We start from the raw sequence: 72,089 nt of genomic DNA on the forward strand, positions 1-72,089 counted from the left end.
TGTTAGAAGACGAAAAAAACCTTTTAGATATCAGTCTGAATATGTGATGGACAGAGGTGGAAAGTAACGAATTACATTTACTCGCGTTACGTAATTGAGTAGTTTTTTTGTGTACTTCTACTTTTTTAAGTAGTTTTTAAAATCTGTACTTTTACTTTTACTTAAGTACGTTTTCTTGGAAGTATTGTACTTCGCTACATTTGAAATCATATCCGTTACTGAGTAAAAAATAATAATACAAGAAGAAAAGAAAAAAAAACACACTCCGGAAACTACTGCATTGGTTGAAGGGCGGGAGAACAAACGCGCAAGAAAGGTGACGCAGACCCAGCTGAAGCTGAAACCGAAGCGCCAAGCGAATTATGGCCAGTATGAAAATACTTTGTAGAAAAAAAGCGTGGTTGTCCTCGAGGATAAATATCCAATTTGCACAAAATGTGGACGCAAAGTGGCTGCAAAAGGAGGATATAGGACACCATCCCTCCTGCAGATAAAGGTATGTCCCGATTTACGTGATGCAGAGGGAACCCCGGAATCCAGTCATGAAAATGAAATTTACATAACGCAGATGTCTCGTAAAACACGCAAAATAATGGATGGATGAATACATGGAAAGTAGAACTGTGCAATAAATCCAATCGCGACATGGTCTGTGAATATTTAAGCTAAGCACAAAAATACTGCATGTAGGCGGCCTATAACCCTATTTGTTCTGCTGAGCTGCGCCACTTTACATACTCTACGCGTGACATTCAGAGTCTCACAAACAATTTGAGGATATGAATACATGAACATTTCCAGAGCTGCTCTGAGAGAACGCCTAATGAGCATTTTCATAATTTTATTTGAGATAAACCATTGTCAAATACACTTTGAAACACTTTTTTTTACACTTTTGGTCTTCACTACAACCCGTCAAAATAAAAGTTTGGTTTTACTAGGAGAAATTAGGACAGAAATATATTACTATTATACAATAGAACGTAGCCTACTTCTCTAAATAATAATAATAATAATAATAACAACAATAATAATACATTTTATTTAAACATTATTTAAAGGAATATATTTTTTGTCCATGGTTTAATTTAGTAAATCTGTTTTTGCAGCGCTTCCCAAAAAAATAAAAGGACACAATTTTAAATTTACATTTGATTACAACCGTTTTTGATAATATATTTGGATTAAATCATAAAAAGAAACATTCATTTTCTGAATAAAATACATTTCATAGGACAATATTTTTCTTAAACATTTTAATAAATTATTAATGTTAAAAATAAGTTGTTAATCTAATTCATTATCAATTATCAAATTTAATTGATTAGACATGTTTTATTGAAATTCTTTTTATCGAAGCACGATAATTCGAAAATACTACAGGTTTTCTACTGATACAAAGCTTAATGCTAAATCCTGAAGTGACCCTTTAATTTAACTGTCATTTTAACTGATGATAATAATAATAATAGCCTACCCATAATTTAATAATACAGTTTATTTATTTAATAATTGATTAATACTGTAAACCGTGATATTTTCTGAGACATTATCATACTGTGAAAATCTCATACCATTACAAGCCTACACGGGAGAGTCCCCCACCCCCGCTGTTAAAAAAGTTACTCAGTAACTTTTACTCTGAGTAAATTTTAAATGAGCTACTTTTTACTTTTACATGAGTAGATTTTTAGACCGGTACTTTTACTTGTACTTAAGTAAAATTGAATTGAAGTAGTAGTACTTTTACTTGAGTAGAATATTTTATTACTCTTTCCACCTCTGGTGATGGACACATGGTTATGCGTGTGTTTTTCTTATCTTTAAATTAAATAGTGAGATATCATATATACTGGTTTAATATCGGCCCTCCTCTCTAAAATATCGGTTGCGCACTAATTATTATGCGTCGGTGGGTGAGTGTATTAGTGTGTGTGACTCACTAGACATGGACTGGAGGGCTCAGGACCGGCCGCCGCAATGCTCTCACAGAACGTTGTGTGTACAGTGGAGTTGAGAGCGTCGCCAGGAAGGGCAGAGCTGGGACTGAGACTTCGGCTGATCAGGGCAGTCTGTGGCAGTGAACACACTGGTGGCTGTGCATGGGACAAACACAATGCGTGTTATTGCTTATGGTTGTAATGAGAAACAAACCTAAACAAACAAAAGCATGCAGTCATTCGAAACTTATCTACTACAGATATAAAAAAAAAATGTATTAAAAGCTTCAGACTGAATAACTTCATTGGAGCAGCATTCTAACATCATATACTAACCAGGTACAATGAAACTGATTTGAAACCAATAAGATTGGACTGTGGGAGGGGCTTCCTTGTGTAATGACCATGAAACCAAATGTTAAAATGCGACAGCCAATCAGATCATATTTGATGTTTCTAATATGGAATTTTGGACCATTGAGATTTGGTTTCATCGTCATTACACAAGGAAGCCCCTCCCACAGTCAAATCTCATTTGTCCAAAATTCTGTATAAGAAACATCAAATCTGATCGGCTGTCGCATTTAAAAAATTGGTTTCATTGTCGTTTCTTATACAGAATTTTGCACAAATGAGATTTGACTGTGGGAGGGGCTTCCTTGTGTAATGACAATGAAACCAAATGTTAAAATGCGACAGCCAATCAGATCATATTTGATGTTTCTAATATGGAATTTTGGACCATTGAGATTTGACTGTGGGAGGGGCTTCCTTGTGGAATGGCTTTATTCGCAATAGCAAACTACCATATACTCTTACTATTTTTGTAGAACATATAGTGCAAATACTGCAAATTTCCTATATGCATGTCATGCAATAATTAAATAACCGACAACTTTTGCAAAAATGAGTTAAATACAACAGAGTACACTGTGCTACTGTATCCCACAATACACATTATCAATTATTTTTCCAGCATGATGAATAAAACAGCTACTATTCTGTATATACTATAGACTGCCATTCTTACACACGTTCAAATAAAATTCCAAAATATCTGTATTTATTTCTTGGAAATATATGAAATGTAAATACTCTAAAGTGTTGTCAAAAGTTTGGAGTCAGTAATATTTTTTAAATGTGTTTAAAAGAAGCTGGAGCTGCTATACAGGGATACAGTAGGAGTTATTGTATATCATGCCACCTCATCATGATGTGACTAAGGCAAAGTAGGAGTAAAAGATAACATGTTAAAACATCAATGACCCCAATATCTAGATAAATCAATTTCTCCACAGCATAAACGTCTCCATACACACCATATCACTTGACAAACTGACAATCCATCATGACCTCAATGATTTAAACTGACATCATCATACTCTCCTATTAGCAGAGCAATGTGACTGTCACCTGGAAAATTGAGAGGCTGGATTTAGCGACGGGGCGCGTTGTCATGGCAATACTGTTCTCTGATGACTCACACTCGTGGATGGTGAGTATCTGGAGGGCGGGTGGAGGGAAGTGGAGGTGGGTGAGCCGCGCGTTCTTCAAGTGATGGAAGTCGCCCTCCGTAAGCGTGTACCTGAGGGGAGATGACACATACTATTAGTATTTATCACTTCATTATAGATTTGCATCACAAATATATCACGGGAATGTTTCCTGAAAATGTCTTTTAGATAGTCAAAGATGAGCGGACTGTGCTAGATTTATGCATAGTTCCTGTTAGATCAATAATTATATAGTTATATTTTATTAAAAGAATGATATAAAAATAATCCTTTATAAAATATATAATTATATAAATATCTCTGTGTGTTAATTAAAAACCACCATTTTAAACACCTTTTCCTTAAAAAAAAACAAAAGTGAAATTTGACAAATGACAAACTGCATAAATTCAAAGTCTTTATTTGTGAGGTCATATAAATGTATGCATAAGTATTAAAGAATTAAATGTTTTAAAAAAAAAAGTTTTAGATAATATATAACAATACACACACATACACAAACACACATATACGTATATATATATATATGACCTAATTAATTACATTTAAATATTCAAATATTTGAATACTTAAAAATTCTTCAAATAAAATGTAAATAATTAAAATTAAATGCTTTTTTAAAATACTCTTAAATTAAATAGTTAAACGTGTATATATATATATATATATATATATATATATATATATATATATATATATATTTGTAATATACATTTAATACTTATGCATTCATTTTTATGACATTACAAATAAATAGCAATCAACAGACTATTTGAAAAATGTGTACAACAAAATATTCATTTGTCAAATTACATGACAGGTGATTAAAATGTGTGTTTATTTTTTTTAACGAAATATACACTTTCCCTAATACATTCTCATTCATGTTTTAACCCAAAATCTTGATTTTGAAAAATGCCCATGTTATTCATCAAGAGCTAGTGCATCTCAAGCACATATGTAAATGTAAAACGCATACATAAAGGAATAATGAAAGCTGAGGCAGTAAGCGCTGTGAATAGGAGCTGCTCTGTGTGTCTAGAGTGGGCGGCATGAGTGAGTGGGCGGCTGACCTTCGACCTTTCTCCTGTGGTTTTTTGCTGTGATCGAAGAGTGCTGCTTCGTTGAAGGAGACCCGGCGGCCGGTTGTGCCCGTGGAAAGGAAACGCTCTGTCTCCATGTCGTGGGAGCTGGCTGCCGACAGGCAGTCTGACTCATCAATGCGAATCGTAATCTCTGTGCGGGGAGAGACGGATTAGACCAGAGGACGTATTTGTTTTTCACATAATGCCCTCAGCTGATGTATGTGAGACTGCATAAATGTTGCTTTAACTTGACCTCGACATTTTACCTGAAGCATGTATGTAAATACATATGGAAATGCATTAACTTGGGGGCTGACATATAATATAAACATTAACTTTATTAGTGAAGTTCTTACCATGCACTGGCTGGGCCTCCTCAATATATGTGGTATTACTTTTCTCGGTGTCATCGCTAGCCCTGAGGCAAACAATGAACCTTCAATGCAAACATGTAATGAGTCAAATTCAAACTTATGTAAATCTCATTCATAGCATGCATAAGTGGGTCATTCTCAAAATATGGTGCAAACATGTTCCTAGAGTTTGATTCTATTGCTTTGCATGTTTTTTATTATTTTATTTTGCATTGAAAATCCCTTTAATATTTCATTATATTATAAGTTATATCACAAAGTTATTAAGTTAGTATAAAATAATATAAAATGTTTTTTTATTATTATATTATATTATATTATATTATAAAGTAAATAATAATATATTTAATTTAACACTAATGTTTATGTTTTGTTTTATTGGTTTTGTCAATGTGGAGATTCCCTCACCAGATTGAAAAGTTAATAATTTATAAATTGTGTTTAATTAAAAATGTAATTGTCAGTTAATACTCAAAGCAAGAATAAAAAATCAATAAAATTAAAGTGGCTTTTAGTCCATGCGAGTTAGCGTTCAGGTAATCTATATGCTAGTTTAACCCCTGAAAGTTGTTAAAACTTAAATACACATTTAAAATGTACAGTCTTTCTCTTCCAAAAAACAGAGTGAAAATACTGATGATGTCATCATGCACAGATTTTAATCAAACGCTGGAGTGAAAATGTCCCTCCCCCTAATGCCACCAGATAGAAAAATAGTTGTCATTTAAAACCAATTGAGATGTCCTGCCCAAACTTCCTGTTTCAATACGAAACGTGATTTTATGGGGTCTTTAAATGAGGTTTTGCGATATTTTGAGAACGTCCCGATTGTGAGCAATTAAGAAATAAATAACTCATAACACATTCACCTGCGTTGACATCTAACTAAATGCCATATGATGGGGAAAATAACAACACCGGCTTTATTACGACAATATACGGTTTGATTCGCCATAAGGCACTGTGGGTAATGAGAAACTGGAAATGAGTTTCCAGTCCTCTAACCACAGTGCACGGTGTCACACTGCGAGAGTGTGTGTGTGTTAGTGGGTGTTGGCTAGAGTGCACTCTCTCCCGCACCAGGAGTGATTTATCGTGGCTGATGGCTGCTATGAGATCTCATTATACTCGTCATTTGTGTGAGCCTGCACTCCTCCAGGCTGCCTGGAGAGCAGACAGACTCTACACCTCTCAGCAGTCACTGACAAATACACCCAGGCTGTGACCAATGTGCTCTGAAAACATTTTCGGGACTGAGCGTCCTTGGCTTCACGGGAGGATCTGTTTATTCCAGTTGAATCTCCGCGTTACGGTTCTTTCTGATGTATAATTTAGCGTCAAACATAATCATATGCATCAGCTGTCAGAATTGTAACATACGCAGCAACATGCAAACATCCTGCAACGATGATTCAATCTAATGTATATTCATAATGAAAGCATTCTCATTTAATCTATGCTATTTTATGTATAAACTGTAATTGTTTCAGTGTTTTTATGACGTGTTTTAAGTTAAATAGACTTCTGAACGTAAAAACATGTCCTGTTGAAAAAATCCTGAATTTTGTTATCAATATCAATCACTGTTCTAACAACATGGATCCTTTTGTTATACATTTTGCAACCGTTTTAAGGGTTTTAAATAAAAAATTGGATCTTTGTACATTTTACACAATCCAGAGGGGCTGCTCTGAAAAGATAAGAATAGAAATATCACTGAGATTTAAAAAATAAACAAAGTGCACATTTACTGTACCAGTCAGTGTTGTTATTGCTAACTAAACCCATTTTAAAAACTTGAAATAATTGAAATAAAGCTGAGGTAAGTAAAAAAATAAATATTAGATGAAAAACTTGAAATAAAATAAGACATTTTGCCTTGGCAATAAACTGAAAGTGCTAAAATGACTAAAAACAGAAATAAAATTGAATTAAATCTAAAGAGATTTTTTTTTTAAATGACAAAAACACATAAAAAAATTAAGCAAAAATAAAAAGCGAAAGTATACGAATAAAAGCTAATTCAAAATATTAATAAAAACTTTAATAGTATATAGATAATACTAAATCATCACCTACTACTACGACTAACCTAAAATATTACACATGTGAAGGTAATTTATTAATCAGTATCTATTTTAAATAGATACTGCAGTTGCACCACATGACATTTTTCCGGGAGAAGAAAAAAACGGGGAAATGTTAGGTTGAATATTATTGAAGTTCCCAATCCTAAAATCTGATTGGTTGACAGAAATGTTCATCCAGAAGTATATTGATTTAGGGACGTGTCAATGCATAAATTTGATTGATTGGCTTGGTCTTACCACGCATGGCGTCTGTCCCCTTCACAACATCGACGACAGACAATCAGAAGGACAGAGAGCAGGACCACTGTCCCCCCGACAAAAATGGACAAGAGGACCAGCAGGAGGACATAGCCATTCTGTGTCCCTGACGACAACGGGACGTCCTAGGTAAACCCCAGAGAAAGAAACAAACCAGTCAAAGATTAAATTCCTTCTCAGAGTAAAACCGCATGACTTCAATTTTCACATTATATAGGTTTCTCCAATTACGTTGTCCAACTTTTTCAGGTCTCATAACCTAGAAAAAGGTTCAAATTTTACTGACACATAAACCAGAGACATGTTTGGCATTAAAGCAAAAATTGCCCAAGACACTCTTAAAAATAAAGATTCCAAAAGGGTGTTTTCGCAGCAATGCCATAGAAGAATCATTTTGTTTCCTCAAAAAACCTTTCAGAGAATTTTTTTAATAAGACATTTTAATAATCTAAAGGACATTTTTCTACTATAAAGAACCTTTTGTCCAAATGGAAAGTTCGGTGGAGGTTCTTCATTAAACCATATGCCAATAAAGAACCTTCATTTCTTAGCGATATTACATAAAGCACAGTTTCTGGAGGGGAGGACCTTCAGGTGTGGGGGCTTTTGTGTCTGAGTTGAGATGTTAAGTACAGTGTTTACCAAAGACGAGTTTAGAAAGATCCAGGGGTGACAGCAGCCACGGAGACGAGAACGGAAGAGACAGTAGGTTTCTTCGTCAAAGACATCAAAGCACAAAGGCATACAGCACCTTTCACCCTCCCGCCTGCTTAACTGTCATCTTCGTTCACGTAGGCTATGTGAAGAGGTGTTTAATGGAAAGAATGCTAAATAAGAGCATAAGAACAAGCCCTTAACAAGTCTTTGGCTCATATATGTAACACCTTACAATTACTCTTCCATTATTCAGCTTCAATTGGTGGAGTACAGCATCCTAATTACCCAGAAGACATTGTTCAGTTGAAGATCATGGAAGACTTTATTCAGATCGGTAAATGAAAGCGTTTTGAAGAATGATCTCTCTTTACGTCAGCAGGCTATTTATCACTGGGGCGCCTCAACGTTAACCCGGATTGGCAAAAGTGAAGGATGTTCTCAAAGGAGAAACTGGGAACTCTTTCATGGAGTAGCATTGTTAAAGTTTTAAGAAGAAGTCAGACCACCTTGTTTAAAGACCAACATCAGAGCAGTTTCACTGTCACCGAACAACAGTGATTTGAAACAGTCAGTAATACAATAAAAAAGAAGATTTCTTTTGTTGTTTAACATTAAATGACACAGACGGCAGGTTAATTAGGCTGCTGTCACTTTAAGACCAAAAGCACAGATAATACTGACAAGCATTCGATTACTTTCCCAACTGTTTATGTTCACTTAAGACTGTGTTTAAGTGAAACCTGCCAAGACAGACATTTTAAGATATTTTTGTGTGTATTTGTCCGTTAAAGTGCACGCCGAATCCCAAAGTGATCTCGGATCGAGTGCACAGAAAGGCACCTGGGGAACAGCGTCTCTTTTGCAGCTCAATGCACTTTTGACTCTTTATTTAGTATCGAGCACGTCCCACAGGAGATTGTATATTACGATAGTCATGTTTAGACTGATTTGGATGTTACTTAGGAAGGGAGACAACGCTTCCCTTTAAAGGAAAGGAATGGAATGCGGCAATCTTGTTTTTCATTGTTGGAAGCCAAAATCAAAAACTAAACTAAGATTATATTACTCGCTCAGCCCTAGTCATTAAATTATATCTGAAAGCAAGGGGTCCGCCTGATGGTTCGGATCATGGTGGTTTGGTGGTTTACCGAAATTTGGGCAAACGAAAAAATAAAAAAATGTTGTTTTCGGACTAAATCGTTTTGGGGAGCCGGAATCCCTGATCGAAACAGCAATGTTTAGTTAGAGTTTCTACCGTTCTGACTGTTTCGGCATCTATTTCATGCACACATCGTGGATAAGCTAAACAGCTAACCAAAAATTATGCTACTTCACAAGAATGTCAGAGTAGCAATACGTAAAATGTCTTTAAAATTCTGCTAAAATTATGAGGTGGCTCCTTCAATACAACTTCAATACAGCTTAATTTATCACCTGACAACACGATGCCCTGAACCGAAAACCAAGTTCAATTACCCAAATTTAATTACCGAAATTTTTTAATTTTTCGGTTTTGATGTTTCGGTGAAAAACAAAGAAAATAATTCGGTGCATTACTAATTGTTGTTCAAAACCTGTATGCCTTTCTTTCTTCCATGGAACAAAAATGGAGAAGTTTTCAAGAACAATTTTCTGAATAGATTCATTGAAAAAATCTGACTCGAAAGTCATTCATTCATGAAATGATTCATTGACAAATCACACTGCTACATCTTTCTGTTCCTCACACAAAGCTTATAGTCTTTACAAAGCTTATTATTCTTTTATGGTGCTTTTTCACCTTTTTGAAGCTTGACATTCGGGTTCGGGCACGCGCGAATCCGTCTGCCTGACGGAGCTCCGGATGGAGCAAAGATGGTCCCGAAACGGACCTTCGGGGTTTTGTCGAGTCATCCAGATTTGGAACGAGTAAATGAATCATATTTGAGTGAACCATTCCTTTAAGCCTTACATAAGGTCCAAGAAATGCCAGAACATCCTGGAATTAGTTGCTATTCCTGAATAAATCTCTCTATTCTAACCTAATCGAATGATGCTGCTTATGCCGGTAATTGAAGTTCCTGACAGTAACTCTGGGTTCTGATGCTCTATCACATCGTCTGACGGCACGATGGATTCGGTCTGACACAAACTTCTCTCGCAAAGGGCTAATTTGCTTAGATCTTATGGTGGATCCAATTACAAGGGATGCAGAACAGGATATTTTTGATTCGCATGTCTGGAGATAGCTCTGAAAAAGAGAGGGAATGGACGTAATGAAAGTAACCAGCACAGGAAGGAGAAGCGCAAGTACTTACGGTGGGGTGTTCTGTTAGGTTCCATATGGCAGACTCATTGCTCATGGTCCAAGCCAGAGAGAGTGTCCCCCCTGAGAAAGACATTACAGGAAGTCAGGCAGCTGCTTTGAAGCCGGTTATGGCACTAAAGACGGATTTGAATTCTCTTTTTAGAAGGAAAATAAAACAAATGCATCCCTGAACTGCAGTTTCTTTAGAATGATTAGCTTTTAAACAAGAATACAGTTCCCAGTCTCCTTCTTAAACATATTTTGTTCACAAATTCATGCATATACAAACACATACTTATGCATTCCAATGTCACCCTTTCCATCAGATAACCATTTTTCCTTTTTTCATCCAGTCTGAGGCCCAGCAGCATATGCTCCCTTTAACACCATTAACACTGCAGATTCAAAGAAACCCTCTCTCACACTCCTGCACACTCACCTCCCAAGCAGTCCTTGCTTCTTTAATGCTGCGACGCTGCCTTTTCTCCCATTATCTGAAGGCAGCGTGTGTTTGTGTGCATGAGATGCAGAGATAGCAGTGTGTTTAACGGCTCGGACTGCGAAGCCTTCAGCTTCTACTGCATACTCATCCGGCTTCTGCCCACCTACCTGTTTTCATAGCTTCTCTCTCTCTTTCTCCCTCTTGGAGTCTTTAGCATTAGGCATTCCTGAGATAATTCAAGCTCATTCTTTTGCGTCTCGGAAGCATAATGCTGCTGTATCGTTCGCGTCTAATGTACTGCGTTATTAGTTATGGTTATTGAAACGAATCAAGAGAGACCCATTTAGTACCATTCATGGACTATTCTTTCAGATGTCATTGCCAGATTTCACTCACAGAGATTCACTCTCTTTGGTTTTCAGCTTTTCACCATTTCTGTCTGTAATGAAATATTTTGCTGTATGATATACTGTAAAGAGCGTTTTTACTCGATATGACCCCTTTGTAGCCTAAGTCGTCAGGTTAATTTGGTTAATAATTTGGCTACCACATTAAGCACATTTTAGGTTATTTGAAGAAACATATTTCAGTTTATAGTAATTATCTAACTATCATGAACGTTTTGGTGTGGTTCTTCTTGTCATGCGTGGAAGACTCTGCGGAGGTGTAGCACATTCAAAAATCTCTTCCATAAGCATTTCTTATAGATTATTTGAATTAATTCTTTCAAACAAACTAGAACCTTCATGTATTATCTTCATGTACACTAGTATATTACTCATATTACTGGTACTTATTTTATTTTTCATTAGTAAGTACAATACCAACAATTATCTTTCTCATCATCCCTGATTAGCCATTAAGTTCTAATAGGCTACTTATTACAACACTAAATATTCCATTGTTACTTGTCCGAACAAAGAAAAAAATGCAATTTGTTACAAGTAGCTACTTAAAATTAATGTTGGTTGATTTGAAAAAAAGATAAAAGTTGTGATAACAAATCATGTACTTGTTTTACCTTTACCTTTTAAGTTTTACCAAAAGTTTGTATTGCAGTTTTTTACAACTTGCAGGTCATCCTGATTTTGCCAGATAAGACATCCTGAAACAACATCATGTCCAAAAATTTGGTCCAAACCGTATCCCTACCCCTAAACCCATAACTTATCCCTAAAATCAGAATGAAATGATAGGTGAATAACACTGATGTAGAAGCACCTAACCCTGGTTGCAAACCTAAACTTGCCACAAACTGTAAACTTGTCCTCACAATCTGATTGGTTGATTGGAATGTGGTTCCAGGATCAAAAAAGATATTGATCCAGAAACATGTTGCACTTGGTGAAATCATAACATTTTTAATCGTAGCCTACTAGTAATATATAAATTACAGCTAACTGAGCTATTCTGAGTGTTCATTAAATATGATTATATATAAATATAAATATTACTAGTAATAACAGTGATCAATTCTAGTGTCTAATTATACAAGAATCGAATCAATAAGTACTAAGGCTGGAATACTTGAGATAAGCATTAGGATCGAATGAATAGTAGCATAATAATTACTAGTCAAATTGATTAGTCAGTATCGGAAAACTTACTAGTAAAAAGGTATTAGTAAGATAAAAATAGATAGTAGTTAGTCTACATGAATAAATGTTCAAACCGCTTGCCACAGTCAACAAACAGGCGATACAAAACCCTTATAGATGAATTTAAATCTCAATCCAAACCAGTGATGTCCAGGCTATTATTTCTAATCGATAACCGTTTAAAACCCAGGATAACCCATGTCTGTTTTCCAAAGCTACTGCTTGAAGAAAATCTCCGCATTTTAGACTGACGTTACCATAATTACCAAAAAATAAAGCACGATGTCATTCTAAGACACTGAGCGCTCATCACCGAAACAATAGCAGCGTGAATGACAAGCAAACAAAACTCACCTAACTATAATTCACGTGGTCCATGAGACAAAAAGCTTGCAAACGATTCCCAGATCTTCTCTTTAATTTGGGGTTTTAAATCTTTGTGTATTTATGAATGAAGTGTCCCGTTAAACACACCCACTCTCCCATCGCCCAGTGATACTGTGACGTCAGAGTGAGGTGCAGCGTTACTTATCACGAGTGTCTCTCACGCCCTCATCTGATGATGTTATGGAAATGAGGTAATCCCCCATTTGAGTCAGTAAAAATCCTCAGTAACGGGCAACCCCAAGCGGTCTGGTCTATATATATAGCTAAAAGTTTTGGGGTTAGTAGTATACTAACAGCTAGTAGTTTTCTTAGAAAAGCAGGAATGACCTGAATGGGTCAAAGAATGGACCTGAGATGCAAATTTGCATACCGGTATGCATATATGCTCTCTATGTGCAATGCATATTTTTCAGCTTTTGTCTGGAAACATGTTTTTTTTTTTTTTTTGCACTGTCCCTATTCAACTGAACTAATAAATCTAGATAATTCATGTTGAATAGAAAAACGCAATATAGAGTAGAAAACAGTAAGTTATAAATCTATTTGAAGTGAATCATTATTATGTTTCAATGTGATGCTCCATCAAACAAGAACAAATATGTTAATCAATTCAATTCGTGCGATGAATATATTGAAATTGATATTTACTGAGCGCCCCCTCCTGGTCGTACAACACAGTACACCCTTAACGTAATTGTATGTGGCTAGTTTTTACTTCAGTGAATATTTCTCACAGTGAGTTTATTTTTGATATAAACTGATATTTTAGAGACAAAAATAAATGAACTACATTTAGGACACCGAACATTTTGATCGTTATTGCACAGGAAGAAAAATACAGCTCACTGATGTAGTTTGTGACAACTTGCCCCAAAGGCTTCCATTGTTGTTTAAACCAGGGTTTTATGAGCAAGATTACAGTTCATGAGCCACAAACCGATACAGCAAAAATGGAAAAGGTAATATTTCAAACCAATTGTTTGACCATCACACTCGTTTAATTGTCAAACCATCAGTGAACATACATGCACCACAGGGGAATTCTGTCGTTTTTTATTTGAAACGATATAAATATTGTTTAACAAAATAACCCACAGCAGAGTCACTCATTTACACCTCATTCCAATAAAATGGCAGATTACTTTTGTCTCGCTAATGACGTTTTAAATCATTTTATGTCTCCTATACACATTTTCATAATTTTCGTAATTACAGCTGGCTTGGCAATGACGTAACATAAAAATATTTTGCTCACAAGAGATAATTACCTTATTTCCCCCCTTTGCTTTCTTCACACATCCTCTTATAATTGATCTTGAGCTTACTCTTCACGACACTGTTTTTCTATTTAATTAATAAGTGCACTATATTTTTTAAAGGGGCAAGTTTGCCAGTTAATTATGTCCGTAGCGGTGGAAATTACGTCACATCTGAACATTGTTTTGAGAAAAAGAATATATTTTCAGAATTTTTACAATATTAAGTTTAAAAACTAAAAAACATGAACTTTCTTGAATCTTTCTTGAAACATGAATCTTTAAACATGAACTTGTATGTTTGTCTTTTATTTTATTTTTTATCTGTATTTGTAAATCTTTAAAATCACTAATAATAATAATAATAATAATACTGGTTTTAAAGATTTACAGAAAAATAATTTACATAATGAATGTCGAAAACATTTGTGTTTATTGTCCTCGTTCAATATAGATCTGTAATAATTTAGATTTGTACGATCGATTTAAATATTTTAAGCTAAATTTGGGTCAAGGCTAAAAAAATCAAATCTATGCAAAAACGGAATTTTTACGTTGCAAAACATCACCCTATACTTACATGAATAAATTATAACCTCCATGTCAGTTCATATTTGCTTTTTAAAAAAACTACAGTTCCCATCAGCCCCACAGTTCGCGCAAAGCCTGACGGGAAAGCTTGCCCGTGCCCTTGTCCTATCAGCCGCGCACTATCTGACTTGACTGCCTGTGCTGTGTGGTGGACAGGGAAGCCGAGGCTTGTACATTGTCGTGCTGTAAAGGTCAGGTCTCTTCTCCGTGGTAAAAATGATGGCAGCGAGGTTTTTCCTTCGTCGCGCGGTCCCTGCGTTGAGACACGCGCGCTGTTATGCCGACGCGACTTCCTCCGCTGAAATGTCCTTCACTTTCGCATCGCCGACACAGGTACTGACTGGCTCCGGCCTCGGGCCTACACGCTCTGCTAACACGCTAATCACCGGCTGTGATTACTTCAGTTATATTATGTGTCTTATATGTCATGATTTACACTCAGCTTATCGTGGATATACTCTTTATTGTAGATATAGTTTGATTTGTGTGCGCGCGTGCATGTTGCTCGTGCTACTTACGTGGGTAAACCTGTCAATATATAAAACCATTGTGGTACAGATTATTGTTTTTGCATCCGCAGCGAATGTATTTAATGTAACACTATACAATGTTTACGCCTTATTTATATATATATATATATATATATATATATATATATATATATATATATATATATATATATACACACACCAAATTCAGACTTGCAAAACATGGACACACGTTTGAATGACTTTAGCAGACTGCTAGCATTGCCACCGATCACCTTGACTTGTTTTGTTTTTTTCCAAAGGGAAGATCAATTAAATGTCTTAGGACAGCTGATAAATTATGTAATTTCTTTATGAAATTTTGAACCATCAAAATTTAAATCACACTTAATATGTTATATGGGTGTATAGTGGCAGGGCAAAGTAACTGTCACAGTCTCTTCAACATTAAATGTTTTATTCACACTCATGAAAAACCTGGAAATATCAGGGTATTTTAAAATGATTCCCAGAAAAAAAAAATCCTTGAAATTAAGCTTTAAATGTCAAGGAAATTTCTATCATAATTAACTGACAGATATTAACTTTATGTATTTAATATATTTGCTTGTGGAATTGAAGGGCATATTTGTTTACTAACCATATATAAAAATGTGATTACCGGTAGTAGAAAATGCCATTTTTGTCATATGTATTTGAATGAATGAAAATTAGAAATGTATTGTAAATTAAATTGACAAATAGTGATATAATAATAAAATAAATCATATTAAAATCTGTACATTTGCATGCTAAGAACAACATCAAATGCAAAAGTAGCCTAAGTAATACATATAAATAATGTGCAGAGAGTTCATAACACAGTAATAAAAAAAATAGAAAGTTCAAAAGAACAGCATTTATCTGACATAAAAAGCTTTTGTAACATTAAACACTACCCTTCAAAAGTTTGAGGTCAGTAAGAATTTTTATTTTATTTTTGGGGGAAAGAAATAAAATAAATCAATACTTTTATTCATCAAGGACGAGTTAAATTGATCAAAAGTTACAGTAAAGACATTTATAATGTTAGAAAAGATTCTATTTGAAATAAATGCTGTTCTATTGAACTTTCTATTCATCAAAGAATTCTGAAAATAAATTGTACACAACTGTTTTCAACATTGAAAATAAATATTGTTTTTTGAGCATAAAATCAGCATATGAGAATGATTTCAGAAGGATCATGTGACACTGAAGACTGGAGTAATGATGCTGAAAATTCAGCTTTCTAATTAATGTTGCCATTTGTTTGGTTGCCGGCCACTTGGCTGCTACACATCCTCAAACTGTTCATCTGGTGCATTGAAGCTTGTTGTGCCTTTTGCAGGTGTTCTTCAAGGAAGCCAGCGTAAAACAGATTGACGTCCCAACACTGACAGGAGCCTTTGGTATCCTGCCAGCCCATGTCCCCACACTGCAGGTCCTCCGGCCCGGCATAGTCACTGTCTTCAATGACGACGGTTCCTCTGCTAAGTATTTCGGTGAGTATTTTTTATATATATATATATATATATAATTCCACCAATTCAGCTTATCATTGTAAAATGGCACAGCTTTTTAAATATCTAAATGTACACTCTTAAGATCAGTCAATCAAGCATTATATTATGATAATCAAGCATTATTTAATGATAGAACCAAAGTAATTAGTAATTAGAACCAAAACTCGATAATTATGCATGAATGCATATTTGTCATTTTAACTTAAACTTAGGACTGGTGGTGGTTGTTGGTCATTCATTCTTTCTCTAAAAAAAATAGATAATAGTAATTATTATTAAAAGATAATCCTACTAATTCTACTAATAATAATGACAATATACAACACATGAGTTGCTGGGTTCATGAATGTTAATCCTGTTGGCAGCGTTCGCTCGAACTGATTTGCTGAAATTAAAACAGGGATGAGCGCCATCCAATGAGATTGCCGTTTGCGCATTAGTCCCGCCCGTACCGGAGAAACCGGCATGTCTTCTGCTTGTTCTTAAAAGCTTAAAGGTGACCTATAATTCAAAATTGAATTTACCTTGGTATAGTCAAATAACAAGAGTTCAGTGCATGGACATGACATAGAGTGAATCTCAAACTGGACTGTTTTCGCGTTCTCATTGAATTCATGTTTATGAAAAACACCCCTGAAAAACGGTCGGTTCTCCACACAATACCGACTGTGACGCAATAGTCGGGATCATTAATATGTACGCCTCCAAATATTTGCATAATGCCAGCCCTCAATGCCAGGCGGAACTGCGCAGCCAAAGCATGGCAGTTGCTCAGTGTGGATGTACACATGAACACAAAAGTATTTTTTAGTTCCTTCATCTGAGCCTCTGAAGAAACAATGGGTTAATTTTTTTTTTTTTTCTGGAAATTTCCAAACATTTCACCGACTGTTTCCTCAACTTGGGCCAATACAGAGCTGGCCTCGGATCGAGCTACCAAGCAACACTTTCTGATGTGTAATTGTTCAAGTTCAGACAGGTAATCTTTCTCTCAAAATCGTTCAATACTGTTTATGCATCAGTAAGTCAAGACAGTGACTAAAATATCAGCTTCACATCGTTTCTTTTAGTAGGATGAAAATAATCGTATTTAAATTGTGAACAAATTATATACAGAAAGCGATCAAAGAACAATCTTTCCACACAGCGCGAGTTTATCTGGACACTTGCCAAACTCGTTATGAAATCAATGACGCACGTTACTGCACAACGAAGCTCTTACTGTATTTACATCATCGTGTTTGCATTGGTGAAAGCAGAGAGAGTGCAGAAACTGCTTTGCAATGATAAGATCTTCATTCTCGCGATCAACACACTGTCATCTGCTCAATGCTCATCACGGCAACATTTTATGTGATGGGAATAGATCTAAATACTTTAAAAACATCTCACGATTCGTTAATCTCGATAGCTGTTATAGTAAAAACGTATAATAGCAGTAGTAAAAGTATTGGGGAGAGAGTTTCACTTGTAATGCGTAGCTATTTCATATGCAAGCATGTCAGCCAATCACAGCAGTGGCCGCGGTTACACTGAATCCCACAGCAGACACGCCCCTTCAAACAGAGTGTTCAAATCAGAGGCTAAAAGCAGGCTAGGAAAAATGCCATTTATTTCTAAATTATGATTATTTTTTATCTAAAAAACATACTAACATTATAAGGGTAACCCAGGAAACATTATAAAAAAATAAAAAAAAACCATTCTAGGGCACCTTTAATAATTCCAGATGAACTGGAAAATACAAATGTAGCGCGTCGATTTTGGGTGGTATGTAAGGCTCGCTCTTTGCGTGTGTGAGAAACCTGATGGCGAGTCGCGCGCCTTCACACTAGAGTTTACGGTACGTCAAATACAAGTGCGCTGAGCTGAATTTGAAATACTAGTACGGAGAGCGAAACTCTCAAGCGCTCAATCAGTGTTCAGTGAGTGAAAATATATCTATGCTAAATACTTGGCATCTAACACACAGTGGCGAGTAAAATCTAAGAATGTATCAGCCAATGGCTAATGATTGACATTGTTTAGTCGCCCAGATTGAAATTTACTCGCATATGCGAGTGATTTACTGGCATTGTAGAGGGTTGATTTTACATTGACATTTATGCAGTTGGTAGATGCTGTTTATCGCTATTTTATTTTTTTTATTCTAAACTGTTTTAATTATTCTTATTTGTTTTGATTATTTTATTTTCTCCTTTGTAAAGCACTTTGAATTACCATTGTGTATGAAATGTGCTATATAAATAAACTTGCCTTGCCTTGCCTTGCCTTGCCTTGCCTTGCCTTGCCTTGCCTTGCCTTGCCTTGCCTTTTATCCAAAGTGACTTGCATTGCGTTGAAGGCATACATTTTTATCAGTTCATACATTGCCTTGGAATTTGGGCTACATGATTTTGGGAAAAACTGACATTGTGATTATTTTTGTTTTTCTGCAATATATATTGCGATATGAAAACAATTTCACCAGATGAAATTGAATAGCTCTGTTTGGAAATAATCATTCTAGAATGATCAGGGTGATTCGGTTGGTGCATCTGCATAGAAAATATAAAACGCATTACAAGCATGAATAAATACAATAGAACAAAGATACAAATGAAACAACCAGTGCTTTAAGTTTGTCAGGTAAGTCTAACAGGCACAGAAATTGAATAATCAAATGTAAAATAACACTGAATAGTCTTCACCGTATAAATGAAATATATTTCTTTGCTAAAGCTACAAAAATGATTTTCAGCAGCAGGTCTATTAGGCTACTGTCACTTTAAGGCTAGACTTAGACTAAAATGCAGGTTTGAGCTGTTTTAACTGAACACAACCTGCACTGACATATCTTAAAATATGTCAGTGCAATTGTTTTGTCTCAAGATGCACACAGCAATGTTTTTTTTTTCTAAGGCGCATTTATAAAAGCTACTTAATTGTCCTAATCAAACTAAGGCCTAATCCTGGCTTAATCTAAGCCATCTGTGAAACCAGGCCTTTAACTCGATGATTGTTAAACTGCAATTAATCCGTGAATCACATGTGTTCTGAACCGTGACATGGCATTAAACAACCAACAGGGTTTCTGCGAGTCTTAAAGGGATACTTCACCTCTGGGAAGATGAATGTGTATTTAATATTGGTCATTTATATAGTAGAAATGTGAAATTATTTTTGAAATTGAAGCATTCTAGACTGAGAAAAGGCAGAAAATGTACTTTTTACTCATGTGGCTGAAAGACAACAACTCCCAGAATGCACTTGCTTTGCTGCCCTTACGAGGCCACTTCCAAACCACGCCTACCGGTTACAGGTGGCAGAATCCGAAAAATGGATACAACTAGGCTTGCTTTGATACATCTCCATTTGAAATGGTGCTAAATTGCGTTGTACCGGGATGTACTAGCCTAATGTATATAACACAACTTAGACTTTCACATTAAAAATATGATGCAAGGCAGGACCATGTCCACATAGTAGCTTAGTAGCTCTGCATATGAACCGTTTTCCTCCAATTGAAATCACTATTTCTCTAAGTTAATACATTCTCTAGGCTAATCCATACTCGAGTAACACTAAAGGTTTGTAAAAAGAACCATAAGTGTTAATAAAAAATAATTAATATTAACACTTTTACACTCAAAGCTCTGCAGATTCAGCGATCTCGTCCAGAAGAAAATGGCATCGCTGAGATTGGCGACAGCAATAGGACTCTATATCTGTTTCCATAGGCGCACAGTGAGAGCACTGACACCGCCAGTCCGCCCCAGCTCGAGTCTGGCCGGGCTTAGGTCTCGCTCCCCTGCTGCAGGCAGCTGCTCTGGCTCTTGTTCCTCCATCTTCCCGCAACTGTTCATCGCTGTATTACAGCTCGTACAGGTAGCCGCGAGCATCAGATTCTTGCAACAGATCTTCGAAATCCCCTTCTGCCATTTCAACTTCAAAACTACCTTCCGCCATCGTGATTAGCCTACTATACAAACTTTCTACACAGACCAAGAGGCAAGAGCCTGTTAGCTTAGCTTCTACAGAAAGATGGCTGACACTATCTTTGCATTCTGTGAGTGAGATCCCGCCCCATATATGGGCGTGGTGAAAACATGCGGAACAATGGCTGTAGTCTTTAGCCTCTGGCACAAAAATCCTCCGATGACGCAAAATGACGATTTTTTTCAGACTAAAAATAAATTTTTCTCTCATATCAAGTCAAGTCATCTTCATTTATATAGCGCTTTTAACAATGAATTGTTTCAAAGCAGCTTTACAGAGATAAACATATAATTTAAGGTAACAGATTGTTTTGGCGTTATAGCGGTTCTTGAATAATGTTACTTCCAGCTAAAGTTAACTTTGATCAGGGGGATATGAGGGGGGGAAGCATGGTAATTCAAAAATACTACTGGTTTTCTACTGATACAAAGCTTAATGCTAAATCCTGAAGTATCCCTTTAATTCACCTTTACACAAATTAAGGCCTTAAAGTCTTAAAATAAGAGCAGAAAGTCCTAAATTCCAATACAAATATCTAAACATCCTTAAATCAAGATACATTTACTTGAGGTGCAAATTTGAAGTCTTTAAAATATCTTGAGTTTATGCTTAAAACGAGAACAAAGGTCTGTCAATCTTTCCTTTAAGAAAAATCAATCATAAACTCGCTTCATTTTGATCATTTTCACAGAAATCAATACTTCATATTTTGTATCTCCAGCACTGGAAAACAAGACACACACACTGAGAAAGAACATTACTTTTCTGGAGTGTGATCAGAGGATACAGGAAGGGATATTCCCATATACTAATGATTGAGAGCAGGCCGATTCAAGCCTTTTTATTTTTTTACAAAACTAATTAAAACATAATGGAGATCTATTGTATTTTCCAAACTCGGAAGTGTTGCTAATACAACTTATTGTGTTTCTCCCTAGATATTTAAGTTTAGAGAGCATATTGACATTTACCTTACTTGGTCTTAAAAAGGTCTTCTAGAAAGTCTTAAATATATCTTCATAAAACTTCTAAAAAGCATAAAATATAAGTGATTTTAAAAATCTCCCACATAATATGATTGAGTAATATGAATAAGAGTAATGTCATTTGGGAGGAGTGCTATTAAAAATATGATAAAAATTAATATAAAAATTTTAAATTTATAAAATATAAAACATGTTAATTATAGAAACTCTTGCAAGGAGAATGAAACTAGGAGAAGATAGAAGTGACTATGACTTGTGGTCCTCATTTGCACACTTCAGAGGGATATTTGTAACGTGATATTCTGTGTTGAAGCAAGCATGCTTGAAATCAATCTACCATAAAGACGGCTGACTACTTATTGCATATGATTTTAGAAATCCATCCAGAAGGGGTCAGACTTGTCCTAGAAATGAGAGCCTCTTCAGACGTCAACAAATAATATGGTCTACCTTCCGTGTTTTGCAGTGAGCAGTGGATCAGTCACCGTTAATGCTGACTCTTCAGTGCAGCTGCTGGCGGAGGAAGCCGTTCCTCTGGACAACCTGGACCTAGCAGTGAGTCCCTGCTATACTGTTATCTGAAACCGCAAAGAATAATGGAAAAACCCATTCATGCATAGCTCCATTCTCCGCTTTTCACGATCCAACCCATTCCTGGGTGGTGTTTTTTTGGTAGAGTTCACTCAGAAATGCATCATTATAGACGAAAAATGGGTTACAAGGTCCATTTGAAGAAATAAAGGGATGAGTAATTTTCGAAAAAACAAAGACTGTTCGGATTATAATGTAGGCTTGTAGGCGTTTAATGAGGTTGAATCTGTGTAGTGCCGTATTTGAAAGGTCATACTGTTTCAGAAACGCCCTATTATTTGTTTGTCGGACTGCATAGACATATTTTATTGGACTATCATTTAAATTTAGCATTCGAAACTAAATCAAGCCGCCCTTTTATAGAAATCATGCTGTTTACCCTCTACAGCATCATTAAAAATGCTCTTCATATTCTGTTAGTCGAATGTTCAGAATGACACATCGAACTCATTCCAAACGGGATGTTCTTGGACATGCCCTTTTTCCGATGCGGAATAAAGAGCACTTTTGGGTTCATTCCACATAAATAGGCCAATTTTTTATTCTTCCTAGAGATAGCTATGCTCGGGGGCCTCGCTGGTTAATAAGGAAGGAAAGGTCAGTCACCGTTGAGGTGGTGCAGATGTGTCAAATCCCCACTGAGAGACCTTTAACTCCCAGCAATGTTTGGCCTTTACACTGTGTAATCGCCACTGTGACAAATGTCCTTCACAGGAAAGAGGCCACGTTTATTTGCTCACACTGTTGAGAATACGGCCATGCTAGTCTAGAATGTGGCTCAAGTAGCAGCAGCATTGATTTTTAAGGGAAAGATGAGTTTTCTCACTTATAAGGTGCTTCAAGATATTGAAGTTCTCAGATCTATATGACACTTGTTCCAATTGATGGCTCCTTTTATAATGTCAGGTGTTATGGATTGAGTTTTCGCCTGATACTTCAGTGTCAAGATTACAGTGAATGTGAACCAAATGTCAAGAGTGCCATGTCTTTTTTTTTGTAGGCGGCGAAAGCGAACCTCGAGAAAGCCCAGTCAGAACTGATGGGCGCTTCAGATGAGGCAGCCCGGGCAGAGGTTCTGGTCAGCATAGAGGCAAACGAGGCAATCGTCAAAGCGCTGGAGTAAACCACTTGTGTTGGTATGTTCACTTTTTAGCAAATGAGAAATGTGGGACAACACTCAGTAAATGCTGCATATGAATGTACTTATGCTTCATCAGTGTCTATTTCTTATTTTTTTGTTTCTCAGTTGGAAATTCTGTCGGTGTGAAAAGGTCTCCGGCTTTGTCTGTTCCCCACCTCACCGCATTGAAGTCAGAAACCTGCAAGACTGCTTGCTTTGTACAGTGGATGAAATTAACAATAAATTTATTTGAAATAACACGTTGTCACGTATGTTCTTTGCGCTTCACAAAACTAATTCAAGCTGTATTTGGTGTGCTATAGATTTGTTTGAGTGCAGTACTGTTCATGACAGAAAGGGGGCAGTATAGTACATTGTAAAAAAACTATATGATCAATAAGTTATGACAACAATTTTTAGCAATTTTTTATTTAAAAAAATATTGTAATACAAGACTAATTTTTAAAGTCAGTTTAATGTAATTTAAGTTGAAATTACTTAAAAATCCAAGTTGATTGTACTTAAATGGCAGCAACTTTTTTTTTTTTTACAATGTAATGTTTAAACCTAAAGGATCACCAAGCCATTTGCAGAGGGAACTGGAGCGAATCTTTTCCGCTTTATTATTCAGTCAATAGCGATGTTTCCATCCACATTTGTATACGCATTTTGTTATATTGCGTTATAACGCTAGATGAAAACGCCAAGAATGTATGTGCTCAATTGAGTCAAACTTTTTATCCGAAAAGAAAATTTGTGCATAAACTATGTTGGAAACACATTTACTGTATAAGTTCCTCATTGCGCATCAAAAAAATACATTTTGCGATGGGACTGCATAACTGGACCAACCAGTGGACCTATATTTTTGCAGAGCATCTGAAATGCTGTTTTGGTTGTTCTGAAATGCCTGAGCAAAGTCTGTCGTTAAAGTGCTTTCAGTATAATTACCTCCCAGAACTGTCTTACACGACTGCATTCCCAAACAACAGCCATCCGCCTCCAAAAGCAAGATAACATTACTGCGTTCTGTCTGCGCCTTGTGAGGCGCGAGTAATTTTGTTTTTCTTAGTGATATTTAGCACCAGTTTATCATGAAGGTGATGATTTTGTTGTCTTCGGCTTACTGGATGGAAACGATGCTTTGTTCGCAATTTTTTTTTTTTTGCGATATTCCAATTGCATAAGTTAAATTCGCAACTTTAGATGGAAACATAGCTAATGACACCAATTCTTGTGCAAGAAGTTTTTTTTTAACCCATATTGCATTTGTTTCTTGTTTGTGCATCTTCAAGCCTCGTAGCTGTTATGCTAATATTCAACCTACTCAAGTTGCCTTCATATGCATTTTCTAGATCCCTATAAACTGATAAGCAGGTACTGACAAGCCAACAACAGAGTTAGAAATACAGCTAGACTACGCTGCAAGAAGAAACATCCTACAGACGGTGGACGTTGTGGAGTTAAAGGCCTATATTTGCTTAAGTACAGGGTAATTTGGCTACATGGCTGCTCCAGAGCTATATGCTTGTGCTGACTGGAGTTTTACGAGACTAAACCACATGCGTCTTTATGAACGTCAGATGTTTAGCGTGGCAACATGCTACAGCTTGCTCCAGTGGCACATGTACAGAATTGGCAGAGAACACTTGCTGAAAGTTGTAATCGTCCTTTGCTGAGAAAAGTTGGTTTTTGGGTTCACTAGTTTGTCTAAATTGTTACTTGCACTGCATAACTTGCATGTTTTTACTCTATGTTTGTGACGAATTACTTAAAAACCAATGCAGACATTCAGAAGTCTTATTTTTATTTTTTCACAGACTGACAGTGTCGGAAATCAGTGTGGCAAAGTCTGATATTTTAAGATTACTTCTGGTTTAAGGAACCACAAGGTTCTATTTATGTCTCACAATGTTTCCCTTGTTGCCATCTTTTGTTCCTACATCTCAAGTGTGAGTATAGCCTCTATTCTTAAACTTCCTCTACGGGATAGTCCTAATTACTGTTCTGAAGTCTTAAGAAGGGACAGTTTTAGGTTAGAAGTTCTTCTCCAGCAAAACGTTTCATAATAATTTTATAAACCTCTGAGTATCTTCAACGTAAGGAACTAGATATCCCAATGGCACCAAGGTTTTTTTGAAGAAATAATATACCAAATTGGAATAAAATGATCTAGCAATGTCAATGGAAAAAAGCCACCATTGTCCACCTTATTTTTAAGGTAAAAGTGGGCATGGACATTGTGCAATGTACAAGGCCTCCGGTGTCATCCGCTTTTTTGAGTAAATTTAATAGAGAGAAAAAACATCCGCCATGCTGCTTGATATTGCAAACTGGCATTTTTAAAATCATTTTAATTATTGTAACCATAGGCACACTGGTTTATAACACGCATAATTATGTTGTGTACCTATAGCGGCTAATAAACACATTCACAGAAAATCGCTTCCACATTGCAAAATAAGGTGGTTGGGATTAGTGTTCATTTCTGGATTCATTCTTGCAATTTAGCTCCAATCTGCTTCAATGCAGCTGCCCACAAGTTCTAGTCATCCTGAAGACTTTGATTAGATGGTTCAGGTGTGTTTAATTGGTGCTGGAGCTAAACACAGCTCGAAGGTGGCCCTCCAGTAGCAGGATTGGACACCTTTGTAATCTAGACTCTGCAGGAATGTCCCTCTTGGAGAAGGATTGGACCCCTTTGTTTGAGGGGTCAGTGGTTCCCAACCCTGGTCCTGGAGAACCCTATTAGTAAAGATGCCAAGACCTTAATAGGTATGCAGTGTTGGGGGTACACCAGGACTAGGGTTGGGAACCACTGGCATAGGTGTCACAGTAATGCTTGAGATGCCTGCAGGAGGACATACAATTGTAAAAGTGCAGTTTAAGGCTCTGACCTGGTTTTGCTTGCAGTCTGCAGGGCTTCAGACTCTCAGGTGGCTGTGAGATACTGCACGCAGGCTGGGAGTGGGCGCGGAGGCCTGACGCTCCCGCCTACACAGACATACGGACCAGCGCAGATCTGCGACCGGTTCTGCAATTACTGGAATTGACTACGGCTGGAGTTCTGAGAAAAGCATCCGGTCTTAGGTCAGTCTTATAGGGCTGTTTCTCGATGTAGACCCTACACCACATCCTTTTTTGTCACTCCCACCCACACTTGCAAAGGTTCCTACAAATAGAACTTAGAGCAAGCATTCTAGAGAAACCTGCAAATCCACAACACACCTCAAAACCTTGAGGTTGAACTTTGTCAGCTTTGCTCTAGTGATAAATAACCCTGATTGACATCTCAAGTAATCAACTATACATTGGGTATTTAAGATGGCATCCTCTTGTAAGTCTTTCACATTAGTCATACAGACTATCTTTTGCTAAGCATTTTTTTTCTTGTGGTACTAAACGGATTAGTGATTAAATAATGACTCGCCCAGTCTTGTTTTGACTGTTTATCCTTTACAAGTGAGTCCCTGCCAGTAAATGTCATAACTAGATCATCTGGCTGCAAATAGTATCTTTCCAGAGATATTAGTTACCAGACTTTTACCTCGTGGGGTCCTACGCAAGCTAAGCAATGGAGATTACTGAGAATGCTAACGGCTGACCTTCTCCAGGTATTATAGACCTACTTGGTCCAGACAAACACATAGTCCTCCACAAACCATGGCAGAGAGGTAGGTAGGACATACTTATTATTGATTGAAAGGAAAGGACAAGCTAACTTTCTTTGTATCTCCCTCATGCTAACAGTGATGTTTGTGTTGGTCTTGCGTTCCACAGAGCAAAGTGTCACATTCCCAAAGGGTGAGGTTGTTAAATCAGTTGACTGGGAAAGCAAGGGTGAGCTGTGGGCTCATGGGTCTCTTGTAGAGTGAAACCCTGTACGCAAACTCTACAGCATAGTGTTTGTAAAACTGTTTGATGGCTCATAACATACATTCGTATGATGTACTTTAAAGGTTTAAAAGATGTCTATGGCCAGAGAAATTGAGGTGAACCCATTTTTTTCTCTGTAACGCACATCAAGAAATGGCTGACAATTCACAAATCCTTCCCCCTAAACTTGCCAGAATCCAAAGACTTCCTGTTCAGTCTCCAGCATCCTTCGAAGGTCAGACCGAGCATTTTTAAATGGGACGGTCTAGCCTACGGAGGATTGTTCTGGTCGTCTAGCAATTGTGACAGCTGCCATTGATGAGTGACAGTTACGTTTGTACTGGACTTTTTTGAAAGTTATATTAAACTGTAGGGTTCACAAACTGTCTAAATGTGTTCACCATGGTCCATTTCTGTATATAATGAAGAGTATAACTATATATAATCGCATCTTAGTAAGATATGTCAACATTTGAACCGCTTTAAGTTTTTTTAATTATTATTTGTATATTTGTATCTTTAAATATTTGAGTAAGTTGAAACTGAATACTTTCAATTAAAAGTGTAATTCAATTCTCCCAAAAGAAATCCTGTCGTCACTGGAGCGCAATAAATTTTGGGGTAGGCAAGGCCACGAAGGATCCATCCGTTGTATCCTTAATTTCACGGGAAATGAAGGACGCATTTGGAGGCCACCTTCGAATTGGGACAGCCTTTGCCACGTTGCGGCGACGCAATCGGCCTTCGAAGGATGCAACCTTTGAATTGGGACGCAGCTCATGTCACCTGTCAAGTGTCTTGTCTTAAACTTACCAATCAAGAAGCACTTTCCTTCTCCACCTCCATCACTTTTTTCCCATGTAAGGTTACAAAAAAAGCTCTGATTTTTTTCCCCTTAAATGCAAAACCTTTCCCCTTAGAGTACATTACACTGTGGAATCAACCCTGCAGCACTGCATGGAAAACCAATTAGGGAAAACCCAGTTGTCACATAGACCTAATGTTTAACTAAAGAGAGAAAAAAAGTAAATTCGTGCTTCTGTGCATGCATCTCTACTCTCAAAGTAGAACCTCTTGTTTGGCAAGAACACTGAGTGAGTTTGCACACAATATCAGAAAAAAAAGACTGCAATGGCGACTCTCCCGGTAAACTCAGTCAATTAACAAAAATAGAATGTGTTTTTTTCCAATGGCTCAATTAATACTAAAGTCATAAGTTTGATTCCCAGAGGACACAGACTGATAAAATGTAAACCTTTAATGCACAGCAAAAGGCCGTTCACAAAGAACAAGTTTCTGCATTCCACAGCACTGCTTTGACATTATTTGTCTATGTATACATGCACCAGGTGGACATGTTTGACTGTTGCACTTGAGTTGTGTGTCCTCTGCAGTGTCTCCCGCATGAGAGTGCTGCATTGTTTGAAGGCTGTATCAAGTTAGTTCAACTTCAAAAAAAAAAAAAAAAAAATGCGTCTCGCCTTATTTTTTCATTCAATTACCCTAAATGTGTTTTGTGTGAAGTCACTTAAATTGCTTTGCTCATTCTGTCTGACCTTTGTTTTGTAAGTGATGGTCTACGTACACATCCATCAGATGTGTTGGCTGTTTTATCGTTTCTCTGATTTTTCATCGTCTCACGCCAAGAGTGCTTCGTTTTTACTTCATTGTGTTAACAAGTTAAAAGTATTTACTACTTTGAGACCCCTTCACAGTTGTGTTGTGCTCTGTCTTGCTTGCAAGAATGCATCCTGTAGGAACACACCCTAACTCCTGCGCTACCGGCTCTCGATAATTGTGGTTTAGCGAGTCGCGTTGCCTGTAGTAGCCACTGCGCTGAACGTATAATTCACAATAATATGCTTTGCATTTGGGGGGTTTCAGGTTTGAATTGTTTCCATGGCATTGGAACATCCCTTATGGAATTTACATACAGGTCATGGGCATGAATTAATAATTTTATAATTTTGACCTAATTATTTTTATAATTAATAGTTCAAAATTAGCATATTCATTTGAAAGGCCTATAGTAAATGTAGATTCAAAATATATCATCCTGTCCTTACCCAACATAGAGTGACTCGTGCTGGTTTCCTAATCACATGTCTTAATGCTGAAGCACTAGGAAAATATGTCATCATGCTAGTTTCCATCCAGCACTACGCAAGTAGACATAGCACCATTTACACACTTATGCAGTCCCGGACTTTGGTGCAAGGCCCCACACCCGCATGCAAATGTATGACGCTTTCCAGTGCTGGCAGACAGCAGATCAAACATTACCATGAGCCCAGCCATTGATCTTATTCTGTCAGCTGGCCCGGTATTAGCAGGTGGTGGGGCGGGGAAGGTTGGGCTGTTAGGCGAGGTCAGGAATGCACTGACTGTGGGCGCTAGATGGAAAACGATGCCAATTGGTCACTCATTTTCATGGTGAACATAATGACGAGAAGTAATGATGACAGCAGTTTTGCAGTATGCAAACTAGCCTTATACGAAGCCAAAACGAAGGCTTGACAGTGAACTTATTTATGTTTACCACCATGTTGCCCTTTCAATGAGTTACTGTATGCTATGACGATCCCTCTGAGGTAATGCTCCCAGGAACTCCCGACTTGTCATCATTCCAGAAAGATAACGTGCATGCTAAAGCTAGCTTTCACATTTCCCATACTAACTCAAACTAGTAAAAGCTTTGTGATGCTTCAGATTTAGGGTGACTTGAAGCAAAAAGATCCATTGTGCACTGGGGAACAACTGGACATGATTAACTACATAATTTATAACTGACTGATTGACACATGTTAACTGTTTAGCCACGGTGTTATGTAGCATGCATTTTATCACAGTGGTTACAGAATGCTGATAAGGTATTACATGGGCAAAAAATACTGGGTTCAATCCAGGACAATCCCGCAAATAGATCGCCTCTTAGAATTCACAAGGCCTCAGATTATGGGAAGCCACTACATGTAATAAGTAGAAGGTTGCTGGTGTGGTTTTGCAGTAAGATATTTAAGTATGAATACCTCATGGACAGTTTATGTCAGTGTACCAAACGTCTAATGAACCTTCAGTGTGTTGACGCACTGCACTTGTAACCCATCCAACAAATGATGCACCTTAGTGAGGTGAATAAGTCCTCGGAAACATTAGCATAGCATTAACATAGCGCTGCATGTAAACACATCCTCATGCTTGGTGCCAGATAGGTTAACAAGAGTACAAAAATAGACCTCTTTGACAAATTAACGGATAGGCACTATTACTGCTGCACATATCAAATATTCTGATCTGTTATACCCCGACATGACTAAACATGGACTGCATCAGTCTCTGTTAGCCTCTTAACATAATGGCCTGGTTTCACAGACAGGGCTTAGATTAAGCCAGGATTAGGCCTTAGTTTAATGAGGACATCTAAGTAGCTTTTATAAACGTGCCTTAGAAAAAAACATTACTGGTGGTGTGCATCTTGAGACAAAACAATTTCTTTCAGTTAAAACAGCTCAAACATGTATTTTAGTCCAGGACTAGGCTTAAGCCTTGTCTGTGAAACCCGGGGGGAAGAGTTATTAATTGAAAGGTATTAAGAGGTTAAAGTTGATGGTACACTGGGCAACTTTTTGAGCAATGTTGCTGGGCAATATTGCCGTCAATGGGCAACCAGGTGAGACACAGGGCCCACGACCGATCTAAGGCATCCAGATTAACTCCCAAGACCTTTTCTGATTCTCAATGGGAAAGTGCCCAAGCAACATTGCCCGGCAGCACTACTTAAAAATGTTGCCCCGAGTATCATCACCTTAAGGGTTGGTTCCGTGATTCAGTGGAAAGTCATGATTACCAGTGTGCTGTTCTTCCCACCGGATATTGGATACCCTGATGTTAGGTACTATAAGGTTTTTCACACTATGGTTAGTGTCATTTCAACCCCCGGGTTAAACAACGTTTCGCACTTAATTTTTCAAAGGGATTACGTCACAAAATGATGATGTAAAGCATCATAAAGAATGCTTGATGCAACCTAAAGGGTCAAGGTTTTTCTTCTTACCATGGCCTCTTAGCCCCTGCTGGTAGATGTTGTAACTACACACCATATTTCTCCACTGACAGTTTTTTTTAACCCCACTTTTTTTTTTCCTGTGCTGCTTTTGACATCACAACTTGGGATAATCACCAGTGAACAGTTCAGGACTGTACAGTGTGTATGTTCATCAGCCAATTAGCATTGTGGCCACGTCATTTTGCTGCAGCTCTAGAGTGATTAGTCACATGGCTGGCTGCAGAAACAAGTCCTCATGAGTAAATATGCCAGATTTCACATTACATACTTCCACGGGTTCCAAACCAGCCGAGCAAGTGCCATTGAGATGACTGTGAATGCAAACGGATAGCTTTCTCCAGGATACAATAGCTAAATGCAAACTTTTTTATTATTTGTGGCATGGTTCTGTGTTTTTAATTTTAAATGTCAAGCGATTCTATTCAGTTTTGATCCAAACTGTTTTGTGTTGTAAAATTATTGCTTCATGATACCTTTGCAGCTGTTTGAATATCAACTAATGAGGAACTGAAAAGGACCAAAGAAGAATTAATTTGCATGAACAAATTACACCTTTCCTTTGAAAAGAAGTGGTACAAGGATATATTGAAACATTTTCTTTTCTGGTATATAAGCACTAGGTACGATTATTATACTTCTAAATCTTCAATCTTTTTTTAATAAGGAACCTGACCAACTCTTGAGTATCTTAACCAAAATAAATATCAATAACTTTGAATATTGCTGTTGACTAATGAAGTCACCAATTAAGCAACATAAAGAACATTTTCAGATTACATTCTCTACAGAGATTGCCATCAAGTTCAGAAACCGAATTAACTTGTCTAGGAAACAATAATGTGTTAGTCTTTGATTAATCCATCTTTTTCCAAGAACACTTCATAGAGGTCATAAGCCGATTCCTTCTGCCACTATGTGGGAAGTTGTAAAAGTAAACAACCTCATTGGCCCCTATGTAAATGCTTTACCGGATGGACACAACTGAACTGTCTGTGGTGAACTCGAACAGCACAGGGAAATGAGGAAGTAAGCAATAAGGCACATTAGCGCAAAAAGCCAGTCGTGGGGACTGCGGATCAGAGACAGAGACGGGAAATAATGGCATTCTTGTGAAGTGTATGCTTCTATTTTTAAAGTCTGTTTGGATGCAGGATGACCAAGCTTCCTACGTCACTGATGGAATCAGAGGGCCAGAATTACCGTCCATATCAATGATTAGATTACCACAAACAGCGGATACAGGTGAAATGTCAGTGTGCCACGCTTCCCCCGTGCATTGCTTCTCTATGGAGGCAGTGTTCTGATTAAATTAGCCTAACGTGGGAAGTTGCTAATCCGAGCCAACCCAGGATTAAGCCTGCAGGACATCGAGAGTACATGGGAGAATGCATGTTTGAGTGTGGGTTGCTGAGTGGGTGGTGGATAACAAGGGTTTGCGGAGAACAAATAAACCTTGCTGAACATGAGGCTAACAAAGATACCCCTGTAATTTCGCTTTGTCTTACTTCATCATGATGTTGTAGAATATAAAAAGAAATGTGGATTAATAACAAGCAATACACACTTGATTTGCTCTGGAATTTGGCTGACGTGTTGGTCGAATTCTCTTGTGCTTATTCTCGGTTTCCATAAAGAAGTGCTTTTTCATTTTATAATGTGGTCAGGCTCTGCAGGTGGCTACTTATGAAAGACTATACAAATGCAATATGCCTACAGAGTTACTAAGGCCTGGAACAAAAGATGTAATATTGTGATTATATATCGAAAATACCTGCATCAGTGGGCTCATGATTAGCTGAAGATTAACCACTTTAAATAAAAAAGCTATGGAAGCTTTCCGCCACTGAATAAAAAAAAAAGGTAATTTCTACTTTTTATCTTGCAATTATGGCTTTTTTTCTCAGAATTGCATAATATAAACTCACAATTTCGAGTTATAAAGTCAGAATTGCAAGCTATAAATGTCATAATCTATACAGGTTATTCTAATTCCTCAATTCTGATTGGCTGAGGGCCTCAGTATTAACTTCTCATTACATGATTCTCTTTGGTTAATCTTGGCATTCATTGGTCAGATATTTCTTAAAGGGATAGTTCGGCCAGAAATAAAAATTCTGCCCTCGTGTCGTTCCAAACCCATAAGACTTTCGTTCATCCTCGGAACACACATGATCTTTTTAATCAAATCTGTCCCAATTCTGTACTCTCTATTGACAGCTACGCAACTACCACTTTGACGCTTCAAAAAGTTTATAAAGAGATCATAAAACTAATCCATATGAATCGGGAGGTATAGTCCAAATTTTCTGAAGAGACACAATCACTTTATATGATGAACAGATTGAATTTAGGCTTTTATTCACATATAAACATTCAACAACGAATTGGTTGATTTGTTTTGTACAGGAAGTGGAAGCTTTAAGATATATGCCTATAGATGGCTAATATACAGGTAACTCAAATCAATAGTTAATGTCCACGTATTTATTTATTTGGTTGATAAGCGCAATTATATGTAGAGTCAGCTGTCAATATCTCAAAATAGATGTAATAAATGGATCACGGTTTCCACAAATATATGAAGCAGCACAACTGCTTTTAACATTGATAGTAAAAAGTGTTAGAGCTCCAACTCAGCATATTAGAATGATTTCTGAAGGTTCATGTGACTGAATGGAGAAATGGCTTCTGAAAATTCAGCTTTGCTTTGCCATATACCAGGAATAAATGACATTTTAAATAAAATAGAAAACAGTCAACACACATACACACACACACACACACAATATCTCCCACACCCTGTTGGAGGAAATACACCTGTAAAGTACACTTTGTTGCAACGTACTTTGTTGTCTTTTCGTTCATAACCTTTAGGGTGGATGTGTAACTATGTCTTGTGTAATTTCTGTGTTCCCACAGTACTCATTTATCCCCAACTTCCTGTTGACAGACCTATGAGCCACGGCCCTGCGCACTGACAGGCATGTCCTAATGCTTCCCTCTCTGTTTCAACAAAGGAATCGGGGGTAAACAACAATCGGAATGGGCTGACAGATACGGGCAGATGAAAATTTCTCGAACATGAATATGGGAACCGGGTGACTTTGATGGTTTGGAATGCTGCTCACCCACACATGCACAGACGCCCACATATGTCCCACACATGTCTCACATATGAATACGCATAAAGATTACTCATTGTATGTGACACTTCAAGATCCTTCACATCCACCCATTCCATTCAAAGACAGACATTCTAGCATGAATAAGGCTAATTGATTCATTGAAAGCTGTTTAATTGGAAAGAGCAAACAACCTCTTCAATAAAATTCCCTTTAGGGTGGGAAAGCAGCTAAACGTTCTTACAACACATGTCAGCTTATTAGGAGCACAACAAAGAATTCATTATTCATCAACACTTTGTTTTCAGGTCTCCACCTTGCCGCATCACCGCTTCGAAAAGTGGATGAGGGAAGGTTTATATAAAACATATATTTCAGTGTTGTAGTGTAGGACAAACCAATCAGACATAAGAATATAAATGCATAATCATCATCTTGACTAATACTCTGTAAAAAGGTTGCCGCCTTAAATTTTTAAGTACAATCAACTTGGATGTTTAAGTCATTTCAACTTAAATTAGCTTACAAAATAGCTGCTGAACATTTTCACTATTATTTCTCCTAAAACAATTAGTTATCATTTTGTAACATTTATGAAAATACCCTTGATCTAATAAGTATATAAAATTAGGATGGTGATTTTAGTTTGGAGGACAAGATTTAAAAAAAAAATAATAATTTAAATGGGTTTTGCGCTAAATGTTTAAAAACAAACATACATGCACCACAGAGAGAAAACACATTTGTGACTTTGTGAAAAATATATAATTACTTAGATAGCCCTTGTGACAACTTCCTTTTGGACATTTAGCCATGGTCTCCACACTGTAAAATCTTATATGAGCAATTTTTTTTACGTTGCTTAACTCAAGTCAGTTTAATGTAATTTAAGTTGAAATTAGCTACTTAAAGATCCAAGTTGATTGTAGCCTACAGCAATTTTCAACTCTACGGTGGAGTTTACCTTTTTAGCTATATATTTTTTTTATAAAATGCTCAAATTATTTGCTTACATAACATGTATACTTTTATGTCTTGAAAAATTGATCTTTAGTATTTTTTACTGCTATATAGAGGTGGCGTCACCAACTTCCTGAGATTAGAATTCCACGTAAGTTTGTTGTTTACCGTAGACTTCTCTCGTATCCAAGCAATGTGTTTTCCTTGACTGGTTGCCCAGATACTTCCTTATGACGTCAGGACATAGTCACGCCCCTCCTAAATCAGTGGCTTCTCCACGTTAACATATTTTAAGGTGGCTCGGATCTTATAACTTGTCTATATCTGTGTTTTACCATCCAATTGAGCCTCTTTTTCACTCGTAGATTACATCTGAGTGAAACTACTGTCATAACTTCATACAAATGTTATGAAACGTCCATAAAAATGGAATAAAGCATGTGATTTAAGGCCTCCACCTTAAATCACATGCTGACATCGCAAGAAGCGAAGACTCCACCCTTTCTATGAGCTGCTTTGTAAAGAGGTGTTGTACCTCAACTCCGACGCTCGAATGCTGTCACACGGTGTAGTTTCGGATGGCAGGAACACTCTGGAATAGACTTGGGATTTAAACCGGTGTCTGCACTGGGAAAGCCGATTCATTTAACCCAGACACATCTTAGCGGACATTCTTTGGGGACAAATCTAAACTATATACATATTTTTTCTATACATGCCAAAACTAGGCAACCTTGTGGAGGATTCTGAGACATTGTCGCGAAACTTTGAGGTTTTCGCCACAATTATTGGTAAGTGTCAGAGTCATATTTTTAACAAGGATATTTAACTTTTTATGCAACAGCTGGTTTGCTGTCTATTCTTTTTGCGTTTCGCAGTAAGTCTGGTTTCGTTTTAAAGCAAGTTACGTGTTTAATTTGACTTTTTACATTTGTTTTGAGTAAAAAATCTATTATTGATTTCTACCAGCTCTGACCTTCTTATTTGAATTTGTAAAGTTAAAGAGATTTTAATTAAAGACGTTTAAAATTACTGTCATATTTTACACACCCTCGTGTTGTTTTGTGTCACTTTCTTTCTTTTGTGGCACACAACAACATTAGATTATTAGAATATGACAGCCACGGTTTCGATGCAGCATCTTTTTCCATAAAATACTGAGGTTGTCATTCTGCCTAAGTTTCCTTTTGTTCTCTACGGAAGAAAGTAAGTCAAATGGGTTTGGATCAACATGTTGGTGAATGACATAAAATCAATTTTGCGTGAACTTTTCCTTTTAGTACCAAATAAATATGAAGCTTCCACTTGATGTTAATTTTTTGCTTATCTGACAAAAAAAAAAAGTTGTTTTGGACCTGCCTCGCTTGTTTGGAAATGGGCTTATACCTATTTTGGTCACTGGTAGGCGCTAAAACTACACCGTAAATTGTAGATGGATGGATAGATATTTTGTTCTCACACTGGTTCACACAACTCAGTGATGGCTCTGCTCATGCACTACGTAAATAAGTTGTAAAGTCTGGCATAAGGAACAACCACTTGGGCCTTATGCCAGAGTTTTTTTTTTGTTTTTTTTTGTTTTGTTTTCACAGATCTGAAACAAGTTTTTTTTTCAGTAGTTTCTTCAGATAAGGTGTTATATCATAGCTGGCCCAACCATCTGTAGACGTTTGCAGACTGTAGCTTACAGCACATTTGGCACGAGAGCATGATTGTGAGTGATTGACGTAAGTGTCAATTTGTGTATCGCCCCAAGCGATGCTTATACTGGATGACTGGTCTGGGACGCGACGTTTCCTTAAGAGCATACTGTCTTTTATGGAGGACTATTTGAATAGAGATAACCATAATCATAATGCAAGCTTTCAAACGTAAGCTGCACACGTAGACAGATTACAGGCTTACAACATGCGTGTATAATTATATATTTGCATATGGATGATTCTTCAATATCATTATAGCTTTATACTTTAATTGACTCATTTTAAAGATTTTTTTATAGTTACATTTCTCTAGTTACATTATTAGTCACTGAATAATTTGCACAATGGCAAACAAATATGCAACCTAGACACTTTTTTGTTTATAATGCATACGTTTATTATACGTTGTTTTGGAAACATACCGTTTAGTGTTGCCATTTAAACATTCAAGGTGATATTCGGTGACTTTTGTTACTTTGACAGTTTGCCTCATGAATGGTGTGGAATTGGTAAAAGTAGGTTGGATTCCAGGACTGGAGCTCCTCGCCCACTCAGATTGGATTTGTCCTCAATGAGGACAGCGATGTGGGGGGAGAGAAAGGAGGCGGGGTTTGTGCTCCACGTGGGTGAGGAGTCTGTCCCCTCGTTGGCTACGAGCATGTGACGTCTTTACAGAAGCCTCCTCTGATTGGACAGCGCTTTTGTGGGTGTAACCATAGCTGCACAGTGGAAGCGAGATACGGCGAAACAACGGGCATTAATATGCGTGTTTCACTGGAGTTTCTCTTCGCGATGAGGGCTGGGGTTTAAAAAAACCGTTGCGCTGGTTTTGCAGTACACTGTCAACGACAAAGGACTACAGTTTACAGAATATCCATTTTTATGCACTATCGGAAAATTAGAATTAAATACTGCTGTAAAAGAAGCTATTAATTTGGAGGCTCACAGCAGGATCGATCACCAAACGGGAATAATCATTTGGGAATATTTTCCAAGACCTTTTACAGATAGCTTTCCACCGAGAGATCCAGCCCTATCCATCTGTCCGCTTCCACCGACCCTGTCTCCTCTATCGTAGGCTATCGAATGGACCAGCATCCGAGCGCCCGGAGCTGCAGCAGTCGCGGAACTGCGCCGTCCTGCGAGAGCGTCTCCGGCGAGCCCCCCATGAATTTGTACATCCACTCCACCACCGGCACACGCTTCGAGCTCTCCCTTCCCGCAGAAGAGACCGTGGAAGGGCTAAAGAGAAGACTCTCTCAAAGACTGAAAGTCCCCAAAGAAAGACTCGCTCTGCTACACAAAGAAACGTGAGTAGTAGCCTGATGTGTTACTGTTGGGTTGAACGGTTGCTTGTTTTTAACAATGGTTAAGAGCACGTCAGAAGGTTGGTTTTTGCTGGGCTTCCTAATGGAGATTTTCAGCCGCCTCCAATGTCAAGCCGTTTTAACATTTATTCAGTTAAACTAACTAGTAGGATTTATATTTTTTGTGTTACCAGTAGGATACTGGGTTTTTTATCACAAGTAACGTTAGCCTAGTACTGGTAGTAATCTTTCCTCTTCATTAGCAAATATTCATTAGATATCTAGATCTAGTGCATTGAATTAGCACTGTTTAGTATCTATTCAGTTAGTCACTAGTGCTTATTCATTGAATACTATAGCGTATTTTTTTAGCTAGCGCTACTTGGCTCGTATTTCAATAATGACAGGTAACTACACATTCAATTCTGACTAGTACTTTCTGGTATGATTCCAGTTTTTTTCAACTCATTAGGTAGGCTAGTAGTACTAACTGTTTAGTCGTTTTTAACCAAATAGTTACTATTATTTATTCCAGTGTAGTTTCTTAGATTGGGATATTGACTACAAGCAAAACAATAATCACTATCATGCAAGGAATGAGCAGTTGATGACTACTGAATAGATATTATCTAACGGAATAAGTACTAGTATGACAAAGAAAGGTAGTCTCTCACTAGTACAAGAATAACTAGGCTACTAGTAACTAATTAGTAAAGGAAATGGCTTGCCATAGACACTCTTGGAGCCCTGTTTCACTTTGTTGCATCCACAGCACCAAATTTTCTTTTTCTTTTGCTGTGGCAGTCCACAGCCTCTTGAATAGAGAAATGAAAGTGATCTAAGCTGTTGACAGTGTGCTGTGGAAGTCAGTTAGGCCATGTGCAAGGTGCGCTAGAAACCTGTGATATCTGAAACTGTACTATAGCCTATTTCAAAACATTATGCAAGCTTTACAGCTTATAAAGGGCCCAAAGGTGTTTCCTGCTGACAGTAGGACATGCATATAAATAGATTGTCCTAATCTCTTGATTAAACTGGTTTGTTTGCTTGGTTAGAATATGCATGCATTAGTAATTGTCATTATAAACTTGATGTCGGAGGAATAAAGCATTCATAGTGGGACTTGCGCTGCTCTGTTAGAATATTTTAAGCGAACGTTAAGGAAATAAGAGGCAATGTTAGTTTCAGGGCAGTTAGCACATTGCCTAACAATTGCACTTGGGTGGTGGAGCTAGGAGGTGAGAGAGAAGCTCTTTTGTCACTTGCAAATGACCCAAACAGTTGCATTGTTTGTGCTTTGAATTGGGCTGATTGAAAAGCCCTCACAAGTAATCACCACCAAATTACATCATCCTTTTAAAACGAAGAGCGTCGCTTAATCTCTTCTGTTTGGTTTAGCTGCCTCCAGGCCAAGTGCTCAGTCCCTTTGTTCGGCAGGAGGTGGTGACATTTAGCCTGAGCACATGTGTGTACATTATGCCACTAGGACAGACATTTTTTAAGGATTGGTGGGTTAAAAATACATTTAGACAGTTTTTTTTTTAACATTTGGATTCATGCGGGGGAGTTTTTTAACTAAACATGCTGATTTGTATGCACTGGTATCAGACAATTTTTTTTTTGTCGACTGGTAGAGGCTACACATGTATAAGCTTAGTTTGTTTTTGTATAAATATCTATATCTATAAATGTAGGCTACATCATGTCCGTACCAAACTGTTATTTTCATGCTGTTGTAGTGTACAGTTAAAAAGGGATAGTTCACTCAAAATTCACCCTCATGTCATTCCAAAGCTATGTGACTATTTTTCTATGGTACAAAAAATATATATTTTAAAAAGGTTTTCATCAAATTTTGGACCCCATTGACTTTCATTGTATGGACAAAAACAGTTATACAACATTCTTCAAAATATCTTATTTTGTGTTTGGCAGAAGAAAGTTGTAAACAGATCTGGTTTGGAATTAACATGCTGGAATTTTTCACATCTTGAGTTTTGAAGACTAACATCTCCTTGATCTTTCTAGACGCCTGAGTTCAGGAAAACTTCAAGATTTGGGAATAACGGATGGGAGCAAGTTAACGCTGGTTCCGACAGTTGAAGCAGGCCTAATGGTAAAAATAGCATGAGCTACATTATATTCGTTGTACTTCGTTGACCCTTTTTGTCACACTTATATTTACCCTAATTTCTCTCTTCCTAAAGTCTCAAGCATCAAGACCTGAGCAGTCAGTAATGCAGGCGCTGGAGAGCTTGACGGAAACCCAGGTAAGGTTTCACTCTAATAAGGTCATCCCAGTAGATGTTTGAATTACACAGTGGCCCATTAAAATGGACAGTTGTGCGTACACTTAACCTAATTGCCAGGGCAGCACTGAACACCCGCACTTGGCTCTTTTTTTTTTTTTAAAGGATCATTTGTGTGTTTTTGAACTCTCTACTGGGCAAGATGTTGCACTGGCACATAGGGTAATGGAATACAGATGATGCCCTTCTAAGCTTTTAACTCAAAGACCTCCACACACTTACTACGCATATTTTAAGAAACACCTTCCAGTTTCTAGGCAACATCTGTGAGCCGAGGCAAACCCCACCTAGAAGCCACTTCATTGAAAACGCCACCTTTCAAATGAAAGAAACTCTGGAACTACTATTTTATGATTATAACACTTTCTAATGTGTATTCTTACTTCATTTTACTTAATGTTTTGATTGGTTATCCAATCTAATGCTAGATATTGACAGTCATATATTTTGAAATACACTTGTATGTGCATGAAAATAGTCCACCTCCACTGCATCTTCTTGCTGATATTTTAGGAAATCCTGGGTTATTGTGTTTGTTTGTGAGTGACATCAGTGTGTGCATTTGTGTAGGAGAGTAAAGAGCCAATCTGTAATGATGACAGAGAAGTGTGGTTGTGTGTACAGGGGGAAAGGGTAGACAGGGGAGTACACCACTCTTAATGCTCAATATGCCTTCTCCCGGCAGCTGCAGTGTCTCCTCTTTCTGTAGAAAAGCTTTTTACCCTGTTAAAAGTGGCTCACGTTTGTCCTTTCTCATCAAAAAAAACTTTTGCAGTGCCGTGCAAACATTAGTCGTGCTTTTTCTCTGATCTAATTAGCTATTTGTAGGCAGCTAACTATGTCATTTGGTTGCTTATGAAACGACCCAGTTTTAGAAATCATCATTTTTAGTCATCGTTTGTGTCTTTTTTGTAGCTTCATGGTTACAGACATGAACTGAGAACAAATGTGAGACATGTCAGTCCTTCAGAACTGAAATTAGTCAACACAATTGTGCAGCCACAACGACTGTAAAAGGGGATCTGCATTCCATGATACCTACCGTTCTTGTCATGTATGGCTAGTTAAGGTCAGCCGACCGCAGTGGACGACAGTGGACGTTATAGTGGACGACCACATACATAGCCGAATTCCAAGAGCTACAGTGTTAGCTTCCAGGGAAAGATCCATCTCAGACTTCCTCGTAACCAGACTGTTTTATGGAAAGGGAAGGCTTGCAATTATTGGAATGGCATTTTTCCCCTTGTAACTCTGGCCTAACAGCCTTTTCTGGCCTATAATTTAAAGCTGCTGTGGTTTCGCTTGTCTCTCCATAGTCTCCAGTTTTACTCTCTCCGCCATTAAAGAGGAAGAACGGAATGACATCAAGGAGTTTCTTAGTTCCAAGGGAAAATATAGCTCAGTTTATGCAGTCCACTTGATTAATCCTCTTGAACATTTAAACGCCATTTTTGCATTCGAGTAGTGCTTTGTTGCTGGAAACTGTGCCCATCAAGTCGAAATAATGACTGGTGTCTGATTCTTCCGGCGACGGAGTACATTAATTAGAGGTTTCTGTGCTAATCCACCTCTACAGGCAGGTAGATTGCTCGCTTTGTCCTTGGGGGATAACATATTGGTTTGTTTCCTCAAGCAAGCGGTCTCAGTGCCACAGACTAGAGATGTTTTCCTGTCATAACTCTCCACCCTTCAGACACCCACCTACTCACTTTAGAATGGGTCCGGTGCCTGTCATTGTGTCTGAAAATGGACAGATGCAAATAATGGGATTCAACAATATAGAGTGAGTCACCTCTCTGTCACCCCCTTGTCATTTCCACCCACCCAACCCCCTTCCCAGAGGGAGCAAGGGATGAGAGGAACTGAATATGAGAAATGGCCGTAGTGACGTCACCCTTGAGGAGGGTCTAGAGTGTGTGTGATTACCAGGGATGACAATGATGAGTCAGAATCATAGGTATAGATTGAAGACAAAAATAGAAGCGCTGGGATCGCACGTCACACTGAGTAGCAAGGCTACACAGGACGCCGATGGCTTTCAAGCCATATCCACAATTAATTTTTTTGATTTAGCAAATATTTGAAATGGAAAAGGTGGGTTTTGCCATGTTGTGTGAACAGCTGGCACATGGGAGGAGATATTCGTTTGCATTCATCTGATCTGTGATCAGGGCCATGCCTATGTGTGTTTGCACAGAGAGCACTCCCGATCCAAGGGGGACTAAGTTGACATGGGCAATCACTTGGATTCGTGACTGTTCTTGTTTCCCATCCGCCTTTGTGATTGAAGTGCTCAGTTTCGTGACTGAACTGGGAGGGAAGGAAGGAGGGAGGGAGGGGGACTATGGAGAACTTCTCTTTAGCCGATAACCAAGCCACAAGCTTTTTTTAATTAGTGTTAAACTCCTCTTCTGTACTGAGCTGTTACTTTTTTAGCACTGTTCCTTATATTTGTCATTCTTAGTGTTTCTTTATTCTGTGACCTTTCTCTAAATGTTTTTTTAGTCATTAATTAATGCTGATTCCCATGATTGTAGATATTTTGAATCCTGTTGGCTGCAAGTGTGACACGTCTGTTTTGACTCAGTCTCTCGCCTACCCAGACTAATCTGTTCAGTCATCAGAGGAAAAAGGTGTTGCGCTTTCACGGCGCATATCTTTGATGGTAACCCGGAGCTCAGAAAATGAGGAAGAGGGGACCCGGCAAAAAATTAAGATGCCGTCGTCATTTACCTCATGTTCCTCGGAACCTGTATGATCTTAAAAGGAAAACATAAAAGATATTTTAAATTGAAAAGTCTTTTCAATTGGACCTAATTTTTCTTTTGTGCTCAACAGGAAAAATCTTTTGAATAAATGACAGCATATTCGTTTTGGGATAAACTATCCCCTTAAGGGAATCATTTCTGTCTGTGCCTTAAAATGATTTAGTTTTGGTCTACAGACATGATGGAAAGAGACTCCATGCAAGTTCTGGATGATCGAATTTAGCCTTTACCCACTGAATCCTCAGCATTCAATCTTATGTAGACCTTGAGTAGGTCAAACCCCTCGAGTGAAATCTTTAAAAGTAGCCGTCTCTTCAGGGTTTGAAGAAAGATGCAAGTGATTGATTATTGTAAAGGAGCTTTTTATTGCATCTACACCATTAGTGCTCCTAAGGACTAGGCTATACTACCCCCTGGTGCGTTCAAAACCAGCCAGTCGATGATGAGGGTTAATAAGCTGTTTTTAAACTTTCCGTGATTGCTGAGGCCTTTGATAGGTGACCAGTAGTCTTTTAGTCATGGTTGGTATCAAAAGAACCTGTTTTCTGATTTGACCCTTCATAGATGGGTGTATTCAGACTGTGGGTGAACGTCAGCCTGTTGCTGTTCTGAGCTCCTGCCCCATATCTCCTGTGATACAGAAGAAACCGCCTGAAAATGAGTTCCTTGAACCGCAGGGACCCCAATAAATAAAACTGTCAGCTATAGAGTTGGGAGGGAGAAAAAAACGGAAGGAGCCAGAGGCGTACTCTCACTGAATATTTCATCAGCATCTACTGGCATCCTTACACCCCTCCACCCTCTCTCTCGCTACAAGGTTTCTCCCCCAGCCCTCCTCCCCTGTCTCCCCTTATCATGTTTTCTTTCTCTCTCCTTCACTCGCTCTTCACTGCATAGCAACCGCAGCCCACTGCAGAGCAAAATGCCTCCCCAACAAATCAAAATGGACGAAGTGCAAAGATAAAGGAATAGTAGCGCTAGTCTGTTTCAGGTGAACCAATGTTGGCTTATCCAAGTATAGAATTCTTCAACATGGTAACTTGTTGCCATAGACATGTCAGTATCTACCTTTGTTAACTTTTAAATGAACCCAAACAGAATATGCAGACTTTTCCTGCATTTTCTGCACTGAATTTAGTGTTAAATTTGCTAAATGAATAAAGATATGCACATAAAAAAGGTGTTTGAAATTTGTCTTTTTGACTAGTAGTAATGTGGTCACCGATTCCTTGTGGGCCTGTTTGGAGTTTGTGATCAGTAGTTTGTTTATTTTTATTTTTCATGTAGTGAGTGAAGAAAGGGTGGATCCAGGTAGGCCTCCGGCATTTCCAAGCCAGTGTCAAGTGCGCTCGGTTATAGAACTTGATCTGAGTGCCTTGACGAGAGAGATAGTCGGTGGCCTTTAGAACAAAGAGACCTGTGCAAACGTACACTTGCGGTCTCTTTCGAGTACCTTATCCATTTTAGGTATTATAGACTACATGTTGACACTTCAGGCTCCATACACTTGACAGATTCTATATAGCAGTGTTACAGATCTAGCCAAAGTCTGGAATTTCTGAAACTCTTTTGATAACTAAATATGGGCGTTCTTCCACAACCACCAAGACTCTCCATAATGGTCTGTTAGTATTTCTTAGTTTTACTAGTCATGACAAGAACACTTAAAACACCACAAAAACATTTTTAACTGTAAACTTGAGGACGCATTTCTCAGATGCCGTGTAAGTGAAGACTGAAGATCTGTAAACCCGCTGTGTCCTTGTGGTCATTCGTTTATTGCACCAGAAGCGTGTGGGCTGGCCGTATTGACAAAGGTCTGTGTGACTCAAACTGACGGCTGTTGTGGGGAATGTCTATGCAGACCATGTCCTCACCTTTCAGAGGCACTTTTACTGGTTTATGGGGGTTCAAACACTCTCTCATTATGTGGGATGAGTCTGAGCTTTGAGTGAGTCAGTGAGATGCTTGGGCTTTATGATGACTGATCTGCAAGGCTAATGTGGGGTCTGGCACGCTTTACTTGATAATTCGCAGGCCCAAATCATTTTAATTATTAGTGCTTGGATGTTCAGCGCTCTCCTTGCTACAGATATTCAAAGCCTTTGTCCTATTACAAAGTCACTCTGCTATATGGCAATGGAGGTAGAGTAATTATAGGAACCTTTTGTTGGAGTCTGATTTGTGCATTAGATACAAATCAACTCACAAGACAGCTGTCAGTCAGGGGTGGGATCCACCCTCGCTCTGGGGTGAGCCACCAATTTCACAATTGACATTTAAATGGGTTGCAATCAAACTTGACAGGATATTCAGTGTATGTTCTTTTAATTTTATGAGTTCATAGTCATACATGAATATCAAGGAGGATTTTTTTTTTTTACTTTATCCTTCTTAAAGATGGAATAAGGGTCTCCGTGTCTGGCTCTCCACGTCTGACAGTGAAATGCACAGAGTGGAAAAGGTCACTCGACTGTGAGAGTGGCTGTTCGATGGAAAAATAGATCAGCAAAAGAGCTAGAGAAAAAAACGATGGAGGGTAGACCTCAGTGATTCAAAAGGTTAACAACAGGTCAGCCAGCACAAGCACGATCGGACGATGTATAGATCTGCTGGGGGAATCTTCATGGCTTTCGTTGTCTTTTTTTCTGGTACCTTTGATTCTTTCTTTGTGTGTTAGTCATTCTGCATCTTTAAATATTTACTATCACACATTGGTGAAGTTAGAACATCCTCAGAATGTGGCAGACGCAACACAGAGAGTCTGAGGGTTGAGATCGAACAAGGAGAAGTTGTTTCGAGTCAAGACAAGCACTCTGTATTTTTCGCCTTGTTTTCAAGGGGTCGGAGAAACCCTTGGCTCAACTACCATTCTGGGTACTCCTAAAATGGACAAGCCTTTCCGGTCCAGCCTTTCAAACAATTAGCTATTATGTGACTGTGTGGCGAGTGGGTCTGCATCCTGTTTCTATGGCTGATTTTTCAGGCCTGGGGCCAGACAGAAGTTAGTGTTTCGTGGGTGTGCTGAATGGTAGAGTGTTGTGTGTATGTGTGTGCCTTTTGTATACTTCTGCTTATTCATAAAAAGGCATTCAGTCATATTGCCAAATTCTTTTCCAGTTTATAGCAGTACAAATGGAATAACCAAAGCCACCCCCCTCTTCATTTCCTGTTCACAGGTCAGCGATTTCCTGTCTGGCCGGTCTCCTTTAACCCTGGCTCTGCGAGTAGGCGATCATATGATGTTTGTCCAACTGCAGTTGGCAGCGCAGCACTCGGGCGGCCCACAGTTACAGCATCGGCATCTCATATCACGCGGGAGTCCAGAAGGCACAACAGGACAGTCTCATGGAGCTTCGGGCTCTGCCTCTGGGATGGCGAGGGTTTCACACAACCCCCACCCACATCACCCGCACCCACATCCTCACCATCCAAACACAAAGCTTCCATCTAACCCTGCGGCCTTCCCACCTTCCCCCTCTATCCCATCTGTTCCTCCCATATACCCCACCTCAGCCTCAGGCCACTGTAGCCCTCCACCGAACCCCTCTCAACTCCCTGGAAGTTTTCTTCACTCCCCGCAGCCATCTTCGGCCTGTCCCACCTCTCCAAGCAGCCCCAGTCCTGCAGCTTCCTGTCCAGAGGTGAGCCACTGTTTGTCCTACATTATCCAATTCAGTCATTTTGTATAATAATGGCAATAGAGTTGATTTACCAATTAGATAAGATGCAAAAACCATACTAAGGGTTGACCACTGGCCCATGTTTTGCACAGGCCAACTGCCCAGCAAAGACGTCTGGCAACTGTAACACTCCCTCGCGGTCCCGCAAACCAGGCGCTATCATTGAAAGTTTTGTGAACCATGCTCCTGGAGTCTTTTCCGGGACATTTTCAGGTACAACTTCTTAATAGAAGATTACGTAAATCTTCTATATAAATGGAAGATTATTTAAATTAATCTATATCTATAATGTATATCTAATATGTATATTGGTTCTTCCCTAAGGCACTTTGCATCCCAACTGTCAGGACAGCACCGGACGTCCCAGGCGGGACATAGGCACCATCCTCCAAATCTTGAATGACCTTTTGAGTGCCACCAGGCATTACCAGGGCATGCCACCATCACTCACGCAGCTCCGCTACCAGACCCAGTGCAACAGCCCAAGTTCGCCAGCACCATCACCACCGCCCTCACCTCCCCACACTCCCGGAATAACTGGCCTGCCTACCAGAGTGCCCTCTGAGACTCAGCCCACCCTCCACCCACTGGTGCAGTGCCAGAGCCAGATCCGCATGTGCAAGCCTCCTGGTAAGTTTTATTGCATTTGCCAGAATTTGGCCTTGTAGTGATGCATGTCCTGGAGTGTTTACTGTAGCTAAAAGTATTTAGTTTGTAGCCAAGAGGTTCAGGATTCAAATCCAAGGCAGTGTTAACATGGCTTCAGAAGGTCCAAGACAAGGGTGTAAGGATAAGAAAAGTGAAGATGTTAGAGAGGGGGAGAAGGAACTAGGCTTGTTCTTTCAGGCCCTGGTAGTCATGCTCCAGCAGCCACAGCATGTCTGGCTTTGTCTCTGTGCTGACGGTGTCCTCTTTCCTCTGAGAGGCAAAGAATGGGGGTGGACTACTCTGTTACCAAGAGGAAGAAGGCAGAGAGCCAGAGCGAGAGAGATAACGAAGCGAGATAGCGCTCACAGACGTGTGGCAGGTACCCCGCTCTGTCTGGTAAAAACTGATTATCTGGGGCAGCTCACTTTAGCACTGAGAAGGAAATTGAACTGCTCTGTCATGAAACACCACTGTTGGAGAGTACAGAGATAATGAAGAAATATCATCCTTGCACTGTTCAAAGCACGGGCCTGTTATCAATCTAGACTAGATTAAAAGCATACCAAGCTAACACTGCACAATATGAAAACATATCATCAACTACTTGGGTGAAATAACTTCGGTCACTCGATTTTCACAAAGGGGTTAGGAATCCTACGCATTTTTTGAGATGATGCATAATTTTCCCGTGCGTTAACCCCTCTTCTGCTTGCATAATACTCAGTCATTGGCCTGTTTCTCACTTTTATACTGATCCCAAATTGAAATTAAATGGGCCATCCTACTGGTTCCCTTCTTGCTCATCTGCAAAAACTGTCCCAGCAGTCAGAGCCAGGGCTACTCAATGGACGCTTGTTTTCATATCAGCCTTTAAATAGAGATTTACACAATAAATATGAACTCCAAGAGAATGCTCATTGTGTTTGAAAGTCAGCAAGAGGAGGCGGAGGGAAAATACCAAGAGTCCATTCATAAAATAGTTGTTTATATCCGGCCAGTGACTGCCCACTGATTAATTGGTACTTCCTCTTGGGCAAGAGAGAAAAAAATGGAAGGGCGCTGTGCCTATTTTCTGGACCAAACTGCTTTGCTTGTCAACATGTTTGTGAACTCATGGTGTAGGGCGAGATTTAGTTGTGAGATCGCTAGACAGTGGTTTTGAGCTCTTTAAGAGCTTTATCTCTTAGCACCTGGTGACCAACTTGTCTATATTGAACAGACACCTGTGTTTTTCATGACCCCTTTGAAATGTCACATACTTTTAGCCAGGGTATCGTCATTTCTCACAATACTGTCTACTTGATGTGATTGCAGACCAAACAAACCCAATATCCCCACCATACTTGTTTAGACATCCATCTATGCACACTGTTGTTGGATTCTTCTATATATTTGGCTTTGGCAGACTGTAGTCAGTGTTTGCAGTGGGGTTGGAGAGAATATGGGGGATGGAGAGCTGGGGCTGCAAAGAGGGTCGGCTATTCTTCACTCAAATTCCTGTGCTCGCCGGGGTCTCTCAGACCACTTTGCCCACTGCAGGCAACCCCTTTGTTTGACCTAGTGTGCTCAAATAGTGCAGTAGTGTACAGGCCTCGCCTTTTGTAGAGTGAGTGAAAGAATGAATGCCTGTAGGTTTAAAACTTAGAGCTGGCCTTTAGATTTGGTGTTGCCTGGCCACTGCGCTGAATGGAGGGAGGGAAGGGGGATGAAACAAGTTTCAAACTGGGAGGGGGCGGATAGTGCAGGAATGCTTTCGCCCCTCAATGTTCTGTACTATCTGTCAGCTCAGGTTAGTTTAGTTTGGGTTGTGCAAGAGCGTCAGGGTGGAGCTGTATTTTAGCAGGTTGAGAGAGAAAGAACAAGGAAGGGTGCTTGAATTCCTCCCCTCGCTCATTTAATCCGACCGAAAGCAAATGCTCCTGGCTGCTGTGTATACTGCAGCAATGTGAAATGTCAAGATTTCAGTCCTCTTTGTCTTGGGCTCCCTGGTGCTTAAACATTGCCAAGTTCTTTTCCTAACCCAAAAGAGACAGTTTGCCTCTGTGCGGATTGCTAGATCAAGTGCCCCAGGGCTCTCACCGTGTCACTGTGGTGCTCAGACCTGCCCAGCTCAACCAGGGGTTAAATAATTAATTCCCCCTCCTTACTCACTGCCAACAAGCATGTAAGAAACCCCCCAGGCTGACTATCCTTAGCTGCTCATCTGGCGGGGGCCATGGCTAACCATATCCAATGTCTTTTATTGCTCCTAGTATGCAAATTGTGGTCATTTGAGACCACGGCTCCCTACTGGGTCATTGATGCCATCGCATCAGAGAAGCAATGGAGATGTCAGGCTTTGGCCGCTCCCCTGGTTTAGTTCTTGCTAGGGGTGCAGATGGCTGAACACAATGCCTGTCCTATGCTGTGCACCCACTCCGAGCTCCTCCCAACCCAGAGGCAACACTGGCGCACATCCCAGCTATTAGCTACAGCTGGCCTATAGAACAGGAGTACCTACTGATCTCAGAGTACATCTTAACCGGAGCATTGCAAAGCATTGCAAACTATAAAAGAGTATTTTCTTGGGGGCAAAGCTGGTCACTTTGTTAGAAGATCCTGAGGAGTTTTGGCTGGACAGTGCAAATGCTATAAATGCCTATAGATTGGTTAATGACCCTTAGTGCCCACAATAAAGAATATCTTTTAGAATTATTTAAAACACATGCCATGTTCTAGAAATGTACTCTTTGTATCTATTTTGGTTTCTTGTGGTTTTAAAAACCTTTTACCAAGTTTTTCATTTAACGAGCATTTCCCATTGTATTCTTTTAAATAGTCACTCTACATGACTTTGATTTTGTGGGCAAAAGTTATTTAAATATTAATAAGGAATTTTGTTACAGTATTTTCACAACATTATTATTTTTAAGTAACAACATTATTTAACATATAATCACTATTAATATTATTATTAAAAATATAAAATATTTTACGAATTGTATTCTTTTCATTTGATTTTTTTTTTTTTTTTTTTTTTTTTAAATCAGGAATCAGAAATCAGGTTTTTTGACAGAATGTTTACCTTATGCCTCCAAAATATATAAAAAATAAATTTGAATACCTATATTAAAAACATGATCATCTGGGAGGAAGCATATTCAACTCATTGTATGAGTGTATTGCATTTTGGGAAATCACTAGATCTGGACAAAAAATAACCATTAGAGGCCAAAGTTTGATGTCTGACACACTGTGACATACTTTTGTGTAACTCCCTCCTCCTCTGCCAAGACATCTCCCCTTGATGTAGAGTGATTGCTGCACCCAGACTCGAAAAGATCAGAAGACTTATCAAGACAAACAAACAAACAAGTCGAAGACAAGTGTTAATTAAGCTGATCTTTAATGGATCAATGGCAAAAGGGAAGCTTAGAGAGACTGCCAGATCGCTGTACTGTGGGCCGACACATTGGGTTGGGCTTAATGTTTACCCAAAACCCTGCTTAACTGACCTAATACCTGCAGACAGGCCCAACAGCCTCATCGATTGGGTAAAAATCCCCCCTCCGTTGCTCTCTCTCTCCTCATTCTTAATCCTCCTCCTTTCCATTTTCCTCTCTCACGTGGTTATCAGCACTCGGCCTGAATCTTTCTCCCTCCATGCAGGGATCAATACATTCTCATACATCAGCTCGTTCCCTTCAAAAAGCACGAGGCGAGAGCATAACATCCCAGCTTTTTGCACGCTGCTACTTTTTATATTCCAGAGGGATTTTTTGTGTAATCTCTTCCACCCTCCATGGCTTGTTCTCATTTGCCTATTTCTGTCTTTATTTATGTTCCTCTGAGGCCTCCGTCACGAGTCTGTATTGAGGAGGAGGGACGTGGGTGGATGTGGGTGCTGGGGGAAGGGGGTTAGAAAGAAGGCCAGGTGTATATCTCATGCGCGGGCCCAAACAGCTGTGTGGAAGGAGGCGGGGCCAGGGTTGTTTTGTCCTTTCCTCCCCCTGCTCCTTTCCCCTGAGGCTCGGGCAGAGCTTGTCACAAGCCCTTTTTTTTGCCCCAACCCCCCTAATTTGAGCCGCAGGCCTGAGAATGCCGAGTGCGCAGTGAGGACACTGCAGCACACACGGCTCGCTCTGAGACAATGCATCTTTGGCGAAGGAGGATGAGGGGAGGAAGGGAAGGGCAGAGAGGGTGAATGCAGGGGGAGGGGCTTTTTCTGTCCATGATGTTCACTTGCAATCGTTGCTGGCAGCAAAATTACTCTCTGTTCTTGTCCACCCACCCCCCATATGTGTATGAGTCCAAACCTTAGCATAGGGAGGGGTCTAGGAAGCACGAAGGGACAGAGAAGGGAGAGCTTTTGCACTGCTTGTTCTGCCTTTGTTCCCAATGTATCCCAGCCCCCCTGCCGCAGCCGTTCACTCTTTTTACACACACGACAGCTTAGGCGGATCTGTTGGGATGGCTTCAGGCTGGTGAGCCATGCCACAGCCTAATAATAACCCCCCTAAACGGGTGCATTGAGTCTCCCCCGAGCAGCCACGCTCGTCCTTATAATGATGCGGGGGTTGTTCGAAACATTCAAGTTAAGTTGGTTTTTCCTTGCAGCACAATCCCCAAGCCATGCCAAACTAGTGGTGATGTTTTTACAGTGTCCGTGGATCTGTTTGAATGGGCGACTGTGTGAGAAAGGACATTGGCAGAGGCCACAAATTCTCACAAAGAACAAAAAGGAACTTGGCTTAGTAGCCAAGGGTCTGCCTTAATGTCTTTTGAGACCATTGTAAGCTTTGTACAATACCTTGACAGTGGCATACCGTGCCCAGTGCTGTTAATGAGCTCCTCTGCTTTTTTTTTCCCCTCACAGATTTTTTGTAGTTAGGTCCCTTGGGGCACCGCAGCCTTATGCAGTAAGGTTTTTTTTTTTTTCACCAGCCCCAGTTGGTATGCAGAGAAGAGCTGACAGGCTGCAAGGTGAGGTGGCTGGCCTACTTTTGAGGCCTAGAGTTGCAGCGAGACTCTTTGAAAGGGCAGATGAAGGAGAAAAACAGTAGTGTAAGCTTAGAAACCCTTTCTGAATGCTTTATCTGTTGAGTTTGTGCAGTTGAACAAAGACCTTCATAACCTGTAAGACCAGAACCTCTCTAATCATGCTAAAATGCCAGAGAAAGCATCAAATCTGATTTGTCTAACCAGGTTAGGAAGGAACTGTTTGGCGGATCTGTTGTTGTTTGTACAGCCTGTTCTTTCTCTACAAATATCCAAATGATTAACTACCACTTACATTTGTATCGCAAATCCTTCCTAGATGGCTCAAACCCGCCCACCCCGGAAAGGTATTATGTCAAGGGGGAAATTAAAGCCACACGAAATCCTGATTTCATTTTGATATGGAAAGGTGGATGAAATTGATTAGCGAATGAGAATATGCATCTGAACTCTTTTTCTATTGCAATCTAGGTGGAATTCCAGAGCATGTCTTTCTCACTCTACCTCCTTGTCTGTCTTTCTCTCCTGAGGTATTGGGGAGGGGTGAACCGTGTGTGCATATGGGGGTGGGGGTCTTGGTATTGGGGGGTTGGGTGGGTGATTACTCGTTCAATGAGCTCAGGCCAGGAAAAGAAAGGGGGGGGGGGGCCGGCTCACTTCGCTTACAATTTCCATTCGCTTGCATTTTCTATTGAAAGCCAATAGCAGTGTCCTCGCCTGGAGATGGATTGCTGCGCTAGAGCTAAGGTTTAATCAATAGGTCTTTTTAATTTGCCATCGATCCATGTTAAAAGCTACTGCTGCTGGTGCTGTGTGCGTATGTTTGGCGGAGCACATGCGATGAAAGTCTATGCTCTGGATTATTGACATTCTAGCCGGCTATTTCATTATTTAATTCTGGGATAGTTCCTAATGGAGCTGGCTAATAGATTGTGGTTTCTTTTTCTCTTCCATTCTCTTGAATATATTTATAAATTTAAAGGTTTAGGGTTGAGCTGTGGAGTGGAAAACCCCCTCGTGTATTCCCCCCCCCCAAAAAAATTTTGGTGCATTAGCCACTAAAACCTTAGCATTGTTTGTGAGATTAGAAATTGCAAGGTATTTGCTTCCTGTTATAGAAATTGTATCGCTTAGGAATGTGTGTGCACATGTGGGTGTCGCTCCCCTTGCGGGCATGTAGGTTCCTTTATGAGAATGCACTTCTTCCTTTTGCATATCTCAAGGACACGCCTGCCAGAGCCACTTCTGATAAGGGAAGAGAGGACTTGCTGCCACATACTGGGATGCTCTTCTAAAATGAGACGGCAGCAGAGTGTGCTCATTTCTGTACTGACTAAAAAAGAGAGAGTGATTGGCCGGAGGTAATCGCAGCATGCCTTTTTAAGAACATTGACGTCACCACTCAGACTTTAGTTTATTTATCCAGCACCCGGCCTTTGAAAACATTCAGCAGGATCAGCAGTCGGGATCCAAAGCACTGAGTCATTCTGTCTTAGACCAAATATGTGTACTGCACCAGCACTTCCCCCTGCTGAAAACACTAGCGTAGATGGTCACTACCTTATGTTATGTTTTGGATGCTTGTCGGGGTTGTGGATCTAGCTTGGGATCAGATGCTCAATTGCAACTGATGTCCACTTTAATCTTTAAGTATTTCTTGGTCAACCAGCTCTACCTGAATGATTTGGTGCGCCAGCTAGGGATGAGTCACAGTGGTCAACTAGTCATTCAACAACCTCCTAGTCATTTATTGATTATTATTATTTACATATTTTTTATTTAAATATATATTTGTTGACATGCACAAATTGTCTTTTTTTCAACCCCTTTCTTACCCATCACAGCCATACACATTCAAATGGACGTCTTTGGCCATTGTTTCACGTCTTTCACTGTTTTTATTTTTAGTGTCTCGTCATGAGTTTTGCAATTGTAAGATGGCATGTAACTCAGGATTTGTAGTTTTGCACATTCTTTGCAACTTTAGCTAGTTTATTCTAACTTAATCAGTGCCAAGTAGTCTGAAGCAACAATTCAAGGCTTGACTGACTTTTTATTTTTATTTTTTACTCTAGACTCTAACTCTTACTCTTCCTCCCTGGTTCTTTAGGGGACCGATTGCGTCAGACGGAGAACCGTGCCACACGCTGCAAGGTGGAGCGACTGCAGCTGCTCATGCAGCAGAAGCGTCTGCGCAGGAAGGCCCGGCGAGACTCTCGTGCCCCGTACCACTGGCTCCCCAACCGCAAGGCCGGGCGCAGCAACAGTAACAGCAGTATGTCTAGCGAAGGCTCCCTGGACCTGGACTTTGAGGACTCTGTGTGGAAGCCGGACGTCAAAGCTGATATGAAATCGGAGTTCATCATGGCCTGAAGCCGCAATGGTTGCACCATTTTCAAGGAAGATTGGGGTTTACACTTTAGAGAGGAGAATTTCCGAAGACTGTACACACAGACGCACATTCAGAATATGGTAGGCTTTACTCCTCGTCTATCCTGTGACCACAAAGACTTTACACAAAGGAAGATTCACAGACTTTTACTTACCTTACGTCCTTGATAGACTACGATCTTGGAACAGACTAAATTTCCAAATGACGATGTTTGGATATGGATTGGACTGATAAATAGACAGAATTTGGACTCTGAACGTCCAAGAAGTAAACACAAATGAGCATAGCAGACGTCATCGGTGTTGGGATTTGTTTTTCTCTTTCCTTTTTTATGTTTTTCTTTTTTATCCAGGGGAAAGATCCATACATGCCAAATAAAGGGCATGATGAACTGACAAAAATCAGATACTGATCCTACTTCCTCCTTTTTTCGTTATGAATGGGCATTCACAGTTCAAGAATCATTTGAAGGGGGTTATCTTTGTTTTAAAGTCCTGTTTTTCTTGAATCATGATGATTTCTGAAACAATATGTAGCATTACCCACAAAGCATTCAGGTTTTTTATCTTGTAGACGAGGAGGGTTCATTTGCACACACACCTGTGATTTGAAATAGACAAATGATATCATAACATAAGCAAGAAATGGCACAGTGCATGTTTAGTATATAAATGTACAAAAAAATACAAAAAAGTATTTCTCAACAACAGCTCAGTAGAGTCAGAGGTTCAAGTAGGAAACTAGAATATGAAACGAAACAAAAATATGCTGATGTGATTGAAGATGTGAGGCTTGTGAAGTTGGTTGTTATTAGTATATATATATAAAGAACGACTTTTCTTTTTTACCTCCGCGAAATCAAACAAACCAACCAAATGTAAAACAGCAGTTGCTCAGCAAGGCTCAAGTCAAGCTGTGAAATGAATCTGATGTTTTATAATCATTTAAATACATTACTGTCTAAATGTGTATAATAGAGAGAGTGGTGGGGTGCCAGAGGAATAGTTTACAAATGTGCATTATAATGGCTGAGGGGAATCTCTCATTTATGCATTCAACTAAAACGACCCGCCGTTCAATGGTTTTATTCCAGCAAACACTGACAGTTGTGACACAATTTCAACAAGATTACCCTTATTTGTGCGTTCGGCCAGACTTCTTTGCAGATTCCCACGTAAACATCCAGACAGGAGCGTATCTCCCCCTTTACACTCTGATAGTGCCTCATATATAGACGTACTGACATATTCAATCAGGCGTTCCACAGACAGACGGTTCTGCTGCTATATGGGACTTCTCTTTGCATGCAAAAGTGTGAATTATCCTGATCCTTTTTTGTAGAAAATAATAATAATAACAATACTGAGAAACTGGTGCTGAAAAGAAAAGATATACAAGCATGAATTTGTGAAAAATGGGATGGGATGGGATGGGATGGGGTGGGGACCCAGACATTTGCCCCAGCTATTTGGGATTTTCGATTTGGAAACGAGATGTTACATATCGGTTGCAAACCAAAACAGGACTGGAATTCTACTGTACATGGATCATTTCTGGACTAACTAAGGAACAATGGAATATTTTCTACTCTCAACATCCAAGGGATTCTCAGAGCAACCCCCAACACTCCCATTGACCTGTCCAGATGGGGACTGACCAACCAACATTCGCCCCTAATGACTACTTGGAAATAAACGTGAAAATGTCCTAAACCACATCAATGTTGCACTCACTGAGTTTGCAATGAGATTACCTACCTGAAAGGGAACATTGTCTTTTCCTTTTTTTTCTGTTCAAGTGGCCTTAACGTTCATTATCTAAACACTTGCAGAGTGGTGGACAACATAGGGATGTTTCTTTTGTTTTTGTCCTGTGATTTTGTTAAAGCATCACTTTTTCTGGGGCAATTTTTGTGTTTAGGAGGTGGAGGCTCTATTATGTCAAGGCTTCGGTGCCTTAAAGTTTTGCCCTATCGGTGTGTAAAAAAAAAAAAATTCTGAACAAATTATTCGCATTTATGCAGGTTTTTATCAATTTATAGGAGCTCTGTTAGAATATTGTCTTTTATGATTGTTACAAGTCACAACCTGGAGGTTAAACAGGTTCCATCAGTGTGTTCCGTTGTTTGTTTGATTACGTCCCTTGAACCCTGCTGTCCTACAAAGAAGCAACAAATTTAATTGAAAAAAGGAAGTTTCAACTGCAGTGCTATAGTGACAAAGTGCCCTAACTCTCAACTGAGAAGTCCTTTAAGGACACATTGACAACATGCACTTCCCTTCTTCTCAGATAAATGACTTAAAGGACAATTTCTCCCTTTCCCCCCAAGAAAATAATTATTTAATTTTTATATATGTATGAAATATACTCTGTGTGTGCCTCACCTATATGTAAAGCGGTAAAAAAAAAAAAAAAGAAGTGAAAACTGAAAAAAAAAAAACATAGGAGATGATCTGATTTTTAGGATTGGGTAATTGAATGAGGGTGGAGGGAGGGAACGGGGGGCATTTTCAATAGTTTGTTGGAGTTCTGATCACATCATTTAAGTTGCCTGTTCTTTCTTGTAGCCAATGAAAACTGATTACAAGAGTCAAGAAAAAAAAAACAATTTACAATGTTCTAGCTATAGACCGGTGTAGCACATGTGTGACTGTATTAATTTATGAAACCAAAATGGTAACTGTGAATTATGTATTTCTTTGTGCTTTTTTTTTAAAAGTGGGAAGAAGGCGGGAAAAAAGGGCGTTGCTGTGCCCTGTTTTGTTTTTGTGGAATATAATGGAAATAATCGAGTAAAAAAAAAAAAAGGAAAATATCTAAATATATTTTTTTCTTAAGCAATACATTTCAGTGTGACTTGTGATAGGACATTTTCTTTTTTTTTAGGTAATAAATTGAAAGAAAAAAAAATAATTTTTTGGTGTATTTTGTGTTTTTTGTCTATGTGTGACTTTATCCCATGTGGAATTTGCAAGTTGTATATATTTTACTATGAAAGCTATGTGCTACTATATAAGAGCTATGATAGATAGATAGATAGATAGATAGATAGATAGATAGATAGATAGATAGATAGATAGATAGATAGATAGATAGATAGATAGATAGATAGATAGATAGATAGATAGATAGATAGATAGATAGATAGAATCAACAATAAGTCTACTCAGGCATCAGTTTCGTGATGAAAGCTAGCTTTAAAGCCTACAGATTTATATGTGTCTGCTGTTCGCTCAACCGCAGGGGTGCCAGATCAGAGGCGGATCGAGCGAAGTGACGGCGACTGAGACTCCCAACGCTCCCCCCATCTGTCAGCCAGTCCGTCCTCCTCTCGAGAGCTGAGATGAGATGACAGATTGAGGGTGAGCGCAGGACTGGCTGGTACAGTAGGCAAATGTTGCACATACACATGCTGTTTTAAGGAGAAGCCTTCAGCTCAAAGCTCCCACTCTCTCTGAAGAATTGAGAAATAAAATATCTCGTAACATAAGAGGAAGCCATTTGCAGAAAAATTAAAGCAAAAGACAAGAACATTGGAGTTCAAATTGGTTTTCAAATGAGGAAGATCACTGGCACACACCACGCACGCTAATTCCAACTACTCTATTTAAAATCCCTGCTAGTGAGTGGGGTCATCTCAGAAATAGTATGTGGGTGACTTCCCTCTGGGTCTCTTCAATCTGCAATGCCAAACACAATTATAAAGCATAGTTTTTTGTCTTTATCTCGACATGTTTTTTGCTCTGTTATTGCTACGAGTAAATTGAATATATTTTTAATATTAAAGTACTTTTAGATGAAATATAGCAAATGTCACACTGCAGAATACACTGCTTGAGATGTCGACAACCCATCTGCTAAAATAATACATATCTACTTCTTTATCTTTTCCCCCATATTAATGGTGAATGAATTATGGCTGTTTACATATGTGGTGCAGCTTGTGCAGTTTTTGTTGGTAAGAACTACACAAGCAAAACCACCAATTCCCCAAGTTCCTTATGGTTTTTCCTCAGTAATGATATTTACAGGTAGGATAGTTTGCATATGAATTATCATTAGCAAACATTAACCCCTTCCATGAACTAATCTTAAAATCCAGCTTTTGATTAGTATAGCAGTAGCATTTGCAACTTGCTAACATTTTCATTTCACTGCTTCAATCAACGTTTCTGTCAACTTTACATTGATTCATTTCCCCATTCTGCACCAACTCAAATTATCCATTGAATTCATAATAATAAAAAAAGCGAAACTGACAAAAAAAAATCAATGTCTGAGGGTTTTATAGCATTTTTTGAATCTGACCCTTTCATGCAGTTCACATAGGCCTATGTTTCTCCACATGTGCAGCTCATTTGTAAAATTGTCATTGGCAATTAATAGGATATGCAGAGACTGAAATTTATAAAACTTGAGTCTAAGTGCATGCAGACACAAGAACAAAGTACTACTGTTGTAAACTACTGTTATCATAGTAAGAACTGCTGCCCAAGCAAAGCTTGAAGGCTAACCTTTTAAGTTTCCTGTAATGCTAAAACTCTTCTGTCAGACGAGTTTCCCAGAAGCAGACAACCCTTTTATGCATTGTCTTAGCTTTGCATCTGCCTCCACACCCAGCTGGTGCGAAGAAAACTGCAGTAGCGCATGTTAGCGGTGCATATTTAAAACGAAACTTAGCAATGGGGAACAGAGATGAGCCTGTGGCCAAGGACCTAAACCAAGAACGGCAGATCTTGAGGTTGAGTTATGAAGACATTTCCACGGTTCGACTGGGCACAGCTGAGACTGGTCACATGACACTAACATTTCTGTGTTTAGTAGTAGCTGATTGAAAAATTGTGCTTTGTGTGAAAGACAAATATTGTGTGAAAAACGTCTTTAAGACTGTAATAAATTGCTGCGTTCACGCTGTGTCGTAATTGCCGTAACTATTCAGACTTGTAAAAAGCAGACACGTGATCGTAGAACTCATACTCACAACATTAGGCTCATAATTTTCTGAGAGTTACGACTTGTACCATGTGACCGCTGTACCACACGGCCACTGCAGATTAATTTAGAGTTAATTGAGCAAGAGAAATGTTGTCATCTCTTACTTACGGTAATGACAAGGCATGAATGCAGAAATAACTAGTGCTTAGCAACATTTTTTACAGTTAATATTCATGAACAAAGATAACATGTTTTATATTGCCGCCTGCCACTTTTAATATAATTTTTGTACCCTTGTTTTTGCTTCACGTGTACAAACCAGCCCATTTTTCATGCTACAGTTGTTGTTGTTGTTGTTGTTTTTTAAACTAATATGTGAAACAAGACTGAAATGCATCATGGTAGTCCTGCCGTACGTTTACAGAAGGGTTGCCTTGTGAGTACACAAAGTGAAAACCCTCATGTGCTTTCTTGACAGGCTTTTTTTTTTTTTTTTTTTTTTTTTTTTTGCTCTCCGTCCACGTCTGTTAGTTTCCTGTGTAGTTTGCAAGAGAAGAATGGTGATCTGTTTAAATGTTCATCTTATTTATGCAGCTGTTGGGGCTGAATGGACCTTTAATACCATCATAGTTTTTCCTTTCTGTCCTTCTCTACTGCTTTCGGACAACACCAAGCTGTTCTGGATGCTTCTCATGCTTTTCCAGCTGTCCAGTCACAACACCAGGGTTAACCTTCGACCCTGGTCCACCACCATGGCGAATTAACAGTGAGTTTTTCTGGAGCATGGAACCAGACTTCAGATTCTGGCTATTCGTCATTGATCGTGCATGCAAATCCTACATGCTTTGTCCTTGTTACCCCAGTTCTCATGACATTAATTTAACAGTATGTGGTTTGTGTAATTAGTGCTGGGACATTTTTTTGGTGTCACACCTATGTGGGACGTGCTAAGTGTGGTCTGTGCTTGTCCTTCTAGTACAACGCTGCTTGAGCCCCCTCACATGCAACCTTTAACATGACACATGCTTCAGAAGGCCAAAACCACGTTGAATGCTGCAAACATTACTCTTGAAATTAATAATCGCTGCCTCTCATTTACCGGTCATGACCTAACCTGCTATTCGAGTATAGGCAGAAGCTCACCAAATGATCTGTGGTCTAATTATGGGCTTTCGAAGCTAATTGTGTTACATGTTTGCTGCTCAAGGGCTGCACTGCGAATGACATGATTTATTGCGCCACGCTTCGAGAAAGGCCAAGGAATCCTTCCGGTCCCAAACAGGCGGGAAGACGACCAACCTGCATCTCCTAAAGGGTCTCCGGACCATCAGCTCCAAGAGTCAGCTCCAGCATTCTCTGGTTAAATGTCAGCTCTGATAGTCTCAGATCATCGGTTAGGAGAAGCTTTTACAGGCACATAACTTAAAGGATATCATTACTTTGTGAAGAACAGCTGGTGTGCTTGTTAGATTGCACATGTGCCATTTAAAGACACTTGGCATTTAAAGTTTGGCATTCCGACACCTCAGGAACACCCCAGCGAAAGACTTTTCAAACAGCACCCAACTGTGCAAAATCCTGGAGACCTTGTGCAACTGCCTTAACTAACACTGTGGTTGCAGTCTCGTGCCTCACGGTGAGACTTCAACATCCTTGAGGTTTGACTGAGTGGAAAATACAGCCAACCCACGCATACCCGAAACAGACGCATCTACTTCGCTTGTGAGGAGAAGAACAAGCCCAGAAAGACGGGTGTTGTAACGTAAACCCTTTATCTGTGCAGCTGGATCCCGTGGCCTTGGGAAAACGAAGCTACTAATGCGACACATGCAGGTGTTGATTAAAGAACCGCAGAGGGCTCGCGTAAAGTGCATCTCCCCTCGGCAGTTTCTTTATCTGCATAATAGATATCAGGGGTGACCTGTATTGTGCAAAAGGTGCCGTCCCTTGCTCTGTGCTTGAAGGGTACAAGTGTCTGAAATGTGTTAGAAGTGTCACGTCTAATGAAAGTGGGCTGCAAGGCGCACAAAAAAAATGTCAGTTATTAGTGGCGCCTGTAGGCATGAATGATACCTTAGATTTTCCGGCTTGTTGAAAAGAGGTGTGCTTTACTGTTCAAACAACCTGACTAGTGAATTTCAGTTGGTGTACAAGAAAACGGGCAAAATATAATCTAGCAGACTTGAAGAGATCCGCGCCACATCTAGAGACCTGAATATTGTAGAGACTTTTGAGCTAGTGGCAAATAGGATTATCCCCAACATAGAAAAGGAAACGCAAATAAGTTCTAGGTGAACAACCTTGAACTGCTTTTAACTTGATCGCCGCATTTTTATAACGCTGTGTCATGCTGCAAAAGACATGAGCGCAACGGTCAAAAGCGCCCATCTAGCGCATGTGTACATAGAAAAAACAATGGAAAAGTGGAATGCAAAAACACATTCTGTTTAGTGTAGTGTCAAAATGTCATGTAGTTTAACCAATTTGTCCCGTGTACCTTAAACGTGCATGTACACATTTGAATCATTACATCATATCAGGACAGTTGTATCGCCCTGACATTTTTTTGACGTCATGCCCTCCTTAAAATATCAAAATGAAAAAACAAGCTCTTCATCACAGAAGCTCTGGCAACCACCCACGACACTCTAGCATTATGGTGGCAGCTTTTGCACAGTCAAAGCCACTCTAAAAATATTGTTTTTATTACAATTCATGCCAAGGAACAGCATGTACGTGGTATTCAACTTCCAGATTCCATTGAGCCAGGATCCTTCGACTTAATGCACCAAGGTCCTTTTATGGTACTGTAAACAGAGTGCTTTAAATCCAGCTGAGAAAGAGAGAGAAAAGAAATGAATGAACACAGGAAACCTCACTCTGGCAGGAAGTGGGAACGGCTGCTATGGTAACAAACTGAAAGAAGGAGCCCTGGTGGAGCTCTCGCGAATCGCTGTCTTTTGACGTCATTTCGCGCACAGAGAGAGCGAGTGAGAACAGCTGCCGAAGACATAAAATAAACAAAGGAGGGGATGAACTTTAGAGTGCTCGCTCAGAAATGCTACATGAAGGCCATGGTCCAATGTTTGGAAAGGCACTGTCTTCTCAGAAAGTCTTTATGCAGCTTTGTATGCTATATTTATAAATTGGTGAAACCTTCATGGCAAAATATAGCCAATATGTATTTTGAATATATATATATATATATATATATATGCAAGTATTTAAAAGTGTTGTATTGAAAATATATAAAGTATTTAAAAATATATCTCCAAATCTTTTTTATTTTTGCCATATGTGGCTGTACTGGAAAGGTTTAGTTTACAAAATTGTCTATTATAATGCAATTACTGGACGGTAAACAAAAAATGTCATCTTTACCAGTGATTTTGTATGTTTGCTAGTTAAAGGTACCACAAAGAGCCCAAAAGCTATTTGCAGTCTAGATCAATGAGGAGAACCTGAGTGAAGCCCGTTCCCGGTGACCTTCCTCTGACCTTTACCGCCTCTCAATAACCAACCGGCTCGATGAACAGTGCTGCGATCGCGATTCCTCTGGAAATGCACGCTCTAGATACTTAGGCAAGCAATGATTTGAATGAATAATATGAGTCAGTGGTTTCCTTTCATGCTGCACTCAAAGACATGTCATCTGCATGGGCACAGTCTTCTGGGTACCGAAATGAGGTGTGATTTGTTGTGTTACGTGTTCGCCGATGACTCTCAGAGAAGCTGAGAGAGAGAGTGAACCAAAACACTGTCATACACTCCATGAGGCCCCTCTGTCTATATCAGTGATTATGAATGTCTGGATTTCAGCTGATGTTTATGTGTCAGCCTCACAAAAGCCCCTACCACCCTTATCCGGTTAGCTCTGTTCTGTGATAATCCTACGGGCAGCTTGGTTTCCCATACGGCCCTGTATTTACACCCACCCACCCACCCACTTCAGATCACAGAAATGCGCTGATGAGGGACTAAGGAGAGGTGCTGCTTGTGTGTGTGTGTGTGTGTGTGTGTGTGTGTGTGTGTGTGTGTGTGTGTGTGTGTGTGTGTGTGTGTGTGTGTGTGTGTGTGTGTGTGTGTGTGTGTGTGTGTGTGTGTGTGTGTGTGTGTGTGTTAAGGTTTTAGGAGGTTGAGTGACATACTAAATCATTTCTGTCTCGATGTGTGAAGAAACAGCAGCCACCTCCCATTGGGTAAACATAAAATACTTAGCATCAAACTTGTCAAGTCATTTCTAGTAATGGTATATGCTAAGTTCGGCTGGTTTTACTTTCAAGTTTAAATTCGATATGATAATTTAGTTGGCAAATCAATTTTACGTCTGTATTTCCGAAATTAGATAGGATATTCAACAGGAAAAATACTTTTAAAAACATGAAAAAATATGAAAAAAGAGAGAAATATTTGCAATTTATTATTGTTATTATTATTATTACATTCAAAAAAATGCAACGGCCATCAATAGAAAAACAGGCTTTTTGGGTCCAGATGGTGTATATCTACAAAATGTATCAGCTTACCAGTCAAACTTTGACCATTTGATCAGGGATTGATTTGATTGTAAATAGTGGGGTACCAGAATGGAGCCAAGTGATTGGATGGGGAGGGGCTGAAAAGATGAACTGGTGATGTTTTCTTCAGAAGATAACGCATTTTATGGGGGGGGGGGGGGGGGGTTACATAGAAAATAATGGAAAAGCAGCGTAGTGGGATGTAAATGTGTTCTGTGGAAATGGCCCCATACTGTGTATCCTGTTTTGTTGTTTCCGGAATATCCGAGGCACAAGCTTTAAAGGCACAGCCCCCTTCTGGAAAGGGAGGCGGGGAGCAGCAGCTCATTTGGATTAGGATGTCGAAATCGCTCTGCTGTTTATGAGGACTATGAGTATCTAATAAAACAAATCAGGTGTTAAATAGACAATGGGCATATTCAGCTGTCAAAATACTTTCTCACCTTTGAAATGTTAGCCACACCAAAACATGGGGCGTTTAAGCCAGTGAAATCTTGTGCAATCTATCTATCTATTCTCACAGTTGGCATTTTGTAGATTCATATGCTTAGTATGCAGTGTTTCCACCTTTTCAAGATCTCTTTGTTGAGAGGAACCTTGAAAGTTCCCATATTATGCTTATTTTCAAGTTCAACATTTTATTTTTGGGGTCTGGCAGTACATTTACATGATTTAAATTTCAAAAAACATATTTTTTCTTATACTATACATTGCTGCAGCACCTCTTTTCACCTACTGCTTAAAACGCTGTTTTAGTTCTTGTCTCGAGATGCTTTTCCGAAAAGCCCAGTCTGTTGTGATTGGTCAACCACTTAGAGCTTGTGTTGGAAATGTAAAGGCCCTTACTATAATCGGGTTTCTCTCTATGCCTCACGAGCAGGTGTAAACCATATTATATCTATGGTAACTATAGTGTTTGTATTGTAAGTCCATACAATGTTTTAATGCCCTCACAAAGAAAAAAAACAGTGTCTCCTCGGCAAAGTGAAATCACTTACCCAATTGTTCTTTGAGGAGGGACCAAAGCAGCCAGTAGGCAGACATTATGCAAGCATGTAACATATGTAGCTAAAGGTAAAAAAAAAAAATAGCAGGACTACAAACAAGGTGTTTGAGGCAGGTTTTTTTTTTCAGTTGGAGATATTAGCTCCCTTTGTGCTTTATAACTTTACAGATTGTTCATGCAACAGTTATATTTCACACTAGGAAAGGTAAAAAAAAAAGAAGCTTTTTCTTAAAAAGAAATATTAATTCAGACTGATTTTTTTGTCACTAAATCATTTTGATGACCTACTTTCAGACACATATCCACCAGAGACTGTAGGCTATATCCACCATATTTAGTCCCTCTGAACCCACATGAAAGGCCTCTAGCATCTGAGGAACATGGGTTTCAAAATAAACACGTCTCAGTTGGATTTAATTGTTCATGGAGGGATCATTCAAGAACCCCGAAGTGCTGTCCTCGCCTTTCTATGTTAGGGGGGGGGGGGGTTCAATCAATAGGGATTTTGTTAAGCGGGCCGGTGCAGAATGTGGAGAAGGTCTTTCAGACATCTGCAATCATGTGACCGATTAGGTGGGGGACACCGTGCTCCGAGACTCATGGGAGTAGGTGGGTTGCTTGGCCAAGAGGCTCTCTGTTCAATCGATCGCAAGACATCAATTGGATAGACTCAAATGAATGTGCCGTTAACCTTGGCGAACATATGCAGAAACAACCCACACACCAACGCCAACACGAGAGCCCATTTATTCTAATGCGACGCAAAGATTGCAAGCATTGCGACAATTATCGTAGTCTCACTTTAACCCTGAGAAATGCATCACGCGCTTATTTATGAAATGACTCTGTGCGGTTTCTTAAACAAACGCCGTCACACTAAAGATTGCACCGATAAGTGTGCATGTGCCTTGCTCTTTTCAAATCTTGTCCGAGAGATTTTTTTTTTTTTAGGTTTTTGAAATGGTTTCTGGTAAGTATCCGAACAGCTTCAGAGAAACAGTCATTTCACCCAAAGAGCTCATCAGGCGCGTTGCTACAACCCAGCCTGCCAGTTTCACATTTACACACATGCTGACACGCACTCTTGAATAAAGACACATATGCGCATTACGGTATACACAGGAACAGTATGCTTTTATTCAGTTGACCTTGTTGCAAAGGCTTTACCCCTGTTTGGTTTCAGAACACTGTCTTTAACCAAGTGGTTGGCATTGAAACTGACTGGAAACGCATTTGCATTGAGAGCAACATGAAAAGTCCATAAAATGAAGAGGAATTTACACTTAGAATATTCCTCATTATCTTCTCAAAAAGGACTCCATGCAAGGGCTAGTTCACACACAACAAACAAATGGAGCAAATTCTGATGAGTTTGGGATTTTTTATTAGTGTTACAGAAATAGTTCACCCAAAAATTACAATTCTGTCATTATTTTCTAACCCTCATGTCGTCTAAACACAAAATCAGAAATTATAAAAAAAATATTGCTGGTTGCTCTTTCTCATGCAGTTGCAATGACTGAAGATACAATAGCTTTATGAGAGGAAAATGACTCAAATTTATGTTGTACTTATAACAGTCTCGTTCAGTAAGCTGTTAACCACTGTAACCAGATCATTGAGTGAACGGGTTGAATTAGAGAAACAAAAAAACTTTTTCCCAAAAGCATTGTAAACCTAAAGCAAAAAAAAAAAAAAAAAAAAAAATTGTGTAACCTTGGTATGTTTTATCCACAGTTTTATAATGAACCTAAAATATCACTAATGGTGTCTTTTGCACCATTGCTTTTGCAAAGCATCTGTCAATCGAACAGAAAACAAAATCGTGATATAGCTTAGTGCTCACGCAAGCATGATTCGTTTGTAGTGATTGCTCATAATTCAATTATTTTTAATATACAATGTCATTGTAAAAAAAAAAAAAAAATCAAAGTAGTTTCAATGTAGCTATAGCTACTTTTTGATAGTAACAGAGTAGCTTCCCCAACACTGAACCCACATCGATAAGAGCTTGTTTAAGGGGGTTAAGAGATAGGCCTACACGCAGCTCTAAATAAGTAAGAAAAAATGTTTATTGGTTATAACTTCTGAAGAAAAATAGCCCTGACACTGGACAAGGATAAACTTTCAGCATGTTGCTGTACACTGGTGCTGCGTCCCAATTCGCATACTATCCGTCCTAAATAGTATTCGAAAATAGAATTAGTACGTCCCAAATCGTAGTATGTTGAAATGAGTGTCCCAAAGAGACCCGGATGGTCTACTATATCCGGTCAGAATCTGAAGTGCAGATCGATGCGCACTCGGCTGATATTGCCCACAACCCATCGCGCGTTGGACGAGGATTCGGTTAGAACTACAAACACGAATGAAAAGTGTTCAAAAACTACAGACATGGAGGACGCGCGAGTCCGACGGTTATATAGAGAGGTTTAGATAAAGGGGTTTGAGTGATTAATTATCAGTATCTAACCTGACGAAAATGTATTTATTCAATGTTGTCCACATTATATTGCATCTGCAGCAGCATTGTGAACTTTTGCAAAGATACGTTTAGCCATTAACTTTTAAATGCATTATTATATTCAAATTCCAAACACATGAGGAGAGTCTCCGCATGAAAGACCCATGACTGGCAGATGAACGTGCGACAACAATTCTCTCCGAAATGGTACGAAGTTATATTAGATTGAATGGAGGATTTTAACTGTGACGAGATGATTGACAGGGCAGTTTATGGTGACAGGATGCACGCTACAGATCTGTCCGTTAAAGATGACGAAGTAGTATGTCCCAAAGCTTGTCTACTCTTTTGCTACACACTCAAAAGTATGTACTTTTTCTTCACAAAAAGAGTACATACTTTTAGGGCGTAGTATAAGTAGGCGAATTGGGACGCAGCATAAGTGTTTGTTTCTAAAGTGTACTTTGAACTTTAAGCTGCAGTCCGCAGTTTTTCCTCTTTGTCGCCATCTCTGTTCGAAATCTGCAATTGCAGTCATTCGCGAAATTATCAACTTTATGTGAGTTGCATGTAGTTTGACACCGCACAGCGCGGATGAACACAATGTTTGAGGAGAGTGTGCAGCGGTCAGTCACCACGCCGGTGTGGATACTGGCATTCAGAATCACAGATTATTCTTTTTGGAAGTATGACCCAACATAATTTTCACCGGAAAATGTCATCTGAACAACTAACATGCACTTCGCGCTGATTAAATCTTAAAATCGCTTATTATATCACTCAAAACCGTGCAAATTATACTTTGTTCTCAAATTGTTAATGTTAACAACGTCAGCATTGCGTGACTAATGCTCCTTGCTGTACGGGTTCATGTGTTTTGTAGGAGGCGAGGCTTTGGAGATGCTCTGAAGGGAGGGAGGGATCTTATATGCTTTCAAAGCTAGCTCGCTATTGCTAGCCTCTCTGAAAATGATACCCTTCCGTTAAACAATGTTTCAGGAAACAGCCCAGATCAGTCTAATTTGTAAAGGAACCATTTAGATAATTTCTGTGAACCAGATCAAGTGATTCTTTGAAAAGATAGAACTCAAAGAATGATTTGTTTATGAATCGGACATCGCAATTGCTCTCATGAGCTCTCCAAGGAAAGATAATTTCAAGTAGTGCTCTCTGCAGAGCCAAATGACGTCCAGCTCCCCCTCTGTGGACATAATGGGTGGAGTTATGTTTAGCGATAGGGTTATGGATAGAGGTAGGGTGTGGTTGGACCATCTATCTCAACCCATTATTTTCAGAAAGCTGGACGTCAAGCTCCACCCATTGGTTCTGCAGTGAGCAGCTTCTCGAATTATTTCGAGGTTTAGTGAATAGTTGCAGTCACATTTTCCGTTATACAGCAAAAAAATTATACAAAATGCATCATCTCAATGTGCAATCTGAAATTTTGTGTGAGACACAAGGTGAAAAATGACCCAGATTTTGCATTGGGTTCAAGATTGTTGAACTTTGAACTCTCAAATTCACCACATTTACCAAAAAGCTGCTTGGTTTGAGAGTGACCACTGAGTGACCACTTGCTTTATTTATCTCTATTAACAAATGAACTACTTTTCCAGCTAATCTTTGCCTAAGTTTTGCTATGGTATTGCCTTTACCACTTGCTTGTTTCTCACACAAAGCTATCATATTACTTTAGAAGACTTGGAATATTTGCACACAAGTTGTGGACCACTTTTATAATACATTTACTTGTAAGCTTTTGAGAGGACACGAGAGTGAATAAATGATAACAGTTTGCCGTTTTAGGTTAGCTATCTCTTTAAACCTGGTGTTTGTTGAAGCTGTGTGAACTATCCTTAAAACAGGCATGTTTATGGTGATAAAAGAGGAAGTCAGAAACAGGAACTGTTCAACACAAAGTGCAGTTTACGGTATGTGAATAATCAAGAGTATTTGTGAATATGTGCTTTTGGTGCCGTACTTCCCTCGTTGTTTCCATGGCTCACACTCTCCATATGTCACAAACCTATTTATACACCCCAAAAACGCATACACGCACATATTCACTTAATCCATGCTGATCATCAGGATTTGCAGTGAGGCTGTCTACAAATCGCAGAGCAAGGCTCCCGCCTCTTTGGGTCGATTCAGGTCGAATTCAATTTGTAAGATATTATGTATTGATCTGTGCACATTGGCCTGAGAAGGGCCAGGGACAGATGATCCTTTGACCCATGCTGGCTATTCTCTTAATCATCACTCCCGTCCCGTCGGTGCGAACTATGATTCGGTAACTAACTGTTTTTTCCCAAGGTGCCCTTAAAAGAACGGTCAGCTATATTTTCAAATATGAACGCATGCTCAATATGTCGAAGAAATATGGTGTCTAATATAAGTGAGCTACAGGTAAGCAGCATTTTGGCTACTTTGGCCAAATTCAAGGCAGCATCGCATGTACACTACCAATCTGGATCGGTACGATTTTTAATGTTTTTAAAAGAAGTCTCTTCTGCTCACCAAGGCTGCATGATTTATTTGATAAAAAAAAACAGTTATATTGTGAAATATTATTACCATTTAAAACAGCTGTTTTCTATGTGATTTAATTTATGTAATTTATTCCTGTGATCAAAGGTGAATTTTCAGCTTCATTACTTCAGTCTTCAGGGTCACATGATCCTTCAGAAATCATTCTAATATGATGTTTTGATGCTCAAGAAACATCTATGATTATTGTCAATGTTGAAAACAGTTATTTACATTTTTATTTCAGTATTCTTTGATGAACAGAAAGTTCAAAAGAACAGCATTTATCTGAAATAGAAAGCTTTTGTAACATTAAACGCTACCCTTCAAAAGTTTGGGGGCAGTAAGAATTTTTATTTTATTTTTTTGGGGAAAGAAATCAATACTTTTATTCATCGAGGATGAATTAAATTGATCAAAAGTTACAGTGAAGACATTTATAATCATGTTACAACAGATTATATTTCAAATAAATGCAGTTCTTTTGAACGTTCTATTCAAAGAAACCTGAAAAAAAATTACATAACTGTTTTCAACATTGATAATAATGAATGTTTTTTGAGGATCAAATGCGAATATTAAAATGATTTCTGAAGGATCATGTGACACTGAAGACTGGAGTAATGATGCTGAAAATTCAGCTTTGATCACAGGAATAAATTATATTTTAAAATATATTAAATATATATATTTTAAATTGTCATAATATTTAACAGTTACTGTTTTTTTGTATTTTTAATGAAATAAATGCAGCCTTGGTGAGCAGAAGAGACTTCTTTTAAAAACATAAAAAATCTTACAGATCTAAAACTTTTGACTGCTAGTGTACTTTGTAGTGAACAATGAGCAATAAATATAATACATTTAACACTAAAAGTGTGAATAAAAGATCAAACTTTAAAAAAAAAAAAGTAGACTATCATGTGTGTGCTGCATGTGTACATTTATCCTTATTAAACTACTGCATTTTTTAGCTAAGCTACATGCTAACACCAAACTCTTGGATTGGGCATTTCATTTTAGTTAGGTTGCTTAAAACCAGCTGCCTGCTGCTAACTAGGTTTTGAACCAGAGCCTAAAAGTGTACAATCCTTTTGCTGTTTGTTGTGTGCATTTATTGAATCGCAAATGACTGTACTGCCATAGCCATTTAGCTGCCTGTGTTTAAATAACCAGAGCAGGTTTTCACACCCATACCTTATTACATACTGATTGATTGATGCTTTTTTTACGATGGACTCCGAGATGGCCAGACCTCCCACACTTGCATCAGCGCGGCAGAGAATTGCATTTAGCCAAGCAGCAGGTCCTAAATCAGTCCAATCAATACCCTTCTGCTGGGCTCTCCATCACGTGCCCAAGTAAATAATTCAAATGAGATAGTTAGATGCTTTGAAATGTAAAAAGGAGAAAGAAAATCTCACAGTGCGCATTGCCTGCTCTTTACACCAACGTCGTTTATCCTTGCCTCCAGGAAAGGAGAATGTTTCTATAAATCCTGAAATTAAATCAATGACGGCTTGACAGGGTAAATTGAGATTTGGGTCTGGTTTGTTACACCAAGCCATTAAATTAACATTAAATATTCAAAAGTGCTGAATCAATTCACAAAGGATTTAGATCTGGATCTTTTAGGTGTTGTAG

General features: G+C 39.0%; 3 protein-coding genes across 5 annotated transcripts in view; 2 read left to right on the forward strand and 1 right to left on the reverse strand.

The window, feature by feature from the left end:
* The window catches only part of cbarpb (CACN subunit beta associated regulatory protein b), a 20,174-nt gene extending 7,429 nt beyond the window's left edge, over nt 1-12,745 (reverse strand). Inside the window, exons 1-7 of one of the 3 annotated variants that reach the window (XM_056256441.1) lie at nt 12,600-12,745; nt 10,216-10,286; nt 7,241-7,386; nt 4,896-4,957; nt 4,528-4,690; nt 3,354-3,525; nt 1,944-2,096 (exon numbers count right to left, since the gene is read on the reverse strand). In XM_056256441.1, coding sequence (XP_056112416.1) covers nt 1,944-2,096; nt 3,354-3,525; nt 4,528-4,690; nt 4,896-4,957; nt 7,241-7,386; nt 10,216-10,260 — 741 coding nt within the window. In that variant the 5' untranslated portion in view covers nt 10,261-10,286; nt 12,600-12,745. Of the gene's footprint in view, nt 1-1,943; nt 2,097-3,353; nt 3,526-4,527; nt 4,691-4,895; nt 4,976-7,240; nt 7,387-10,215; nt 10,287-10,644; nt 10,852-12,599 lie in introns of those variants that run through there. The other 2 variants (XM_056256439.1, XM_056256440.1) reach the window with 2 other exon arrangements.
* Nucleotides 12,746-14,566: 1,821 nt separating this feature from the next.
* atp5f1d (ATP synthase F1 subunit delta) lies at nt 14,567-23,444 on the forward strand. Its single transcript, XM_056256447.1, has 5 exons — nt 14,567-14,812; nt 16,337-16,490; nt 21,942-22,030; nt 23,067-23,202; nt 23,313-23,444. The coding sequence occupies exons 1-4, from the start codon at nt 14,696-14,698 to the stop codon at nt 23,187-23,189; spliced, it is 483 nt and encodes a 160-aa protein (XP_056112422.1). The 5' UTR covers nt 14,567-14,695; the 3' UTR covers nt 23,190-23,202; nt 23,313-23,444.
* A 12,317-nt stretch (nt 23,445-35,761) lies between these two features.
* midn (midnolin) lies at nt 35,762-57,842 on the forward strand. Its single transcript, XM_056256443.1, has 8 exons — nt 35,762-36,001; nt 37,992-38,223; nt 40,249-40,336; nt 40,428-40,490; nt 46,477-46,941; nt 47,073-47,193; nt 47,305-47,610; nt 54,716-57,842. The coding sequence occupies exons 1-8, from the start codon at nt 35,926-35,928 to the stop codon at nt 54,976-54,978; spliced, it is 1,614 nt and encodes a 537-aa protein (XP_056112418.1). The 5' UTR covers nt 35,762-35,925; the 3' UTR covers nt 54,979-57,842.
* The last annotated feature ends 14,247 nt before the right edge of the window (nt 57,843-72,089 follow it).

This window comes from Rhinichthys klamathensis, unplaced genomic scaffold, assembly GCF_029890125.1.
Source record: "Rhinichthys klamathensis goyatoka isolate OS25496 unplaced genomic scaffold, OSU_Roscu_1.1 h1tg000127l_1, whole genome shotgun sequence".
Classification (NCBI taxonomy): Eukaryota; Metazoa; Chordata; class Actinopteri; order Cypriniformes; family Leuciscidae; genus Rhinichthys; species Rhinichthys klamathensis.

What these genes read in the sequence shown, in the direction of transcription:
- midn (XM_056256443.1), top strand. Translation starts at nt 35,926, where the DNA reads ATGCCAAAACTAGGCAACCTTGTGGAGGATTCTGAGACATTGTCGCGA. An exon ending in CAGTTGAAGCAGGCCTAATG is followed by an intron (nt 40,337 to 40,427) that starts GTAAAAATAGCA and finishes CTCTTCCTAAAG; the next exon opens with TCTCAAGCATCAAGACCTGA. An exon ending in CTGCAGCTTCCTGTCCAGAG is followed by an intron (nt 46,942 to 47,072) that starts GTGAGCCACTGT and finishes TGTTTTGCACAG; the next exon opens with GCCAACTGCCCAGCAAAGAC.
- atp5f1d (XM_056256447.1), top strand. Translation starts at nt 14,696, where the DNA reads ATGATGGCAGCGAGGTTTTTCCTTCGTCGCGCGGTCCCTGCGTTGAGA. An exon ending in CTTTCGCATCGCCGACACAG is followed by an intron (nt 14,813 to 16,336) that starts GTACTGACTGGC and finishes TGCCTTTTGCAG; the next exon opens with GTGTTCTTCAAGGAAGCCAG. An exon ending in TTCCTCTGCTAAGTATTTCG is followed by an intron (nt 16,491 to 21,941) that starts GTGAGTATTTTT and finishes CGTGTTTTGCAG; the next exon opens with TGAGCAGTGGATCAGTCACC.